The sequence below is a fragment of the Lagenorhynchus albirostris genome, chromosome 5 (assembly GCF_949774975.1).
Source record: "Lagenorhynchus albirostris chromosome 5, mLagAlb1.1, whole genome shotgun sequence".
Lineage (NCBI taxonomy): Eukaryota > Metazoa > Chordata > Mammalia > Artiodactyla > Delphinidae > Lagenorhynchus > Lagenorhynchus albirostris.
The window spans coordinates 75,580,979-75,652,775 of record NC_083099.1 but is presented as its reverse complement, the minus strand read 5'-3'; the positions used below and the strand labels follow the sequence as shown (position 1 = coordinate 75,652,775).

Here is a 71,797-nt window from a genome sequence, read left to right as displayed (position 1 = left end):
AAGTTCCAGCAAATGGGAACAGAATGAATCTTTGATAAGAGCTGGCCGGGCCCTACCGTACACCTCCTAAAGCCTAGTTCTCTGACCAAGCTTTCTCTCCAGGGTGCAGCATTTAGTCCGAGGAAGAACTTCTGACAGCAAGGTACATCTCCCAGCTCTCTCTCGGGCCTAGGGAAAGGTGTGCCACTCGGTGGAGAAGGTCGTAGGAAACATTTGAGACACAGGTTAGGTGTGTCAGCCTTGGTGTAAAATGCCAAGTTCTGCAGAAATAGCATTTGACCCTAATTTCTGTCTCTGTAGGTGTTCCAGCGGCCCCTAACCGCCCCATTGCCCAGGAGAGAAGCTGCACCTCTGTGATTCTCCGCTGGCTGCCCCCATCCAGCACGGGAAACTGCACTATTTCTGGTTACACTGTGGAGTACAGAGAGGAAGGTGCGCCGTCTCCCCCTGCTCTTCTTTTTCTATCTTCTCTTTCTCTTAAGGAGGGCCTTCAGAGTCATAAAACTATTTGCCTCTACGCCTTTCATCAGCTATTCCTTCCAACTGTTGTCTTCCAACTCAGCACAAAGGCCTCAGTGCCGGGCTACAGCCACCTTTGATCTCAAACACCGAGCAGGGTTTTTTGCCAGAATAATGACTTGTGGCAGGTTGCAAAGCACCTTCACGTGCACTTCTCTGCTTAACCAGCCCGATCACTCAGACAGGGACCATCGGGCCTATTTTACAGATGATGAGGCTAAAGCTTAAAGAAAGCTAAGAAACACAAGGCTGGGGTTCATAAGAGGCAGAGCTGGCGCGAGAACCCAGGTCACTAGTTTGCTAATCTGTGACCTTTCTCCCAGAGAAGTAACTAGGGTGGCAAAAGCAGAGGTCTACCCCACCTCCGCCCGCCAACTTTACCCCCAGACAAACTTTAGAGACCCCTATAAATATATATATATATATGATGACTTTTCAAATTGTTCAGTTTTTAAATTTGTTACATTTACGTGCTAAGCGTGCATACATTTCCTTAGCAGTTAGAAACAACTATTATCCAGAAGAATTAGTTGAAATGAGAAGCTGCCAGGTAGCTCTAATTGTTAAAACAAAACACCTCTCTGAACCGTGTGATGAGTCACACACCTGCATTGAAAGCAACTGCTGACACCTGGAACCAGAATCCTCCGTTTTACTCTCTGTTACTCCTCTTATTTTAACCCTTCTTTCTTCTCTTAAACAGGCCCTCTGCAGTTATAAAGCTGTTTATGTTTGCCTCTTTCTTTAGCTGTTCGCTGTGTCTCTCAACGCAGCACAAAGGTATCGATCGATGCTGAGCTGAGAGACGTATCTCTCCAAGCCTGTATTTCCCTTAGCATTATTCAGGTCACAGTTTATAAGATGAACTAAGTTCTCTTGGGAAAGTTATTTAATCATTCTGAGCCTTGGTTTCTTTATCTGTAAAGTGAGATTAATCCTCCCAACCTCATAGGATTTCTGAGGATTTAAGTGAGAAGGTTAAATGAGAGAATTATGGGAAGACTCCTTCCGCAGTATTTTACATGTACCTACTGCTCCATACATGTTCCTTTCTGTTTCAATTTCCAAACGCATATTTTCTCTCACTTTGTTATTAATTCACAATATACTTTTCTGGCCTTGTTAAAAATGTGCCGTGTGTGCTTCTGTAAATTCTGCATGCTCTATGTCTTTTCACTCTCCCATGTGCCCATTTGAAAATGAACAGACTCTACAGGCCAGCTGCTTGTACCGCTCTCATGACGTGTTCAGTCTTTTAGGAAATTGAACCCAAACCTGCCACAGTTAGCCCACAGGCTCTCAAGGCCCGAGGCAGTGACCACAACTGTCCCTTGAATGGAATGTGTCACTTTTCCTTTCTTTGTTTGCTAAAGGTCTTTGAAACAATGTGCCTCTGGCCTTTCCTCTTTCCTTCTCCTCGGAAACTGTGCCCTAGGTTCCCAGGCCTGGCAGCAGTCGGTAGCGTCGACCTTGGACACTTACCTTGTCATTGAGGACCTCAGTCCTGGGAGTCCTTATCAGTTCAGAGTCAGTGCCAGTAACCCCTGGGGGATCAGCCTTCCCAGCGAGCCCTCAGAGTTCGTGCGACTTCCAGAATACGGTGAGTCCCAGCCATGCCCAGTACCCCAGGCGATAGAGACAAGACACCTGGCCGACTGTCACATACTCACTGGCACTGGCTGCCCACTGGCATGTCACTGCCCACTGGCAGTGTCAATAGGCCACTGAGCTAGAGGTGACCTGGATTTGCTTGTCGGCTTCTGCCAAGTAGCATTTCAGAGGCCTCACGAAGGGTGTTTCCGTAAAGTACAGGGCTCAAGTTAGAGCTGCCACCCATGTCTACCCTGGGCCTGCCAGGTTCCTGGGCACCTGTGTGCGTCTCCAGGGACCAAGAGGGGCAGGCAGGGGCCGTGAGTCGCATGGGTGCTACCAACCCTCTTCTGAGACGGGAACGCTGAGCCACCTCTTCCCTGGGAACCCCTGCCGGCCTAAGTATACCTCAGCCCCACTCACCAATTTAAAACGGGGAGAGGAAGGCAATCTGCCTGAAGGATTTGAGTCAAAATGAGTATTCAATAGTTTCTCCACCCCCAACCCTCCCAGAATGTCTTGTTTCAACATGGATATGTTTTTACGTAGATGTGTTGAATAACTAAGATACGCATTTAACTAGCTGCACATGAGTATTTCACAAACGTGGTTCTTATTTTGCCCCCCTATTCATTAGCTCATCAAGCCACCTTGGTCCCTGGGACATTTTGTAAGAGGAAACTTGTTAACCTAAAGAAAGCTCCAAATAGCAAGGTTTGGGGCAGGGCAGGGCAGTGGGCTGTGTACATTGGGGCAGGGAGAGGAGGTCACTGTAGTTAAAAGACAGTGAACCTGTGTCTTGGGGTTAAGGGCATCCTGGAGTCTCAAGAGGAGCTGTGGACCCTCTAGGGCCCCGGGCTGCAGCCCCGCCCCTGTGGTTAGCTCCGGAAATGCTCCCCAGGCCTCTCCCCACTGCCAGCCGGGTTCAGCTCTGCTCCCAGGGGCCTGTGACTCACTGGGAAACCTTGGCCCCAGTTCTCTATTTCCTGAGAACTCAATATGGGTAAGCCATGTCCAGGCTCAGCCCGGCTGTGCTCTGGGCAGCCTGAGGTGACCGGGATCAAAAGAGACGTGCTGCAGGCTTGACTACTCTTCTCCCAGGCCACTGCCTAAATCCCGCTCAGGGATGACCGCTGCTTTTTGTGAGCCTTGCTCCCCAGCAGTCAACACAGATAGATATTGGTGTGCGTGCTTGTGTGTGTGTGTGTGTGTGTGTGTGTAAATCATTGCCAGGGAATTAATGCATCATACAAGGTAATACCACCGAAGATTTGGGGTTAGGCTAAATCACTCAATACACCAGATAAGCTCATTCATGCTGAGAACAAAGGAGTGAGAAAGCAGTTTTTAGAATGTTTGGAGCACTTTTGTTTCCTTTTCCCCTTGGCCGTATAACTCTTCCCCTTTCCTCTCTGCTGCAACCTCCCTGCAGCCCTGATTCTCACTGGCTTTTCTAGGCCTTTCAAAGTGTTTTTCTTTCTCCCCTTTAATTTTTTCTAGCAGATTTCTATTTGACAACATCCAGAAGTTACATCTCTGATTGTTCGGAGTTTTCCCTTCGTTTATGGAGATGGTACAGGGAGTCTGACTCTGTCATGTCGGTTTCCCCTTGGATAATATTTTTTTAAGATAACATTTCAGAGAATTGTGGCATTTTCCCACTGAGTTAGATTCCATATTTAGTCATGAGAATTGCTTTGGGGGTGATGCTGGAGCTTTTCTGTTAACCTTTTCGTTATTCTTATATGGCTTTCTCAATATTATAAATGGATTCTTTCTCTTCCAAAGATGCTGCGGCTGATGGTACCACCATTTCTTGGAAGGAAAATTTTGATTCAGCTTATACGGAGCTGAATGAAATTGGAAGGTAATAACCCAGCTTTCTGTTCCTTTATTCATGAACACTTAAAAACATCACATGATAATAACGACTTCTTGTTTTGTGTTTCTTTCACTAAGGGCATTTTCTCTATACTAAGAAAAAACTAGAGTATTTATGTGTATTTTCTATGGTTCTTTTTCTAACTGCTTACATTAAAGTTCTCAGCCTTTCTACTTTTCTAATATAAGAATTTAAGGCTCAGTCATTTCTTCAAAGTACAATTTTAGCTAAATCCTGAGTTCTGGTATGTGGCATTTTCATTATTCAGTTCTAGGTATTTTTCCTTCAACTATGTTTCTTTTCTTTGACCCAACTGTAGAACTGTTTTAAAATTTCCAAATGTATGAGATTTTAAAAAATTGTCTTCTTACTACTGATTTCTAATTTAATTGCTTTGTGGTTGGAGAATTTGGTCTACATGATACTGATTCCTTGATTTTTGTTGGGACTTGCTTTGTGAGTACTATATGGTCAATTTTCATAAGAAGTTCCATGTGTTCTTCAGAAGAATACATAAGCACTAATTGTTGGATACAGGTCTCTCTCTCTCTCTTTTGGTTAGAAAAATGTGTCCTCGAAAATGAAAAAGGATAGAAATGTGACTTTCAACAGAATAGTGAAAAATAATGTATCACCTGTCTCACAAAATCGTTGATGGGGAGGTTTTACATGCCTGTGATGTATTGGTCTCCAGGAGGTCTAGGTGAGAGAATGTGGGTAGATCTTACAAGTCACCCACCCTCCTGTGATGTGTAAATAAAAGAGCACTCGGCCATTAGCGTCCTCTCCATCTCTGATTGACGGCTCTCAATGAACGGTAAAATTTCCTACGTGGTTGTGACAGAGGTTGTGGAGAGAGCAAAAATGTTCGTTATTCCCATTTCTTAGGCAGGAGTAACAATGTAATTCACTGCCTTTTGTTACAGCTCCTTTCATCAAAAACCAGCTTTAGCTCTACTTTCCTATCTTCTTTGTGTAGCCAAACAGAAAAGATAAAGCCAGTGGAAATTGACATGGTGATGATGATGAAGCTTTCTGAGTAATATAGTATTCTGGATACCATGCAGATAGTATACAAAAGCTATTTAAGCTAATCCTTACAACACCATGAGGTAGTGTTTGAGTAGATTTCCGGTAAAGGAAACTCAGGTTCAGGAGGTCAAGTAACTTTCTCAAAATCCCACAACTAGTACGTGTAGAACCAGGATTCAAGCCCTGGGCCACCTGCCTTTAGCCTGTGCTTGTTTTACTAATATATGTTGTTTCTCATCATAGCAATTTTTGTCAAAAGTAAGTTCTAGTAGTTGAAATCTAGTTTTCTCCGTGATATTAAAGTTTGTGAAGCTACATATGACCCCAATAATAAGCAAATCAAATCCCCCTCTGGTTCTAAATGAAATTGGTTCCACCACCTGGATGTACCGGTTAACTCCTCCCCAAGGCCTGTATTTGCTGTTGATAGCCATAGGCTAAGGCACGTTTTACATAGAAGAGATGGACGTTTTGATATTTCTTAAGGGGAAATCAATTTTCTGATCTGTTCCAAGCAATTGATTTTTTTTTTAATTTCATCTCCAATAACCTGAAGCTTTCCCTCTCTCCCAAGTAGTATCGTCTTCATCTTTTTAGAAGATCCTTTAAAATGCTATATATTAACAGAATGGAAATAAAACATGTAGATACTTACATGAGATACATAAAACATATCTGTGCCAGGGCCATGTAAGTGAGTCAGCTTTCTCCATCACACCTAAACCTAAAATTCTAGATCTATATGACTATCTTGTTAAAAATAGCTCTCCAGTAATTAAGTATTACAAAAACCAAAAAAGAAATAGCTTCACTCCTATAGCCCATCCATAGAAGCAAAGAGCACCTGAGCATGGCATACTTAACCAGAAATAAACTATATAGGCACCATTGCAGCTTAAAGAAGCCAAAGACTTATCCCTTGGGAATGCTACCTGGTTACCTGTACAGGATCCGAAAAGGTAGCGGTACCAGGCCTCCAGGTAAGGATGGCAGGTTGAACACAGGCATCCGTTTTCATTCCCTCCTGAGACTTCACTGAATCTACAGTAAAGGATGTTTTTTAAGCAGGCACGTAAAGATGAGGACCTTGGAAGAAGAGACAGCAAGTATTAGAAGCAGAAAAGGAGGTGAACGTGGCAAATGACTGAGAGACCTGAGAAACTCAGTCCAAGTCAGCTATGGGGTCAAGCGAGAGCCAGTGTAAGTTTTGCAGCAGAATTCCCGGAAGGCTCAGGTGCTGGAAGCATCCAGTACCTCTGGAAATATGTGTAAAGAAGATGCTAAAGTTGGAAGGGTTGTCTGAACCTTGTGTGAGAAGAAACTGTGGCTCCAGGCCTCCTCCCCAGCTTCAGGTAGCTGCGTGATTGTCCTTCCCGATCAAGGAAAAGACTGAAGATTTGTCCCCTGGAAAGGGTGGAACAGAGTGCCTCTGTTCTCAGGGACACCAGCCCCACTGAGGGCAATGGAACCACACTCCAAACAGGGCCCCTGTGAGAATAGATAAATGCTAGATTCTGAGGACCCCTGCTGTCCTACCCACCAGACCTCCAGAGGTGGACAGCCAGGGCCTCACCTTCCAGACAGAAAGTAGGAGGGTCTTTCTCTGGAGAATCTGACCAGCTCAAGAGGAAAGACTTAAAGATACTGACTCTGGAGTTTCCCCTGACAAAACGGTCCATTCAGATCACCCTACAGTGAAGGTCGAGTTGACAGGCTCCACCCACACACGCAGAGCTTCCAAACAGCTTTTTAGTCCCCGGCTTTTAACATGAGCCAACTTGTGATGCTGGCCAAGATGGAGTAAGCCCATTGTAGCCTTTCTCTCCCACTGGCTACAACTGGAATCCACGGATGAAATACAGATAGCAGCTACCTGAGCATTCTGAGAAGTAAGTAACAGAGAGACTGGGGAGGGAAGTTAACACCTGAAAAAAGACAGCGACAGTGGCACTGAGTTTTCTGGGTTATTATGTTCTGAGGGGTTTTTTGGTTTTTGCTTTTCTCCTGATCTCTTAGCTTTAAGCCAAGGGTGGGCTAAATCAGCAGCAGGCACAGAGAGCAAAATCTCCAAGAGAAATCCATCTTTATGGCCAAAAGACAGGAAGAGAGCAGGGAGATTCCTATTTTTTCCCCTTTCTTCTTTCTCTTTTTTTTGCGGTACGCGGGCCTCTCACTGCTGTGGCCTCTCCCGTTGCGGAGCACAGGCTCCGGACGCGCAGGCTCAGTGGCCATGGCTCACGGGCCCAGCCGCTCCGCGGCATGTGGGATCTTCCCGGACCGGGGCATGAACCCGTGTCCCCTGCATCGGCAGGCGGACTCTCAACCACTGCGCCACCGGGGAAGCCCCTCTCTTACTCTTTTACCCACAAGGGCATTCATGTGGAAGTGTATGAGGATGCCAGAGGCTAAAACTCTTGACAGAATCCCATATTTCTGGCCAGCGGAACTACAGAAAGTGTCCATTTGAGCTAAAGAATGTGGGAGAAGTCTCAGTGAGGAGAGAGCTAAATATTTTTATAAGAATCATATGCAAAGGATTAGGAATAATAATGCTTTGAACATTAACAGTTAACATCATCAATCACACTAGAAGTTAGAAGGCAATAGAGTAATTCCTTCAAATTTTTTTTCAACCTAGAATTTTACCCAGAGAAACTAACAATCAAATATAAGCATGTTTTAGATATGCAAACCTCAAACAACTTATTTCCCATGCACTCTTTTTCAGAAAAGATTGAAGAATGCATTTTACCACAAAAAGGAAAAATAGTCATAGTTTACTAGAGGTTTAACTGTGACCAACACTGACATAGTTGCAATAATGGAAACACTGAATATTGATTACAATATAATTCTCTTGGGGGGACAGGGGATGGGAAAAGTGGTTATGTGATGGGGACAAAGGAAGGAAAGAGACCAAAATCTCATCTTCTATAGTGGGATGTCAACAGATAATAACTAAAACTGAAAAGTCAAGAAATAGCCATACAAAATATACTATATTTAGAGTCATAGAAGTAAATACCTAAATAATCAGCAAAATACACTGAAGTGATATATTAAACTACCTCTAGAGGAAGAAAAATGGGGACAGGTGGAGGATGAGGCACTATTGTTTTTAATAAGAAACTTTGTTAAAGCTAATTGACTTTTCAAACCATGGGGATGCATAACTTTGATACACACAAAATATATTTTAAAAATTAAGATAGCAGTACCTTGACATAACCACTAATTCAGGAGCTCTCTCCTCAGCAATCAGTTGTTTTCCTGTATCCAAAGTCCTCTGGAAGGAGGTGACCTATAATAAACAAACAAGAGAGGGCGCTGTTAAAACGCAGAATGGTAGTTTATTAATGGATGACGTAAAACAGAGCTGCCAGTTTGACCAAATACTTGTTCACTAGGCCAAGAATGATGTCTGACATGTAATAGGCATTTGATTAATATTTGTCTAATACTTGCTTTATTAATTAGGGCTTTCTCTTCTTTGGGGAAAATCTATAGTAAAAAAAAATTATTATTATCAGGAAGTTGCTTGGTGAACACAGAGCCAGGTCAAGGAGTCTGTTGGACAATCTTAGTAGTGGCCATGGTGTCTGATGCATTCGTTTCTGCTAGAGGAGTGGACTGCCCTTTGGACTGCTCATTCCTCTGCTCTTGGGTTAGGGCACCCATGAACAGGCTTTGGATGATGCTGCCTTATCACCTCTTTGACCCTCCCTCTCTCTGCTTCCATTGCTGACCAGTTTCTCCATCTATCTCAGTCTCTTACTACCTTCCATAGGCCTGCAGGTGAGTCTGGGAACCATTCTGTCTATTTCAGCTACAGTTAATTTTGTTAGATATAAAAATGGCATGGTGGTTATATATTTTCAAATGTCCTTGTCAACTAGAGATGCAAACCAAGTATTTATGCAAGAAATAACATGCACTTAAAACACTCCAGATGGGGCTTCCCTGGTGGTGCAGTGGTTGAGAGTCCGCCTGCCGTTGCAGGGGACACGGGTTCGTGCCCCGGTCCGGGAGGATCCCATGTGCCGCGGAGCGGCTGGGCCTGTGAGCCATGGCCACTGGGCCTGCAAGTCTGGAGCCTGTGCTCCACAACGGGAGAGGCCACAGCAGTGAGAGGCCTGCATACCAAAAAAAAAAAAAAAAAAAAATCCAGAAAAAAAAGGGCAGGAGGTGGGAAAAGAATAGATGAAAGGTTGGCAAAGCGTTGATAATTGTTGAAGCTGGCTGCTGGGTACACAGAAGATCTGTTCTACTATTCTCTCTACTTTTGTGTATATTGGAAATTTTCTGTAACAGAAGGATCATAAATATAAAATAAAATGAAAAAATTGCCTCTTTAGAAAATGTTTTGAAATTACCGTAAAGCAGAATTCCTCCTTCTTTAACATTGTCACTGTTATATATTATAGAAATATATTCTGTTCAGAAAAGAAAACTGAACCTGTGGTTGATGTTCAAAATGACAGAAAAATATAATGACTAAAAATATTGTTTAGTTTTTTGCATCTCAAAGAACCCTAAAATGCTAAGAAAGGAAAGATGGCTTTTCTGAATGATAACATTATCATTAAAAGTACAGAAAAGTCGATTCCTAATAAAATGTTACTGTCTAATCACTTTGGATAAAACTTCTCATATCCTTCAATAAAATGATACCTAGTTGATTGAGGAATCTTGGCAAAACACTTTCTTCCTTTTGTTTTCCAGAGGCCGGTTCTCCATAGTAAAGAAGTGCATTCACAAAGCTACTCGCAAAGATGTCGCTGTGAAATTTGTTAGCAAAAAAATGAAGAAAAAAGAGCAGGCTGCCCACGAGGCTGCCCTACTTCAGCACCTGCAGCATCCCCAATACATCACTCTCCATGACACCTATGAGTCCCCCACTTCCTACATCCTGATTTTGGAACTGTAAGTATAGGCGTCATCTCTCGAAGGTGGTCCCGAGCTATTTGGGTTATTTCTTGCCCACAATTAATGGAAATGGCAGTTACATTTCATACAATGTCTTCTAGTTTACAGAGTGTTTTATGTAACATGCACTCTCCCCTCCACTGTATAAAAATGTTATTCCCATTTTATAGATCAAAAAGTCAAGGATAAGGAAGATCATTAAAAGTAGCTCCTTAGGGCTTCCCTGGTGGCGCAGTGGTTGAGAGTCCACCTGCCGATGCAGGGGACACGGGTTCGTGCCCCGGTCCGGGAAGATCCCACATGCCGTGGAGCGGCTGGGCCTGTGAGCCATGGCCGCTGAGCCTGCGCGTCCGGAGCCTGTGCTCCACAATGGGAGAGGCCACAATAGTGAGAGGCCCACGTACGGCAAAAAAAAAAAAAGTAGCTCCTTAAAGCTATGAAATGGAGAAGCTGGGACTTGAACCCACATCTCTCTCACTCCAGTTTTCATCTTCTTTCTCTTATGGACTCTTGGGCTGGGCAGGAGTTTAGGAAAAGCTTATGGAAAATGGGCTTATTGACAGGGGTGGAGTTGAATTAAAGAGAGGGGTTTGTGCATCTATCCACTGCCATAGCATCCCCAATCTACCACCCAAGAAATTCCTTTAAGGGCAGAATCTTACCCTCAAAACCTTCCACTCATTCCAGATTTTCTAGGGACTCAGGCAGCCATATACTTGGGGCTACGTACTGGGCCCCGGAATAGACCAATAAGGTCACATCCTTCCCACTTCTTCCCCAGGCTAAGAACAGAGCTCGTGCTCTGTGGTTTAGGGAGATCTTACAGAGGCTAAAGAGAACAATCTTTTCAGAAGTATGGAGCCCTCGTAGAAATGTTGTCTGATTGGTGCTGATGAGGCCCTGCGCCTGGAGAGGAGATAGACATTTACACCGAAGACCAGTGCTGTGTCTGGCTCCACATGAACCTACGTTCCGTAGAGAAGCACCTCCGTTTACACCTTTCAACTGTCATTTTAGTCTTGCTCTTGTGTGCTTGTTAGTCTAGGTGTGTGTGGGGGGAGCAAGGGGTTCGAAGCAGTAACTTTCTGTAAATTTATTTATGATGAAAAAAAGAAAGCCAAAATGCAAACATCTTAGGCTACATTTTTTAACTGGTTGAAAAGAAACAAGAGGAGACAAAACCATCACTGTTAGTAATTGTAATCCTTTTGTGATACTTAACTTTCTATAGCTGTGTAGTAGCTGGTAAGTTGTCACTTTGTTTTTCTTTTTTTTCAATTGATAAAAATAAGTTTAATTTATATGCACATTAACCACTTATTCTGACCTCATGCTTTACTATTTAGTCCAGTTCTTTTTTTTTTTAATTTTTATTGGAGTATAGTGAAGATTGTCACTTTGGATTTCATAAATACATTTACAAACAGCCTTTCAGAGCCTAACCTGTTTGTTAAGAGCTTCCTAACTCAAAAGGTACATTCTGTTGACAGTGAACTATGTTTGTTTACAAGTGACAACATGTTGTACTTGAGTTCCAATAAAAAGTATTGTCACTTGTGTATCAACCAAGGTGGTACAGCAGACCCAGAACCTTTGTCTCTTCAGACTTGTCAATTACCATTCTGAGGGAAGGTGTTGACTACCAGGCTGCCACAGAGTTATGGAAAGAAGCTGTTCTTGGCATGGAGAACCTGGGCTCTAATTCCAGCTCTGTGATTTGGGGCAGTGTACTTAGTTTCCTGGGCCTCAGGGTCCTTATCTGTGGATTCTGAAGATGTTTCCACTTCTCAGAGATGTTGCAGGGATTAACTGAAATGAATATTGCATTTACTATGTGCCACCCACTGTGTAGACCTGGGCCTGGGTGGCAGGAACAAAGATGAAATGTTATATTTCTTTTTTTTTTTCTTTTTTTTGGCGGTACGTGGGCCTCTCACTGTTGTGGCCTCTCCCATTGCGGAGCACAGGCTCCGGATGCGCAGGCTCAGCGGCCATGGCTCACAGGCCCAGCCGCTCCACGGCATGTGGGATCTTCCCGGACCGGGGCACGAACCTGTGTCTCCTGCATCGACAGGCGGACTCTCAACCACTGCGGCACCAGGGAAGCCCTAAATGTTATATTTCTTGCCCTTGAGGAGTTAGAAGTCTAATGAGAAAGTCCATAGGTAAATGAATGGTTTCAGCATAGCCTGGTGTATGCATATTTTGGAGAGAGTTGTGTGAGAACATAGAGGGGGGCTTGGCTGGACTTGAGGTTCAGGGAAGATTTGTGGAGAGGCAGTACCTGAGCTAAACCCTGGTTATGCCATGACTCTGGGTACCCCTTTGGTGGCCATCTAAATTGCTGGTAGAGCTTTTCTCTACCAGGCAACCGAGGTTCTGATTCCCTAGTCTAGGGAGGGACCTGGGCATCTGCATTATCTAAGCGCTCTAAGGATGAACTTGGTGGCTGAGACTTTCTGGTCTCAGAGTAGAGCTACTGTTAACTTCTCCCTAAAACGCTCTAAGAAGTTCAGGGGGCTGCATCTAACAAGCCCAGTCCTACTCCACTCCATGCTCACCACCCCTATCCCACCCTGGCAGGGTAAGAGGAAGGCAAAGGAGGCCTTCATGGGACCTAGCCTTTAATCCTGTCAAGGAAAGTGGGAGAAGAGAACAAGTTTGTGGGAAGGAATAAGCTAGAGAAGAGAATGGAAACTTGGCAGGGGGATGTCAGCTGTGTTCAAAAGCAGTTTCTGACTCTGGCTCAGGCTCCTCTGCCTGGGCCTTTCCTGGGGATGGGCCTCCATGGCCCAATGCATATTAGAGACCAGCTGCCTGACATCTGGTCACTCCCTGCTAAAGAGGGCCCAGAGCACCTGAAAATAGTTGCCATTTATTGCACACTTACTATTGCTACCAATTATGCTTAAATGCCTCATTGTCTCACTTGATCCTTGGACAATCCTCATAATGAAACAGCTATTATTATTGTTGTTGTTGTTACTCTAAAGATGAAGAAACCAAAACACAGAGAGTTTAAATGACTTGCTCCAAGCCGCCAACCTGTTAGTGGCAGAACCAGGATTTGAATCCAGGTCTGGCTGGCCCCTTGTACCAGGCTTTCAGATATAGTTTTTAAGGTTGGAAAGTTGCCCAAGAGGGATGGGATTCAAAAGGGGGGTCAAGAATGCCAAGATCAGGGCTTCCCTGGTGGCGCAGTGGTTGAGAGTCCGCCTACCGATGCAGGGGACACGGGTTCGTGCCCTGGTCCGGGAAGATCCCACGTGCCACGGAGCGGCTGGGCCCGTGAGCCATGGCCGCTGAGCCTGTGCGTCTGGAGCCTGTGCTCCACAACGGGAGAGGCCACAACAGTGAGAGGCCCGCGTACCGCAAAAAAAAAAAAAAAAAAAAGAATGTCAAGATCAAACTTTGCCTAGTTTCTATTTTTCCCCAACTAAAAATTGACAAGTAAAAGCTATTTGCAAGACATAGATGAGGTTCCTTGAAGCCACCAGATTCCAGTTATTCAGACAATTGCAAGATCTCTCTCTCCCTCCTTTCTCTATTTTGCAATCTAATCTCTCTTAAAGGGGTGTCAGACCTTTTTCCTTGTGAGCAGTTTCAAAAGTTAACGAAACATAATGTGTCTAAGGTTATACAGATTTCTTCCCTGAAACATGCATGTATCTATCTATCTATCTATCTTTTTAATATAAGTTCTGAACATTGTACTAACTTTGGGCTCTAACTAAAATATGCATGTGTTGCAACATTGATCTTCATTTATAATAGGGAGTAGGAGAAATGTTAGCAAACTTACAGATTTGTGTGTGTGTTATTTTTCTGTTTTCTTTATAAACATATTTCCTTTGCCTTTTCCTCCCTATTTTCAGGATGGATGACGGCCGACTCTTAGACTACCTTATGAACCATGATGAGCTGATGGAAGAAAAAGTAGCTTTCTACATACGAGACATCATGGAAGCCCTGCAGTACCTTCACAACTGCAGGGTTGCACATTTGGACATAAAGGTAATAAGAAGTAGCAACCCTAGCAGGGAAATGGTTAAGTCTAACCTGCCAGTCATTACCCTTGAGGGAGGTAAATTCTCATTTTATTTACTTACATTAGAATCCCTGTGAATATTAAACACAAAATGGGTTGTCACAATTTAAGTGTTATTCGTGAATTAGTGAGACACCTGGGGTTAGAGAAGGTAGGGAGGCTTTAACCACCTTGTCTAACTTTATAGAAGGAATCCACTAAACGTCACCATCTTTTTGAAAAAGAAGCCCCTGTTCTCCAAAATAAATAATTTATCCTTTTCTTGATTTAGTGCGGAAGTAAGGGCTAGTTAAGAAGACATGATTTCCAATGTCAAACAACTTCCCTAAAGTACCATTTAACCTCAGAGTTTAGTTCAGTTTGAACATAGGGAATGTCCCATATACTGCAGGCTTTATCAAAGAATGGCAGAACCGTGTCTGAATGGATGGCGTCCTACTGGTAGTCAAAACAGAGAGCTGAACTTGCCTTCTCTTATCCCCACCTCCTTGGATCTCCGCAGCCCGAAAACCTGCTCATTGACCTTCGGATTCCAGTGCCTCGCGTGAAGCTCATTGACTTAGAGGATGCTGTCCAGATCTCAGGTCACTTCCACATCCACCACCTGCTTGGGAACCCTGAGTTTGCTGCCCCAGAGGTGATCCAAGGCATCCCTGTGTCCCTGGGCACTGATATCTGGAGCATCGGGGTTTTGACATATGTCATGCTGAGCGGGGTCTCCCCTTTCTTGGATGAGAGCAAGGAGGAGACATGTATCAACGTATGCAGGGTGGATTTCAGCTTCCCCCATGAGTACTTCTGTGGCGTGAGCAATGCTGCCAGAGATTTCATCAATGTGATCCTACAGGAAGACTTTCGGAGGCGGCCCACGGCAGCCACCTGCCTGCAGCACCCATGGCTGCAGCCCCACAATGGCAGCTACTCCAAAATCCCCCTGGACACCTCCCGCCTGGCGTGCTTCATAGAGCGCCGCAAGCACCAGAACGACGTTCGGCCTATTCCCAACGTCAAGAGCTACATTGTCAACCGGGTAAACCAAGGGACGTAGCCGTCTCCCAGCCCTCGAGGTTTCACATGGAAGTGCAGTGTGAACCAAAGCAAGACTGAATGTGTCTGTAAATAATTCTGTTCATGATTTCACTCCACGCGGTTTTCTGGATGGAGAGATGTACCTCTTAAACCTCCTCAGTGGTTTTTCAGGGTCTGAGCAGCAGTCAAATCACCCTAAATCCAGGGACTTTTCAGAAGGTCATCCAGAAGGGATACAGATGCAAAGAGTCACGGAAAGTATTCAAAAGAGAGGCAAAGATAAGAAGAATAGCAGCTGTTATGAAATTTTAATTGCGTGTTCCAAAATGAGTGGTTAACTGGGCAAAACTTCAGCTCACTGAAGTGAGTATAAAACGTTTCCGCCTTGGCTGAAATTTTAAGCAAAAAGTTCTATTTAACAGAGATGTCATGTATGTCAACTATACTGGATTAGATTACTTAGATATAGTTTCTTAATAGGATACATGTACACATACAGTAAAATATATCGCATTCAGCTTTCAGAGTTTTATAATATAGAGATATATATGAAATCAATCATAAGTAACTTTGAGTACTCCAGGTAAGACAGTGACTTATTTACTGAAGCATTACATTGTTTTGACTAAGCACAATTAGATGACAGGTTTTTTAGAGCATTTTATAAATCTTGTATAGAACTCTTTTACCAGAACCTGTGCATTAAGAGAAAGCAATGTTACCCTTTCGCAGTCTGTGAATGAGAAGATTTTTCTCTCCGTCACAGGTATTTGACTAACCTAGGTTCTGTTTATGAAATGCTATCCCCAGATTCACTGGCAGCTCAGAGTTCATCTGGCAGGAAAGCCTGCCAGGAAATAAGTCCAAATACAGTAAGAGGTGTGGGGCTATTTTTTATGTCTACACTTGGTTTCAAATAGGTAACAAATAAAACAGGTTCATACAGAAGTGCAAATAGAAACCTTTCCTACAGTTCCTGTGAACAGCATAACAATGCTTTCTGATGTTTTCTGCCGCTGCAGAATGCAGTTCTCCGAAAGCTGGCCTGCTTTATTTCTAACCCCTTATGGAAGTGAAGGGGTGCTTACCAAAAGGAGGCAGCCATATAGGCCTTTTAAAGGCCTGGTCCCAAGTCCTTTCTGAAGCCATGGAATAAAATCTGATACGTCACCCTAACAGAGCATTGAGTTTTAACTGTGATTGCAATATCTATCACCTCTCAGCCACCAATATTTCCCTGGGCTAAAAGGACTAATTGCACTTTGAGGCCAACACTGCTTTCTGGTGTATATTCTCTGTACAAGATGATTATGAACTGCCCTTTTTTCCACTGGTGGGAAAAAAAATTAAACCTGGGCATTTCATGACTTTTTCTTCCTTTCTTTTGTTTTTTTTGTTTTTTTTTTTAGTTTTGGGGAAAGAGTTTTTGTTTTTGTATTTGTACGTGATCCACCCTTTGTTTCCGAGAATGTGTTTCTAAAATTGCTGTTATGCGAATGATATTTTTAAAATATAACTTAACTGTTTGTCCAAATCAGGTTTAATGGCATCGCTTCTCTCCTGTAGTAGGATTGAGAAAATTAAAATCATGCAGCACAGAAGTGCAAGCAGAAAAGTTTATGAAGGATAAATAGAACTACAAACCAATCTTAATGAAGAGGAATGGTGGAAACTAAGCCTGAACGTTAATATATAAAAACACTTATTCCCACAGTGGAAATGTAGAATTAAAAATACTCATCATTCTTTTCCATTGGTAACAAAGTCAATTTCCTCATCCACCCTCCACCTCATCCCATCCAAGATTATAGATTAATAAATTAGTAGAAAGTACAAGCAATAAGACTAGATAGCACTTATGTATTTTCAGGATTAACCAAATATGTGGAAACTGACTCCGACTGTATTTGTTTCCTAGTTTTCATATGGCCCTGGGTCATCAAGGCTCCCTTCCTCAGAGCTCTCTCTTGACTAACCCTTTATATTCTTCATTCAAACCCATAGGTATATACCAATACTATATGATACAATATTTTGAAATTTAAAACATATTTACTAAAAACTCTTTTAGTAAATATGTCTTCATTATAAGATACAACATAAAAGAGGAAAGCCTGGTCCCTAGGGCACATCATGGGATGGATTACAGGCACTGAGGATTCCAGATATCTGTACAGTATGGCTTGGCAAGTTCTGTTCCATCCACTGTGGATGAGGAATAAAGAGCTCCCTGCTGAGTCATTGTGAATTTTTATGACCATGTAGGAGACAAGCTGAGTTTCTGCTTGAGAAGGACCATGGTGTCCAGACTGCACAGGAGAGCGTTAATGAAGTCGTGTTGTCAGGAGGGCAGTTGACAGAGTATTAGGCAGAGCCAAAGCTTTTATAACAGGTTTTACATCAGAGTTGGGATGGTCCAGATGGGAGGTTGTTTGGAATCTCCCCCAAGTACACATGTTGGGGAAGTGAAGAGACAGGAGAGGAGGGACAGAGAAATGAAAAGTAGTATGACTTTGTTAACTGGACCCAAAGTACAATCATTAGAGTAGAATGGATTTAATAGAGGCCCCAAAAGAAAGGGTGTATATTTTATATAGTCTGATAACTGAAGAAAACTAACAAGGAGTCATCCTATCTGCAAAGCTCCTGGTCCTTCGCAACAGGGATAAGATGATAGCATTCCTGGTTCAAGAATTCTCCATAGCAAGCTGGAAATAACAAGGAATCCCAGAAGATGGGGTTGGGAAATACACTTTAGGTTGCTCTGTGGGCAACTGTGGTGAGGGATGAAGGATTAGGAACCACTTTCTTGTACCTATTTTGACAGAGATATTTATTAATAGGATATATGTACACATACAGTATTTGTGGTAGAGAAGAGGGGAGAGACAAGGAAATAGTCCCCTTCTACTATAATTATGGTAGTTCTTGCAATCAAAACTTAACTAGGAATTAGTAAGAGTGAACTTCCAGTTGAAATGGGAAAAATAAATGTTGGTTAAGGTCACAAGTTTCTTGCTTGGCTTATATTCATTGCATAGGGTTTTGGGGGGGTTTTGTTTTGTAAGGGTGGGATGCAGAAAGAAGGAAACGATCAGGGACAACCCACAATAATTTTTCTAAGGTATAATAATTTACTTCATCTTTTATATTTGTTTCAAATTAAATAGATTTATATCCGCTTACAGCTGAATGTAGGAAAATTTTTAAGAAAAAAATCATAACGTTGGAGGTGTCCTTCAGGTCTCCGACAGCCATAAACACTCTTGGGGGAGTAGAGGAAGCAGAGGAAAAGCTGGCTGCACCGCTTTGTGGTTCACAAGTCTTTATAAATAGTAGTGCCTTTCAGAGGGGAGGTTGGGAGATAAAGAAGTTCATTGTATTTAGAGTGACTGATACTGCAGCATTTTTTCTTTATTTTAAAATATCTTCTAAATGAAACCGTCTGAACATAGGGTGAGCCCAGGAATTCTTGAGTTTCAACCTCAGCTATTCCTGATTCGTCCTTTCTTACAGAAAGTCTTTGTTTTTTCTGCCCCAAATGTCCCCATTGTTAAAATGGGAGTTGGGGGGATGGAGGGAGGAATTAATCTCATAGGAATGTTGGGAAAATACCTTAGTTGGGATATCTAGAAAATACTTTGATTTTTTTAAAGTGCTACACACTGCCAGTGCTAAGAATTTTATCGACAGTAACTTTGAACATTCCAGGATTTCAATATTCATGTCTTTAGATACCATTTGAAAACCCATGAGATTAAATTCTATAAATTAATTTTAATTGGAAGTACTAGGTGCTCTTTGTCTGAATGTTATTTGGTCTTAGCCTGTAATTTCAATCATTTAAAAGCTTGTGTACAGAAAAAGGTTAGGAGAGCTGATGAAGTGTTTGTCAATAAACTGTTTTCTCCAGTATGTCTTATGGCAGAAGCAAAGAGTTAGATGCCCTCCAAAGCGACCGTGACACTCTTCTCAAGCTTTATGCTCTCGAAAAATTGACAGAGAAGAGCCCAAACAGCCACTTTCCTCACTGGGAGGGCAGAAGTGAGAATAAAACATTTTCTGATATCACAACTCATTTCTTCAGATTCTCACAGGTATCTATAATGAGGCAAATTAAACGTACAGGTGTAGAAATGAATTGGACTCTTAGTTTTCAGAGGGAAAACCTTGGATTTTTTTTAAAAAGATAATTAGGTGTGTCAGGAGTAGCATATTTGCTTTTCCATAGTCTCCATGATTTAGTGCCCGTGAGTTAGTCATTACTTTTTTTTTTTTTTGCGGTACGCGGGCCTCTCACTTGTGGCCTCTCCCGTTGCGGAGCACAGGCTCCGGACGCGCAGGCTCAGCGGCCATGGCTCACGGGCCTAGCCGCTCCGCTGCATGTGGGATCTTCCCAGACCGGGGCACGAACCCGTGTCCCCCGCATCGGCAGGCGGACTCTCAACCACTGCGCCACCAGGGAAGCCCTAAATTGTAAATTTTAAAAATTTCCTGTGACCATAAGTCTCTAAGTGTTAAAAATTCTGTTATCATTACAATTGTTATGAGCATAAAATTAATTAAAACAATCTGCAAATTTTGATAGAAGCATAAAAACAGATTATTTTGGAAATGGGTTCTTTTTTTTTTTTTGCGGTACGCGGGCCTCTCACTTGTTGTGGCCTCTCCCGTTGCGGAGCACAGGCTCCGGACGCGCAGGCTCAGCGGCCATGGCTCACGGGCCCAGCCGCTCCGCGGCATGTGGGATCTTCCCGGACCGGGGCACGAACCCGTGTCCCCTGCATCGGCAGGCAGACTCTCAACCACTGTGCCACCAGGGAAGCCCAGTCATTACTTTTTTCTTGCCCTGTGGAAGAGCATGGAAATTTAGATTTGTGAGAATATGAGGGAGCAAATATGTCATAAACTAGATGGTGGTTATTTCTGTGTATTAACTAAAACCTTGTCCCATGAATTTGATAGAAGAGGAAATATTTCAAACATAAGGTGTCTCTGTAGTAGGGCAAAAGTGCAAACTCACCACTTCCTTGTTCAGTTTTGAGGAATGTGGGCCTTATTTATTTCTCTCCTGTGTAGCATCTCTGTGGAGTCTGGGTTAGGCAAACATAGTATATGGGCTTTCAGTGTATTTATTTACATTACAGTTTTTCTTAACTATTTAAAATCTAGGGATCATTTGGAGATGAATGATTAAACCCAGGTTGCAGTTAGGAAGGATAAGGTTTACCAGTTCTCCACTAAGAAAAGGGGAGCTACCACATTAATATCCATTTTCTAAAAACTATAAGGCTCTTAGTTGTTTCATTAATTCTAGAGGATTAAAAACGACTGAAATTTGTCCATAGCATTAGACGTCTTTCATAGAGAATATTGTGCATGTGAGAAATCTATACAAAAATAGTAGAACACAGAAATATCACAGGCCATATTTTCTATGAAAGACATTTCTTCCTCATTTTCAGTACATGTAGAAGTTAGAGGAGAGGAAAAAACAATTACTCTAAGACAAATTTTCATCTTTAAGGGACATTTATGGAAAGACTGAAATTAATACTCATGGGCTATTGTGTTTCCTGTCAGCCTATTTACTGGGAGATTCTAAAATGTCGTCAGATTTACTTTTTATTCAAATGATCAAGATTAACTGTTTATTCAGATAAATGTTATTTCAGGTAGTGAGGATGGCTGAGAAAATGGAGGGTGGTAAAAAGGAGTGCAAATGACAATTCTCAGAGTCCCAATCCTGAGGTTTAATTTAAGCAAGCGAATTTGCTAGCCCAGGAATAGCTAGTATAATAGTTCCATCAATGCCTGATTTCCATCAAGAAATGAAGCCACATCCTGGAGTGTTATGGAGACTGTTACTGTGATGTCAAAGACTGTGGTTATGAATTTGAAGTTAACAAAACATACATCTTCTCTTACTAACTTAAGCCATATCTGTCATCTCTGTGTTTGATTTTTTTGACCCTGGTGCTTTTTCTTCTGTTTCTGCCAAACTTTGGCCTACTCTGTGGGGAAGGTGGGTAAAACTAGTAGTTAGGACAAATGTGAAGACTGTGAAAAAAACTAAACCTGTTCTTCAGAATGAGATCCTAGTCAGAGAACAGTAGTGATCAAAGTGCAAACTGTTGGAAAATATGGATATATGTACATCTGTACATGTATATAGTGTATAATATGTATGTATATGTTATTGCTCATATGCAGAAATCTATCCGGTTGAAGACAGCCCAGGTGTGTCAATTTTTCTAGTAGAAAACCATCTAGGGCCATTCAAAACCATTAGGGCTGATAGGTAGAGTTAGATTCTACTCACTGGGGAATTGTTTGCTGTCTTTTGAAGCCTACAAAGCCAAATGAACAAAGCTTGAAACATAGTGGGACCATCATATAGGTTATTCCTTTTACCTGGAGTCAGAAGGATCTTTATATTTGAATATTTAACAGTTGGTTTGCAAACTTCACTGGCACCTCTTGGTTTTGAGTGACCCCTCCCCACCAAGGCTTTTGAGAGTTTGGGGTGGGCATCTCTGGCCATTCAGATAAAGGGCCTTATCTGTAAGTGGACAGGTTTCCCCATAGGGACCATTATGCATATACATATACATATAAGTACGTACTTCCATCAGGCTTGTAACAATTGATTTAAAATCACTCCACAGTATTGATAAATAGCTCTATATTTTCAAGGTGCAGAAGAATTCCACAGCCTTAATTATTTCGGTGTCTTGCTGGTCTGCCTTAAGTGTATCTTCTGGGTTTTTGGTTGTCTCATTATTTTTAAATTTTTCTGCAGTTATTCATTTTGTATGCACACAACGTCGTTTTGTAAAGGTAGGTTGTAAATATTTTATTTGTAAGTCAAAATCACTCATGTGTGATGTAAAGTGATGACCTGCTGTCTTGTTATTATTACTACAGTAAATGTTATAAGTTATGGATGAAACTTCAAAATGTACATCTCAAGTTATGCATTCCTATAAATATACTATACTAAAGATATTATTTCTGGTGGTCTTTTGTTTTCTAATTAAAACTTCTGGTAGAAAGGAGTAATTTTTTTGCTCTTCCTCCAAATATATGAAAGCCTTTGACAAGGTGAAAATATTGCGTTATTATTACATAACACATTTTACCCAGCATTTGGAAAGAAAGCAACAATTTTGTTGCCTGGAGAAGTATTCAAAGGCATGTCTCTATCCAAAAGTGCCAAATAAGCCTCCCTGTGTGTTGTTAACTTCATTCTGATGTTTTATTTGGCAACTTTGTTAGAAAATTGGCAGGCCATTTGGGATGGATCTCACAAGTTTACACAACATATTGTGGGCTCCAGGAATCTGGACTAGACTCTGCAGACATATCAGGCTTTGAAAGAGTCTGTGTGTGCCACCCAAGTGCAAATGAAAGTGATTCATAGTACACTGTCAATTAGCTAGAGTGTGTGAAAACGAATAAAGGAAAATCTCATTTAAAGTGGAGTGAGGAAGCCCTGAAGGAGGAGCTTTCATGCACACACCAGCACATACAACCCTATGCAGCTTATTTTACATCCCTGGGCAGGAAGATGCTTACTTAACTTCCCTAGCATGAGGGCGGAAGATGTTCTCCTTGCACACCAACAACGCAGCCAATAAGAAACTGTCACGACCCTGAACTCTTGATTTCCTCCAATGGAGTTTCCTTCAAAGCAGCCCCTCCCAACTTCCCCTGTTCCTCTGTAAAGTAACATTCCTCGCCTTTGTTCTCCAGACTTGCCTATGTTTTGCCATAGTTTCCGTGCCTCAAACGCAATTCCTCTGCCATTCCCAAGTAAAACTCATTTTGTTGGTAAACTAACAGGCCATTTTATTCTTAAAGCTGACACGTATTTGGGATTGAAGTATTTTGATTAGATTATTTTGCACGTAAGAAGAAAAATGTTTTAACAGTGGGTTTCTATTTCATCAAGATTTTACTGCATTTATTTGAAATGAGAACTGTCAAAAGCATGGACTTCTTCACACTGGCTGGTCATCTTGCCTTCAGAGAAAACAGACAAACATAAAAGAACATAGAAACATAGGAATGACTTGAGAATCAATTTTATGAGTAACAATCGTGAGTCTATGGTTTTAAAGGTAATTATCCTTAAAGTATTGCCTTCTACCCACAATGGGAATTTCCTCTACTTTAAGGAATTTATTTGTGCATACAAAATACGCTTAGATTTTCAGATTAGCTGGCATGATTATCCTCCTGGATAACCTTAATACCAAGGTATCAATTCATCTTCTTCTGCTCTCTTCCCTCTCTTCTTCATCTGATATACACGTATTATGTGCCAAACACTTGTGCTACTCTAAATGGTACTAAACCCACGTCCTCCTCCAGACGCAGAGGGCCGACAGAAGAGGTAATGAACAAATTACCTGCTAAGAGCTTTATAGTCCCATGTGGAAATTGCTATGACACTGACATTTGCCAAATGCCATGAAGTTAATAAAAGAATTGAGCAAAGGTCCCCGTCTTCCAGAACTTACACTCTATTTGGAGAAAGGGGAGGGGACAGTGGTGTTTAATAACGGGCAAATAAAGATATGCTCGCCCAAGAAGGAGAATTAAGAGGACACTGCGCTATAAAAAGTAGGCAGGATTCATACAAATTCTCTTGAGAGTCTTGATTTTATGATCCTGGAGCCAATCTAACTATTGGGGCTTCAGAGTCCAGCGATTTCACTCACAGGCAGCGTCGGGGTAAAGTTCGCTACTACTGCCCGGAACCGGACCTGAAACCCTGGGCTCTCGCTACCTGGCACCCGGAGCTGAGCGGAGTGAGCTCGTCCAGCCGCCGGAAAAAGGGCCGGAAGAGGCGGGATTTCTCAGGTGACGTCACCGGGCGCCGCGGGTAAGCGGCGGTTTGGAGTTCGGAGTGAAGTGGGAGAGGGGGACGATGGCGGCCGATGATGCAGCTTTGGAGTCATTAGTAACGGGTCTGTACGACGTGCAGGCTTTCAAGTTTGGGAACTTCGTGCTGAAGAGCGGGCTCTCTTCCCCCGTGTACATCGACCTACGGGGCATCGTGTCTCGACCCCGTATTCTGAGTCAGGTACCTGCCCAGGAAAGGAAAGAAGAGGGTTGGGTGGCGGGGATGGGGACCAGGAGGGGGGGGGGATGACAGGAGTTGGGCTGTGGGTGACAGCAAAAGAGCCAAGCAGGCGGGTCGACCCTGCTATCGGCCTGGTGGAGTCTGTTTGCGAAGCCCAGAGACCAGGAACTGTTAGGCTTTTGAGGACCTAGAGGGCAGCCTGCACTGTGACTCGCTTGCTTTGACACGTGCTCTGCAAGAGAGTCGGGGAAACCCAGTTTGGGGCCTTGTCTTGCACAGAAGTACTTTAAAGAGTTCCGCGTGTTTAACCTCGTGACAATGGGACGGCGGGGGGAGGGGAGGAAAAGGTGTGTTGGGGGAGAATTTGGTAGCTGCTTAAATACTTGGAAGGGCTCTTGCTAGGAAAGGGGGATTCGATTTTGCACTGTGTGGCCAGGAGCAAGAATTAAGGCCAGAGGGTGGACATTTCATGAAGGCAGTTTTTTGGTGAATAAAAGGGAAAAACTTTGTACAGATTAGAGTTTTCTAGCACAAGGCTTCTTAAACTCTGAGTAGATATGAATCACCTGGAATTTTGTTACAATGCATACTCTGATTGAGTAGATCTGAGGCGGGGTGGGAGGTTATGCATTTCTCACAAGCTGCCAGCAAAAGCTGCAGACCACAGTGTAAGTAGAAGGGTCTAAATGTGCTAATAGAGTTTCTACTAGCCGCATATGAATATTGAGCATTATGAATTTTTAAATTTATAGTCACATGCGACTAGCGGCTACCTTATTGGACAGTGCAGATATAGAACCTTTCAGTTATCACAGAAGTTCTATCTAGAAGACTTACGTAAGTTTTCTCCACCACTAAGGGTTTATGTTTGCCCTTTGTGAACCCCAGTCTGATGTTATTATGAAAAGGACTGAAGCACTAGTTGATGTGGGTTAGACTATTCTCACCATCCAGAATCTTGCTATGGTGCATCTCATCAGTGCTGAGAAAGTGAATGACTAGGGATCTTCTTTTGAAAAGTTGGTTTATTTTTGAAGAAGTCATCGGTTAACAGATGACTAAAAATTATTTTTTTGATACTAGATATTGGGGGGTGTGAGTATGTGTCTGTGCTTTTTGGTAGTTAACTCAGAAGGAGTTCAAAATATTGAGAGAGCTAGATATAACAGAACTCCTTTCATGTCTACTTATTTATGCAAATAGGGTTTCTTATTATTTGCACCCCCAAAAAGCAAAAGAACTTACACTGAGTTCTGACTTCCTAGTAGTAAGTAATAGTCAGCTACAGTAGATACATAAATTAATTGCCAGGATCAGGTACCATTCATCTCACTAAGAAATGCATTTCCAGGGCTTCCCTGGTGGCGCAGTGGTTGAGAGTCCACCTGCCGATGCAGGGGACACGGGTTCGTGCCCCGGTCCGGGAAGATCCCACATGCCGCGGAGCGGCTGGGCCCGTGAGCCATGGCCGCTGAGCCTGCGCGTCCGGAGCCTGTGCTCCGCAACGGGAGAGGCCACAACAAGTGAGAGGCCCGCGTACCGCAAAAAAAAAAAAAGAACCCATTTCCAAAATAATCTGTTTTTATGCTTCTATCAAAATTTGCAGATTGTATTAATTAATTTTATGCTCATAACAATTGTAATGATAACAGAATTTTTAACACTTAGAGACTTATGGTCACAGGAAATTTTTAAAATTTACAATTTAGGGCTTCCCTGGTGGCGCAGTGGTTGAGAGTCCGCCTGCCGATGCGGGGGACACGGGTTCGTGCCCCGGTCTGGGAAGATCCCACATGCGGCGGAGCGGCTAGGCCCGTGAGCCATGGCCGCTGAGCCTGCGCGTCCGGAGCCTGTGCTCCGCAATGGGAGAGGCCACAACAGTGAGAGGCCCGCCTACCACAAAAAAAAATAAAAATAAAAAATAAATTTACAATTTAAAATTTCAGTTTACATACATTTTTGTTGTGGAGAAGTATCATAGAATGATTAGTAAAAGTTTTTCAAGCACAGATATATATTGCATTAGAATAAAATTTTGTGGAGACAATGGAATGAAAATATGAGTTCAAAAAAATGTAAAATTTTCCAAGTTCATAATTCAGCATTTTCATTTTTTTTTTAAGCAGATGTTGAGTATCAAATCAGTATAGCATTTGGATCCCATTGTATTCACTTAAAGGAGTGGTGTAACAGTTCTAGGATAATATGTTAATTTTTTCAGTACTCTAGAAGTTACATTTTTTACAGCTTAAAAGTATTCATAAATTTTTCAAATCTTTAGAAATACAGGAACAAAAAATTCTGAACACCTCTGATCTAGTTCACTAAGTAACTGCTTTTCTTCTTAAAATAAGATGGTGTTGGGTGGGAGTATGCATTCTGGCATTAAAATGTGATGATTTATGTAGAAAAGGATATTATCAGCTAGTGCTTCACACAGTAGGCTCTGTATTTATGAGACCTTTATTTTTTTTTAAGTCACCTTTCTTTTTTTTTTTAATTAATTTATTTTTGGCTGCGTTGGGTCTTCGTGTTGGGTCTTCATTGCCACGCACAGGCTTTCTCTAGTTGCGGCGAGGGGGGCTACTCTTTGTTGCGGAGCACAGCCTCTAGGTGCACGGGCTTCAGTAGTTGTGGCATGCGGGCTCAGTAGTTGTGGCTCATGGGCTCTAGAGTGCAGCATCAGTAGTTGTGGCACGTGGGCTTAGTTGCTCCACAGACTTGGGATCTTCCTGGACCAGGGCTCGAACCCATGTCCCCTGCATTGGCAGGCGGATTCTTAACCACTGCACCACCAGGGAAGTCCTATGAAAACTTTAAGAAAACACTTTGGTGTATATTCTTCCATTGATTTTTTAATTAAGATATAATTGACATATAAAATTATGAGAGTTTCAGGTGTACAGCGTAGTGACTCTATTTGTATATATTGTGTAATGATTGCCACAGCAAGTCTGGTTAACATGTCTGTGTTCATAGTTAAACATTTTTTTTTCTTCTGCTGAGAACTTTTAAGATCTCTCAGTAACCTTCAAATATGCAATACAGTATTATTAACTATAGTCACCATGCTGTGTGTTTCATCCCCATGCCTTACTTATTTTATAACTGTAAGTTTGTACCTTTTGAATCACTTCACCCATTTTGCCTACCCATTACTCTTTGCCTCTAGCAACCACTAATCTGTTCTCTGTATCTATGACTTGTCTTTTTGTTTGTTTTTGTAAGATTCCACATATAAATGAGATCATGAAGTATTTGTCTTTGTCTTTCTCCATCTCACTTATTTCACTTAACATAATGCCCTTCAAGTCCATCTACGTTGAGCAAATTTCAATGTTTTACAGTTATCGTGGCTGAATAATATTCCTTTGTGTGTGTGTGTGTGTGTGTGTGTGTGTGTGTGTGTGTGTGTACCACATTTTCTTTATCCACTTGTTCATTCATGGTTGTTTTGCAAATTAGGTTGTTTCCATATCTTGGCTATTGTAAATAATGCTGTAGTGAACATGGGGGTGCAGAAATCTTTTCAAGTTAATGTTTTCATTTTCTTCAGATAAATATCCAGATGTGGAATTGCTGGATCACGTGGGAGTTCTGTTTTTAATTTTTCGAGGAACCTCCATACTATTTTCCACAGTGGCTGCACTAATTAACATTTTCTCCATCAGTGCACAAGGGTTCCATTTTCTTCATATCCTCACCAACACTTATTATTTCCTTTTTTAAAAATTAATTAGTTTATTCTTGGCTGCATCGGGTCTTAGTTGTGGCATGTGGGATCTTCATTGCGGCATGTGGGATCTTTCATTGCAGCGTGTGGGCTTTTCTCTAGTTGTGGCCTGCGGGTTTTCTCCATAGTTGTTGCTCACGGGCTCCAGAGCACGTGGACTCTGTAGTTTGCAGCACACGGGCTCAGTAGTTGTGGCACATGGGCTTAGTTGCCCCACGGTATGTGGGATCTTAGTTCCCCGATCAGGCATCGAATCTGCATCCCCTGCATTGGAAGGCGGATTCTTTACCACTGGACCACCGGGGAAGTCCTTATACTTATTATTTCTTGCTCTTTTGATAATAGCCACTCTGAAAGGTGTGAAGTGATATCACATTGTGGTTTTGATGTGCATTTCCCTGATGATTAGTGATACTGAGCATCTTTTCATATGCCTGTTGGCCATTTGTATCAATATGTCTTCTTTGGAAAAATGTCTGTTCAGATCTTCTGCCCATTTTTTAATCAGATCTTTTTTTAAATTATTGAGCTGTGTGGGTTCTTTATATATGTTGGATACTAACCCCTTTTTGGACATATAATTTGCAAATATCTTCTGCAATTCAGAAGGTTACCTTTTCTTGTTACTAATGGCTTCCTTTGCTGCGTGGAAGCTCTTTAGTTTGATGTGGTCTCATTTGTTTATTTTTGCTTTTGTTGCCATTGCCTTTGAAGTTAGATCCAAAGAAATATCACTAAGAGTGATGTCAAGGAGCTTACTACCTATGTTTTATTCTAGGAGTTTTATGGTTTCAGGTCTTACATTCAAGTCTAATCCATTTTGAGTTAATTTTTGTGTATGGTGTAATATAGTGGTCCAGTTTCATTCTTTTGCATGTGGCTGTCCAGTTTTACAAACACTATTTTATTGAAGAGACCATCCTTTCCCATTGTATATTCTTGGCTCCTTTGTCATAAATTAACTGAACATACGTGCTTGGTTTTATTATTAGGGTTTATTCTCTTTTCTGTTCCATTGATCTATTTGTTTGTTTTTATGCCAATACCATTCTGTTTATAGTTTGAAGTCAGGGCGTGTGATGCCTCCAGCTTTATATTTCTTTCTCAAGATTGCTTTGGCTATTTGAGATCTTTTGTGGTACCAAAGAAATTTTAGGGTTGTTTGTTCTATTTCTGTGAAAAGTGTCTTTGGAATTTTGATAGCGATTGCATTGAATCTGCAGACTGCTTTGGATAGTTTGGACATTTTTACAGTATTAATTCTTCCAGTATATGATCATGGAATATCTTCATTTATTTGTGTCATCTGAATTTTGTTCATCAGTGTCTTATAGTTTTTAGTGTACAGGTCTTTGACCTCCTTGGTTAAATTTATTCTTAGGTATTTTGTTCTTTTTGAGGCAATTGTGTATGGCATTGTTTTCTTAATTTCTCTTTCTGATGGTTTGTTGTTAGTGTATAAAAGCACAACAGATTTTTGTATATTGATTTTGTACCTTGCAACTTTACTGAATTTGTTTATTACTTCAAACAATTTTTTGGTGAACTCTTTATGGTTTTCTAAATGTAAAATCATGTTGTTGCCCACTTAGTTACTTCTTCCTTTCCAGTATGGATGGCTTTTATTTCTTTTTTCTGCCTAATTGCTCTGGCTAGGACTTCCAATAGTATGTTGAGTAAAAATGGCAAGAATGGGCATCTTTATCATGTTTCTGATCTTAACGAAATAGCTTTCAGATTTTCGCCATTGAGTATAATGATTAGCTGTGGGCCTGTCATATATGGCTTTTATTATCTTGAGGTACGTTCCATCTCTACCCTTTGTTCAGTCTCTATCATAAGTGGTTGTTGAATTTTGTCAAATGCTTTTTCTGTACCTATTGAGATGATCGTATGATTTTTCTCCTTTGTTTTGTTAATGTGGTGTATCACATTGATTTGTGGATGTTGAACCTTCTTTGTATTGCCTGGGATAAATCCCACTTGATCATAGCTTATTGTCCTTGTAATGTATTGTTGAATTTGGTTTGTTAATATTTTGTTGAAGATTTGTGCCTCTGAATTCATCAGCAATACTGGCCTGTACTTTTTTTGTTGTGTCCTTATCTGGTTTTGGTATCAGTGTAATGGTGGCCTTGTAAAATGAGTTTGGGAACATTCCCTCCTCTAATTTTTTGGAAGAGTTTGAGGAGGATAGGTATTAAATCTTTTTTGAATGTTTGGTAAAATTCAACAATGAAGCCATCTGGTCCTGGACTTTTGTTGTGAGTTGTTTTTTCTTGTTGCTGTTTTTGTTTGTTTATTACTGATTCATTCTCCTTACTAGTATCGGTTTATGCATATTTTCTATTCATGATTCAGTCTTAGAAGATTGTGTGTTTCTAGGAACTTACCTATTTCTTCCAGGTTATTTAATTTGTTGATATATAGTTGTTCATAGTAACCTCTTATGAGCCTTTGTATTTCTTTGGTATCTGGTGTATGTTCTCTTTCATTTCTGATTTTATTTGAGCTCTCTCTTTTTTCTTGGTGACTCTAGCTAAATGTTTATCAATTTTATCTTTTCAAAGACCCAGGTCTTAGTTTCATTATTTTTTTAATTGTCTTTTTAATAGTCTCTTTCATTTTTTTTCCACTCTTATCTTTATTATTTCCTTCTTTCTATTAACTTTGGGCTTCATTTGTTCTTTTTCTGCTTTGTTTGGGTATAAAGTTAGGTCATTTATTTGAGATTTTTCTTATTTCTTGAGGTAGGCCTGTGTCATTATAAACTTCCCTTTTATGGCATCCAATAGATTTTTGTGGCATCCAATAGATTTTGGTATGTTTTTTGTGGCATCCAATAGATTTTGGTATGTTTTGTTTTGATTTTCATTTGTCTTAAGGGTTGTTTTTGAAATTTCTCCTTTGATTTCTTCATTGACCCACAGGTTGTTCAATAGCATGTTGTTTAATCTTCACATATTTGAGATTTTTCTTGTTTTCTTTCTGTATTTCCAGTTTCATGCCATTGTGGTCAGAAAGATACTTGATATGATTTCAATCTTAAATTTCTTGAGACTTGTTTTGTGGTCTAGCATATGATCTATCTTGGAGAATGTTCCATATACACTTGAGAAGACTGTGTATTCTGCTTTTGGATGGAATGTTCTCTGTATTTATTAGGTCCATATGGTCTAGAGTATTCTTGGTTGGAAGTGTTTTCCTTTGAGCACTTTGAATATGTCATGCCACTTCCTTCTGGCATGCAAAGTTTTTGGTGAGAAATCTGCTGATAGTCTTATGAGGGGGGATTCTCTTGTATATAACAAGTTGTTTTTCTCTTGCCACTTTTAAGATTCTCTCCTTGTCTTCAACTTTTGACATTTTAATTATGTGTCTTGGTTCAGGTTTCTTTGGGTTCATCTTCTTTGGAACACTCTGGACTTCCTGAATCTTCAGGAAATTTTTAGCCATTCTTTCCTTTTTTTAAAAAAAATTGTGTTCCTTTTTTTTTTAATATTAGAGTATAGTTGATTAACAATATTGTGTTAGTTTCAGGTGTGCAGCATAGTGATTCAGTTATACATATACATGTATCTATTCTTTTTAAAATTCTTTTCCCGGGGCTTCCCTGGTGGCGCAGTGGTTGAGAGTCCGCCTGCCGATGCAGGGCACACGGGTTTGTGCCCCGGTCCAGGAAGATCCCACATACCGCGGAGCGGCTGGGTCCGTGAGCCATGGCTGCTGAGCCCGTGCGTCCGGAGCCTGTGCTCTGCAGCGGGAGAGGCCACAACAGTGGGAGGCCCGCGTACCGCAAAAAAAAAAAAAAAAAAAAAATTCTTTTCCCATTTAGGTTATTACAGAATATTGAGCATAGTTCCCTGTGCTATGCAATAGGACCTTGTTGGTTATCTATTTTAAATATAGTAGTGTGTATATGTCAATTCCAAACTCTCAATTATCCCTCCCTGCCCCCACCACCTTTCCCTTTTGTAACCATAAGTTTGTTTTTTAAGTCTAGGAGTCTATTTCTGTTTTGTAAATAAGTTCATTTGTGTCATTTCATTTTAGATTCCACATATAAGGGATATCATATGATATTTGTCTTTCTCTGTCTAACTTACTTCACTTAGTGTGATAATCTCCAGGTCCATCCATGTTGCTGCAAATGGCATTATTTCATTCTTTTTAATGGCTGATTAATATTCCATTGTATTTATATACCACATCTTCTTTATCCAGTCATGTGTTGATGGGCATTTAGGTTGCTTCCATGTCTTGGATATTGTGAACAGCACGGCAATGAACATTGGGGTGCATGTATCCTTTTGAACCATGTTTTTTTCCAGATATCTGCCCAGGAGTGGGATTGTTGGATCATATAGTAGCTCTATTTTTAATTTTTTAAGGAACGTCCATACTGTTCTGCATATTGGCAGTACCAGTTTGTGTTCCCACCAACAGTGTAGGAGGGCTCCCTTTTCTGCAAGCCCTGTCCAGCATTTATTGTTTGTAAACCTTTTGATGATGGCCATTCTGACTGGTGTGGGTGGTACCTCTTTGTGGTTTTGATTTGCATTTCTCTAATAATTAGCAATGTTGAGCATCTTTTCATATGCCTCTTGGCCATCTGTATGTCTGTCTTCTTTGGAGAAATGTCTATTTCTGTCCATTTTTTGATTGAGTTGCTTGTTTATTTGATATTGAGCTGCATGAGCTGTTTGTAAATTTTGGAGATTAATTCACTGCCAGTTGCATCATTTGCAAATATTTTCTCCCATTCTGTGGGTTGTCTTTTTGATTTGTTTATGGTTTCCTTTGCTGTGCAAAAGTTTTTAAGTTTAATCAGGTCCCATTTGTTTATTTTTTTATTTTATTTGCATTACTCTAGGAAACGGATTGAAAAAGATATTGCTGCAATTTATTTCAAAGAGTTTCCTGCCTATGTACTCCTCTAAGAGTTTTATATTATCTGGTCTTACATTTAGGTGTTTAATCCATTTTGAGTTTATTTTTGTATATGGTGATAAAGAATGTTCTGATATTCTTTTACATAGCTGTCCAGTTTTCCCAGCACCACTTATTGAAGAGGCTGTGTTTTCTCCATTGTATAGTCTTTCTTCCTTTGTCATAGATTAATTGACCATAGGTGTATGGGTTTATTTCTGGGCTTTCTATCCTGTTCCACTGATTTTATATTTCTGTTTTTGTGCCAGTACCATAGTGTTTTGATGACTGTAGCTTTGTAGTATAATCTGAAGTCAGGGAGCCTGATTCCTCCATCTCTGTTTTTCTTTCTTGAGATTCCTTTGGCTATTTGCGGTCTTTTGTGTCTCCATACAAATTAAAAGTTTTTCTGTTCTAGTTCTGTGAAAAATGCCATTGGTAGTTTGATAGGGGTTGCATTGAATCTGTAGATTGCCTTGGGTAGTATATCATTTTGACAATATTGAGTCTTCCAATCCAAGAACACGGTATATCTTTCCATCTGTTTGTGTCATCTCTGATTTCTTTCATCAGTGTCTTATAGTTTTCAGAGTTGAGGTCTTTTGTCTCCTCAGGTAGGTTTATTCCCAGGTATTTTATTCTTTTTGATGTGCTGGCAAATGGGATTGTTTCCTTAATTTCTCTTTCTGATCTTCTGTTTTTAGTGTATAGAGATGCAAGAGACTTCTGTGTATTAATTTTGTATCCTGCAACTTTACCAAATTTATTGATGAGCTCTAATAGTTTTCTGGTAGCATCTTTAGGATTTTCTATGTATAGCATCATGTCATCTGCAAACAGTGAGTATTTTGTTTCTTCTTTTCCAATTTGGATTCCTTTTATTTCTTTTTCTTCTCTGATTGCCATGGTTAGGACTTCCAGAACTGTTGAATGAAAGTGGCAAGAGTGGACATCCTTGTCTCGTTCCTGATCTTAGATGCTTTCACCTTTTCACCATTGAGTATGATGTTAGCTGTAGGTTTGTCATACATGGCCTCTATTATGTTGAGGTGTGTTCCCTCTATGCCCACTTTTTGGAGAGTTTTTATCATAAATGGGTGTTCAGTTTTGTTTAAAACTTTTTCTGCATCTATTGAGATGATCATGTGATTTTTATTCTTCGATTTGTTGATGTGGTATATCATGCTGATTGACTTATGGATACCGAAAAATCTTTTTATCCCTGGGATAAATCCCACTTGATCATGGCGTACGATCCTTTTAATGTATTGTTGGATTTAGTTTGCTAGTATTTTGTTGAGGAGTTTTGCGTATATGTCCTTCAGTGATATTGGCCTGTAATTTTCTTTTTTTGCGGTATCTTTGTCTGATTTTGGTATCAGGGTGATCGTGGCCTCATAGAATGCACTTGGGAGTGTTCGTTCCTCTGCAGTTTTTTGGAAGAGTTTCAGAAGGATAGGTGTTCAGTCTTCTTTAAATTTGATAGAATTCTACTGTGAAGCCATGTCGTCGTGGACTTTTGTTCGTTGGGAGGTTTTTATGTTTATTTACTTATTTTTAAAAATAAATATTTATTTATTTATGTATGGCTGTGTTGGGTCTTTGTTGCTCTGTGTGGGCTTTCTGTAGTTGCGGTGAGTGGGGGCTACTCTTTGTTGCGGTGCGCGGGCTTCTCATTGCAGTGGCTTCTTTTGTTGCAGAGCACGGGCTCTAGGCATGCGGGCTTCAGTAGTTGTGGCACGTGGGCTCAGTAGTTGTAGCTCCTGGGTCTAGAGTGCAGGCTCAGTAGTTGTGGTGCACAAGCTTAGTTGCTCTGTGGCATGTGGGATCTTCCTGGACCAGGGATCAAACCTGTGTCCCCTGCATTGGCAGGTGGATTCTTAACCACTCTGCCAACAGGCAGTCCCTGCTGGGAGTTTTTTAATCACAGTTTCAATTTCAGTACTTGCGATTTGTCTGTTCGTATTTTCTATTTCTTCCTGGTTCAGTCTTCAGAGAGTGTACCTTTTTAAGAATTTGTCCATTTCATCTAGGTTGTCCATTTTATTGGCATATGGTTGCTTGTAGTAGTCTCCTGTGGTCGTTTGTATTTCTGTTGTATCCGTTGTAATTTCTTCTTTTTCATTTCTAAGTTTATTGATTTGAGCCCTCTCCCTTTTTCTTGATGAGTCTTTCTAAAGGTTTATCCGTTTTTATCTTTTCAAAGAACGGGATTTTAATTTCATTCATCTTTTCTATTATTTTCTTCATCTCTGTTTCATTTATTTCTGCTCTGATCTTTGTGATTTCTTTACTTCTACTAATTTTGGGTTTTGTTTGTTCATCTTTCTGTAGTTGCTTTACGTGCAAAGTTAGGTCGTTTATTTGAGATGTTCTTTGTTTCCTGAGGTAAGATTGTATTACTATAAATTTCCCTCTTAGAACTCTTTTGCTGTGTCCCATAGATTTTGGATTGTAATGCTTTCGTTTTCACTTGTCTCTAGTTATTTTTTGATTTCCTCTTTGATTTTTTCAGTGATCCATTGGTTATATAGTATCATATTGTTTAGCCTCCACTTGTTTGTGTTTTTTATAGTTTTTTTCCTTGTTGATTTCTAAACTCATAGCGTTGTGATCAGAAAAGATGCTTGATATGATTTCAGTTTTCTTAAACTTACTGAGGCTTGCTTTGTGGCCCAGCATGTAATGAATCCTGGAGAATGTTCTCTGTGCACTTGGGAAGAATGTGTAGTCTGCTGCTTTTAGATGGAATGTTCTGTAAGTATCAATTAAGACCATCTGGTCTAATGTGTCATTTAAGACCTGTGTTTCCTTATTAATTGTCTGTCTGGATGATCTGTTCATTGATGTTAAGTGGGGTGTTAAAAGTCCTTCGCTATTGTGTGACTGTCGATTTCTCCTCTTATGGATGATAGCATTTGCCTTATATATCGAGGTGCTCTTACGTTGGGTGCATATTTATTTACAATTTTTCTATTTTCTTCAACTGATCCCTTGATCGTTACGCAGTGTGCTTTGTGTATGTGACAGACTTTATTTTATTTATTTATTTATTTATTTATTTTTAACATCTTTACAGTCTTTATTTTAAAGTCTGTTTTGTCTGACATGAGTATTGCTACTTCAGCTTTCTTTTGATTTCTGTTTGCATGGAATACCTTTTTCCATCCCCTCATTTTCAGTCTGTATGTGTCCCTAGTTTTGAAGTGGGTCTCTTGTAGACAGCGTATATACGAGTATTGTTTTTGTATCTATTCAACCAGACTGTGTCTTTTGATTGTAGCATTTAATCCATTTACATTTAAGGTAATTGTTGATATGTATGTTCTTATTGCCATTTTGTTAATTGTTTTGGATTTTTTTTTTTTTTTTTTTTTTTTTTTGCGGTACGCGGGCCTCTCACTGTTGTGGCCTCTCCTGCTGTGGAGCACAGGCTCCGGACACGCAGGCTCAGCAGCCATGGCTCATGGGCCCAGCCGCTCCGCGGCATGTTGGATCTTCCCAGACCGGGGTACGAACCCGTGTCCCCTGCATCGGCAGGCGGACTCTCAACCACTGCGTCACCAGGGAAGCCCTGGATTTGTTTTTGTAGATCTTTTTTCTTCGCTTTCTCTTTTGTTCTCTTCTCTTGTGATTTGAAGTTTATCTTTACTGTTGTGTTTAGGTTTCTATTTCTTTTTGTATGTGTATCTATTGTAGATTTTTGGTTTGCCATTACCATGAGGTTTTGATATAGCAGTCTATATATATACAAGATTGTTTTAAATTGCTGGTCTCTTAATTTCAAATGCATTTCCAATATCCTGCATTTGTACTCTCCTCCTCTCACAGTTGCTGGTTTTGATGTCATATTTATGTGTATGTGATTTCCTACCTTTACTGTGTGTTTGCCTTTACTGGTGAACTTTTCCATTCGTAATTTTCTTATTTCTAGTTGTGGCCTTTTCTGCCTAGAGAAGTTCCTTTAGCGTACGTTGCAAAGGTCTGATTGTACTGACCTTTGTACTGCAAAGGTCTGATTGTACTGAATTCTCTTAGGTTTTGCTTGTCTGTAAAAATTTTTATTTCTCCATTGAATCTGAATGAGAGCCTTGTTGGGTAGAGTATTCTTGGTTGTATGTTATTCCCTTTTATCACTTTAAATATATCATGCCACTCCCTTCTGGTCTGCAGTTTCTGCTGAGAAATCAGCTGATAACCTTGTGGGGATTCCCTTGTATGTTATTTGTTGCTTTTCCCTCATTGCTTTCAGTATTTTTTCTTTGTTTTTAATTTTTATCCGTTTTATTACCATGTGTATTGTCATGTTCTTCTTTGGGTTTATCCTGCCTGGGACTCTCTGTGCATCCTGGACTTGGGTGACTGTTTCCTTTCCCATATTATGGAAGTTTTCAGCTATTATCTCTTCAAATACTTCCTCAGGACCTTTCTCTCTTCTCCTTCTGGTACCCCTGTAATGCAAATGTTGGTGTGTTTAATGTTGTCCCAGAGGTCTTTTAGACTGTCCTTATTTCTTTTAATCTGTTTTCTTTATTCTGTTCCGCAGCCGTGATTTCCATCATTCTGTTTTCCAGCTCATTTATCTGTTCTTCTGCCTCTATTATTCTACTATTGATTCCTTGTAGTTTTTTTTTTTTTTTTTTTTTTTGCGGTACGCAAGCATGTGGGATCTTCCTGGACCGGGGCACGAACCTGTGTCCCCTGCATCGGCAGGCAGACTCTCAATCACTGCGCCACCAGGGAAGCCCCTTGTAGTTTTTATTGCAGTTATTGTATTGTTCATCTCTTTGTTTGTTCTTTAGTTCTTCTAGGTCTTTGTTAAACGTTTTTGTATAGTCCCCATCTGTGCCTCCATTCTTTTTCTGAAATCTTGGATCATCTTTACTATCATTACTCTGAATTCTTTTTCAAGTAGATTATCTGTCTCCATTTTACTTGGTTGTTCTTCTGGGGTTTTATCTTGTTCCTTCATGTGGGACATATTCCTCTACCATATCATTTTGCCTAACTTTCTTTGATTGCGGTTTCTGCATGCTGCAGGGTTGTAGTTCTTACTTCTGCTGTCTGCCTCCTGGTGGATGAGGCTGTCTAAAAGGCTTGTGCAGGCTTCTTGGTGGGAGGGACTGGTTCCTGCCCACTGGTGGGTGGAGCTGGGACTTGTCCCTCTAGGGGGCAGGGCCACGTCAGGGGGTGTGTTTTGCAGGCAGCTGTTTGCTCAGGAAGACTTTAAGCTGCCTGTCTGTTGAGGGGTGTGGCTGTGTTCCCACCTTGTTGGTTGTTTGGCCTGAAGCATGCCAGCTCTGGAGCCTACCGGCTGTTGAGTGGGGCCAGGTCTTGGTGAGAGAATGGCACCCTCCAGGCGGGCTCATGCCAATGTGTACTCCCCAGAACTACCACCGCCAGTGTCTTTGTCCCCACAGTGAGCCACAGCTGCCTCCCCCACCCCACCTGCATAGGAGACCCTCCAGTACCATCAAGTAGGTCTAGCCCAGCCTCTTATGAGGTTACTGCTTGGGTCCTGGGTCCTGGTCACATGAGACCTTTTGTGTGCCCTCCAAGAGTGGAGTTTCTATTTCTCCCAGTCCTGTGGAATTCTTCTGATCAAACCTTGCTTGCCTTCAAAGCCAGATTCTCTGGTGGCTCCTCCTCCCATTGCCAGACCTCCAGGCTGGGGAGCCTGATGTGGGGCTCAGAACTTTCACTCATGTGGAAGAACTTCTGTGGTATAATTATTTTCCAGTTTGTGGGTCACCTACCCAGCGGGTATGGGTTTTGATTTTATTGCGATTGCACCCCTCCTACCTTCTCATTGTGGCTTCTTCTTTGTCTTTGGGTGTAGAATATCTTTTTTGGTAGGTTCCAGCGTTTTTTTTTGTCAATGGTTGTTCAGCAGTTAGTTGTGATTTTGGTGTTTTTGTAAGAAGAGGTGAGCTCAAGTCCTCCTCTGCCATCTTGTCTCTGCACCCCAGTCATTATTTCTTCAAATAAGTTTTCTGCCCCTTTTTTTCCTCTCTTCTTCTGGGACCCTTCTAATCTATAATGTGAATGTTATTCTCAATATTTTTCCCTAGGTCCCCTACGCTATTTTTGCTTTTTAAAATGCTGGTGTTTTGTTCTGTTTATTGATGCTCTGTTAGGGTGAGTTCCACTGCCCTGTCTTCCAGATTACTGATCTTTTCTTCTGCTTCATCTTGTCTGCTGTTGAACCCCTCTAGTTTATTTTTCAGATCAGTTATTGTATTCTTCAGCTCTTTGACTTGTCTTTGGTACGTTTTTATATTTTCTGTCTCTTTGTTGAAGTTCTGTGTTCATCCATTCTTTTTCCTATTTTGGTGAGCATCTTTAAGACCATTACTTTGAGTTCTTTATCAGGTAAATTACTTATTTCTGTTTCATTAAGGTTTTTTATTGGGGTTTTATCTTTTGCTTTCGTTTGGAACATATACCTGTTTTCTCATTTTGCTTGACTCTGTGTTTCTATGTGTTAGGTGATACCGTTATCTTTTCTAGTCTTGAAGGGGTGGCCCTGTTTGGGAAATGAACCTTACTGTTCAACCTTGCTCTAGTTCTTAGTTGTTTCTCAAACTGTGTCTTTGATTGTTTCACACCTTTGGGGCCCAGAAATGCAATCCCCCCTAGCAACGAAAGCACACACTCAAGTGGTGTCCCCTGTTTGGGCTACATGTGCCCACTGGCTTTGGTGTGCATCCACACCACTGGTGTGGCTGCAGGATCAGTGGAGGATGGGGGGACAGTCTGCAGCAGAAACATGGGGAAGTGGTATATTCACCCACTGCCTCTGGTGGGGCTGGGGCTGTGGTGCAGGGAGGGGCAGGCAGTAGCCAATTAGAAAGAGAGAGTAAAAATGGTGCCTGCCAGTGGCTCCATACCTGGAGAAAACCCCAACAGAGCCCCTCTGGCAGACACTTTAAGATTAGCAAGTGAACTTACTTCACATATGATCTAGGCTCTTTTCAGGCTACAGTTTTTGTGTTGGGTCCCAGGGTGAGTGAGTCTGCACACAGGCCATTTAAGAGCAGATCTCTATTCCCTACATCCATATGGTTTTCCTGGATCCAAGCCCTGTTGGTCTTCAAAGCCAGGTGTTTTGAGTGCTCATCTCTCCGGTGTAGGTCCCAGGGGTTGGGGTGACTGATGTGGAGCATCAGGGAGAAGTTCCATATTTGTGAGATCCCTCCTGGTTATGGGTTGCTGAAGTAGTGATGAAGTTTTTGGCGAGACTGTGTCTCTAACTCTCCTACCCATCTCCATGTGCCCTTTTATCCTTTGTTGTGCGGTAGCTGTTCACCTAGCTCTCAGGTTCTTTTCGGAGGGAATTGTTCTTAATGTAGTTGTAGATTTGTTGTGTCCATGAGAGGAGGTGAGTTCAGGATCTTCTTACTCCACCATCTAGAACCACCTTCCCACTTGTTTATTTTTGGTTTTATTTCTTTGCTTTTGGTGTCAAATCTAAAACATCATTGTTAAGACCATTGTCAAGGAACTTACCACCTGTTTTCTTCAAGGAGGTTTATGTTTTTAGGTCTTACATTCAAGTCATTAATCCATTTTGAGTTAATTTTTGTGTATGGTGTAAGATGTAGTCTAGTGTTCCCAAAACCATTTTGTTGAAGAGACTGTCCTTTTCCCTTTGTGTATTCTTAGCTCCTTTGATGTAAATTAATTGAACATATATGTGTAGGTTTACTTCTGGGCTCTCTGTTCTGTTGACCTGTGTGTCTGTATTTATGCCAATACCATAGTGTTTTGACTACTATTACTTTGTAATATAGTTTGAAATCAGGGAATATGATACTTCCAGCTTTGTTTTTCTTTCTCAAGATTGTTTTGGCTATCCAGGGTCTTTTGTGGTTCCATACAAATTTTAGGATTGTTTGTTCCATTTCTGTGAAAAGTGCCATTGTAATTTTTTAGAAACTTCATTGAATCTGTATATTGCTTTTAGTATGGACTTTTTTTTTTTTTTTTTGCGGTATGCAGGCCTCTCACTGTCGTGGCCTCTCCCGTTGCGGAGCACAGGTTCCGGACGCGCAGGCTCAGCGGCCATGGCTCATGGGCCCAGCCGCTCCGCGGCATGTGGGATCTTCCCAGACCGGGGCACGAACCCGTGTCCCCTGCATCGGCAGGTGGACTCTCAACCACTGCGCCACCAGGGAAGCCCTAGTATGGACATTTTAACAGTTTAATTTTTCTGATCCATGAGCATGGAATATTTTTCCATTTACTTATGTTATCTTCAGTTTGTTTGTTTTTAAAATCAATGTCTTATGTTTTTAGTTTATAGGCCTTTCACTTCCTTGGTTAAAGGTTTTTCACTTCCTTGGTTAAATTTATTTGTAAGTGTTTTATTCTTTTGTTTTTTTTTTTTTTTTTGGCCGTGCTGTGCGGCATGTGGGATCCTAGTTCTCTGGCCAGGGATTGAACCCGTGCCCCTGCAGTGGAAGCGCGGTGTCTTAACCACTGGACTGCCAGGGAAGTCCCTATTTTATTCTTTTTAATGCAATTGTTTTCTTAATTTCTCTTGTGAAACTTCTTAATTGAAGACTTCTGTTGGGAAAATAAAACTAGCAGGTGATAGGTTTAGACATGACAAGCATAATGAATTACTAAGGAAAACTGTGAAGCCTAGGGGTCATCCTTAGTCTTCAGGGTGAACATCATAGCCTTTCCTAACACATTCCATGTTGCCCTTGGAGCAGCCCTGAGTCTAGCTAAGTAGGTTAATTCTTCTGTTTTTATATTTATATTTGTACACTGGGATTTGTGGAGAGGATAGCTTAACAAAAAGGCATTTATATTTTTCTGATCAGGTTTAAGACTCTCCCTTGCTGGGTTGTTACTGTCTTTATGTTGTTACATGATTTATACACCACTTAAAATAGTAATAATAATAATTGGGTTATGTGTTGTTTTTTTACAGGTTGCAGAAATTTTATTCCAAACTGCCCAAAATGCAGGGATCAATTTTGATACTGTGTGTGGAGTACCTTATACAGCTTTACCATTGGCCACGGTTATCTGTTCAACCAACCAAATTCCAATGCTTATTAGAAGGAAGGAAACAAAGGATTATGGTAAAGTAAAAATAGTATAAGCTTTAAGTTGATATGTAGCCTGATACTTTTAGAATTTGTTCTTCTAGGCACTGATGTTCATAGTCACCTTGAATATTCTTCATAGGGCCTTTAAGTTGTTATGGCCTGTGGAATTTGTTAACTGTTGTTATAAATCACCTCCCTTTCCTTTAGAGTCTAGGGGTGAAATGCTTTGTATTAATTAGGCAATGAAAAAAAGTGCTTTTTTTGTGCACCAAATTTATGAAACCCAACATTTTTACCAGCGCTTCCCTAATCAGAAGAATGTTCTAAGAGCACTTACTTTCCCAATGTATTTATATTTAAATTGCATGAATAAAATTAATCTGTTAAAGCAATGTGAGGGAATTCCCTGGCAGTCCAGTGGTTAGGACTCTGCACTTCCACTGCAGGGGGCCCAGGTTCTATCCCTGGTTGGGGAAATAAGATCCCACAGCTGTCCAGGTGGCCAAAAAAAAAGTAAATGCCACATGAAATTCTAAATGAAGATGTTTTTATGGGTTCATGGCAGTAGGTTTATCAGGTGGGTGTTTTAAATGTGGGCTGCGTTAAAACTAAATCAATCTAAAAGTATTGGAACTGACTTCATATTTGATGATCTTAAGTACTAATGATTTTTTCGTGTTATGTTGGTGTGATACTGTTTTTGTTACTTCTTTTTGAAAAGAGTCCTTTTTACAGACGTGTTCTAAAAATTTTATGATGAAATCATATGATGTCTGGGATTTGCGTCTAAAAATTATGGGGGGAGGGTGATGTTGAAGTTACAGTTGAAACAAGATTGCCCATGAGTTGCTAAGTGGTGAGGTGCTGTATTTGTGGAGGTTTGTTATACTATTTTGTCTAGTTTTGTTTGAAATTCTCCATTATAAAAAAATTAGACAAATGTTTTTGCCACTTAGTGGCAGTGTTTATCTGTATGAATCACTGCCATAAGACTACTGTTTCTATTTCCTTATTATGTATCTTCAAAAATATTTCTTAGAATAAGATCATTAATTTAAAAATATACCTATAAGTACTCGCAGTCTTATGTTCTCGCCTGAGATGATTCAGTTAAACTTGCCAATTCTGCAAGGGAAGGAAAGGAGTTGGGGAAAGGGCAAAGAGAGTACCTGTGGAAAGTTCAGAACGTAGGCAAAATGCCCACTATATCTATTCTGATTCAAAATAAGATAAATTTGGTAGTGGAAAATGTAAAAATGAATCTCTAAACCGTGAGTCTGTGTAGTCTACAGCCTGAGTATTTACAGTTTGTAGATTATCTGAAAATAGTCTGCAGTAGGGGTTGGAGTGGGGAAGAGTGTTTAGTCACATTACATTACATAGCTCATAATGCTGTGGTGATTGACCTCAGTGGTTGTCGAATATTTTCCTTCCTGCATTTATGTGCTCAGAAGGCCAGTTGTTTGGCTGATCTTGAATAAAGAAATTGTTAATGGAAAAAGGAATGATTTCATTGATGATATTGGGCTATTCTTTGTTTCATAACTTTCATTGGCCTAGGTGATCTTGCCTTAATAAAACCTGTATTTGAAATTTTGATCATAAACACATTAAATGATGTTTTACACCATTAAATAATTTGCTCGTTTTACTAAAAATGTTCTGTATATGTAACTTTGACAATTTTGAAATACATAGGCACTGAACAAAACAGTAATTGTGGCACATTTAAGATTCATTAGGAATTTTAAAAATAAAGTAGTTCCAAAGTAGATTATCAGAAAATATAATTTAGATTATCCCCCTCTTCATAAATACATGCCAAATTTATACTACAAGATACATCTTGAGTTGGCTGAAATATATAACTTTAAAACAGAGTCAACGTAATTTTTTCTTTTCTAGGTACTAAGCGTCTTGTAGAAGGGGCTATTAATCCAGGAGAAACCTGTTTGATCATTGAAGATGTTGTCACCAGTGGATCTAGTGTTTTGGAAACTGTTGAGGCTCTTCAGAAGGAGGGCTTGAAGGTCACTGATGCCATAGTGCTGCTGGACAGAGAGCAAGGAGGAAAGGACAAGTTGCAGGCGCATGGGATTCGTCTCCACTCAGTGTGTACATTGTCCAAAATGCTGGAGATTCTTGAGCAACAGAAAAAAATTGATGCTGAGATGGTCGAGAGAGTGAAGAGATTTATTCAGGAGAATGTTTTTGTGGCAGCTAATCATAATGGTTCTCTCCCTTCTGTAAAGAAAGGACCCAAAGAACTAAGCTTTGGTGCACGTGCAGAGCTGCCCGGGATCCACCCAGTTGCATCAAAGCTTCTCAGACTTATGCAAAAGAAGGAGACCAATCTGTGCCTGTCTGCTGATATTTCAGAGTCCAGAGAGCTGTTGCAGCTAGCAGATGCTTTAGGACCCAGAATCTGCATGCTCAAGACTCATGTAGATATTTTGAATGATTTTACTCTGGATGTGATGAAGGAGTTAACCATTCTGGCCAAACGCCATGAGTTTCTAATATTTGAAGACCGGAAATTTGCAGATATAGGAAACACAGTAAAAAAGCAGTATGAAGGTAAGTATTATTCAGGAACCAACAAGAATCACAAATCCAGCTTAAATTGGCTGAAGAACAGAAGGAAATGTATTGGCTCACATGACAAAGTCCAGCTGTAGAAAAGCCTGTCAAGCGTGGTTGGATCTAGGAGCTCAAGTGATGTCTTTTGGCCTTGCTTTCTCTCCAAGTCTCAGCTCTGCTTTCTTCTATCTTGACCTCTTTCTCAGGTAGGCACATTCCTCAAACCAGTCGCTCAGACCTGGGGTATAGAATACCTTTATTAGCTCACCTGGGTAATATACCCTGCTCCTGGTGATGTGAGGCTATTTTTTAAAATTTTTTATTGCAGTATAGTTGCTTTACAATGTTGTGTTAGTTTCTGTTGTACAGCAAAGTGAATCAGCTATACGTATACATATATCCGCTCTTTTTTGGATTTCCTTCTCATTTAGGTCACCACAGAGCATTGAGTAGAGTTCACTGAGCTAAACAGTAGGTTCTCATTAGTTATCTATCATAGTATCAATAGTATATATATGTCAATCCCCATCTCCCAGTTCACCCTCCCCCACCCCACAACTTGGTGTCCATATGTTTGTTCTCTACGTCTGTCTCTATTTCTGCTTTGGAAATAAGATCATCTATACCATTTTTCTAGATTCCACATATATACGTTAATATACAACATTTGTTTTTCTTTTTCTGACTTACATGACAGTCTCTAGGTCCATCCACGTCTCTACAGATGACCCAATTTCATTCCTTTTTATGGCTGAGTAATATTCCATTTATATATGTACGACATTTTCTTTATCCATTCCTCTGTTGATGGACATTTAGGTTGCTTCCATGTCCTGGCTGTTGTAAATAGTGCTGCAATGAACGTTGGGGTGCATGTGTCTTTTTGAATTATGGTTTTCTCTGGCTATATGCCCAGTAGTTGGACTGTGGGTCACATGGTAGTTCTAGTTTTAGTTTTTTAAGGAACCTCCATACTGTTCTCCATAGTGGCTGTATTAATTTACATTCCTACCAACAGTGCAAGAGGGTTCCCTTTCCTCCACACCCTCTCCAGCATTTATTGTTTGTAGATATTTTAATGATGGCCATTCTGACCTGTGTGAGGTGATACCTCATTGTAGTTTTGATTTGCATTTCTCTAATAATTAGTGATGTTGAGCATCTTCTCCTGTGTTTGTTGGCCATCTGTATGTCTTCTTTGGAGAAATGTCTATTAAGGTCTTCTGCCCGTTTTTTGATTGGGTTCTTTGTTTTTTGATATTGAGCTGCATGAGCTGTTTGTATATTTTGGAGATTAATCCTTTGTCAGTTACTTTGTTTGCAAATATTTTCTTCCATTCTGTGGGTTGTCTTTTTGTTTTGTTTATGGTTTCACTTGCTGTGCAAAAACTTTTGAGTTTAATTAGGTCCCATTTGTTTATTTTTGTTCTTATTTTCATTACTTTAGGAGGGAAGTCAAAAAAGATCTTGTTGCGATTTATGTCAGAGAGTGTTCTGCCTGTGTTTTCCTCTTAGAGTTTTATAGTGTCTGGCCTTACATTCAGGTCTTTAATCCATTTTGAGTTTATTTTTCTGTATGGTGTTAGGGAGTGTTCTAATTTCATTCTTTAAAATGTAGCTGTCAGGTTTTTCCAGCACCACGTATTGAAGAGGCTGTCATTTCTCCATTGCATATTCTTGCTTCCTTTGTCATAGATTAGGTGACCATAGGTGTGTGTTTATCTCTGGGCTTTCTATCCTGTTCCATTGGTTTATATTTCTGTTTTTATGCCAGTACCATACTGTCTTGATTACTGTAGCTTTGTATTATAGACTGAAGTCAGGGAGCCTGATTCCTCCAGCTCTGTTTTTCTTTCTCAAGATTGCTTTAGCTATTCAGGGTCTTTTGTGTTTCCATACAAAATGCAAAATTTTCTGTTCTAGTTCTGTGAAAAATGCCATTGGTAATTTGATAGGGATTGCATCGAATATGTAGATTGCTTTGGGTAGTATAGTCATTTTCACAATATTGATTCTTCCAATCCAGGAACATGGTATATCTCTCCATCTGTTTTTGTTGTCTTTGATTTCTTTCATTAGTATCTTATAGTTTTTTGTACACAGGTCTTTTGACTCCTTAGGTTTATTCCTAGGTATTTTATTCTTTTTGTTGCAATGGTAAATGGGATTGTTTCCTTCATTTCTCTTTCTGAAATTTCGTTGTTAGTGTATAGGAATGCCAGAGATTTCTGTGTATTAATTTTGTATCCTGCAACTTTACTAAATTCATTGATTAGCTCTAGTAGTTTTCTGGTGGCATCTTTAGGATTTTCTATGTATAGTATCATGTCATCTGCAAACATCTGCAAACAGTGAGTGTTTTATTTCTTCTTTTCCAATTTGGATTCCTTTTATTTCTTTTTCTTCTCTGATTGCCATAGCTAGGACTTCCAAAACTGTTGAATACTGGCAAGAGTGGACATCCTTGTCTTGTTCCTGATCTTAGAGGAAATGCTTTCAGTTTTTCACCATTGAGAATGATGTTTGCTGTGGGTTTGTCGTATATGGCCTTTATTACGTTGAGGTAGGTTCCCTCTATGCCCACTTTCTGGCGAGTTTTTATCATAAATCGGTGTTGAATTTTGTTGAAAGCTTTTTCTGCATCAACTGAGGTGATCATGTGGCTTTTATTCTTCAGTTTGTTAATATGGTGTATCCCATTGATTGATTTGCATATATTGAAGAATCCTTGCATCCCTGGGATAAATCCCAGTTGATCATGGTGTATGATCCTTTTAATGTGTTGGATTCGGTTTGCTAGTATTTTGTTAAGGATTTTTGCGTCTGTGTTCATCAGTGATATTGGCCTGTGATTTTCTTCTGTTGTGATATCTTTGTCTGTTTCTGGTATCAGGGTGATGGTGGCCTCGTGCAGTGAGTTTGGGAGTGTTCCTCCCTCTGCAGTTTTTTGGAAAAATTTGAGAAGGATCGGTGTTAGCTCTTCTCTAAATGTTTACTAGAATTCGCATGTGAAGCCATCTGGTCCTGAGCTTTTGTTTGTTGGAAGATTTTTATTCACAGTTTCAATTTCATTATTTGTGATTGGTGTGTTCGTATTTTCTATTTCTTCCTGGTTCAGTCTTGGAAGGTTGTACTTTTCTAAGAATTTGTCCATTCCAGGTTGTCCATTTTATTGCCATATAGTGGCTTGTGGTAGTCTCTTATGATCCTTTGTATTTCTGCAGTGTCAGTTATAACTTCTTTTTCATTTCTAATTTTATTGATTTGAGTCTTCTCTATTTCTTGATGAGTCTGGCTAAAGGTTTATCAATTTTGTTTATCTTCTCAAAGTACCAGCTTTTAGTTTTATTGATCTCTGCTATTGTTTTCTTTGTTTCTATTTATTTCTGCTCTGATCTTTATGATTTCTTTCCTTCTACTAACTTTGCGGGTTTTTTGTTCTTCTTTCTCTAGTTGCTTTATATATAAGGTTAGGTTGTTTATTTGAGATTTTTCTTGTTTCTTGAGGTAGGATTGTATTGCTGTAAACTTCCCTTTTAGAACTGCTTTTGTTGCATCCCGTAGGTTTTGGGTCGTCGTGTTTTCTTTGTCATTTGTTTCTAGGTATTTTTTGATTTCTTCAGTGATCTCTTGGTTATTTATAGCATATTGCTTAGCCTCCATGTGTTTGTGTTCTACAGTTTGGTTCCTGTAATTGCTTTCTAATCTCATAGTGTTGTGGTTGGAAAGTTGCTTGATACGATTTCAATTTCTTAAATTTACTGAGGCTTGATTTGTGACCCAAGATGTGATCTATCCTGGAGAATGCTCCTTGTGCACTTGAGAAGAAAGTATATTCCGCTGCTTTCGGATGGAATGTTCTGTAAATATCGATTAAGTGTATCTGGTCTAACGTGTCATTTAAGGCTTTTGTTTCCTTATTAGTTTTCTGTCTGGATGATCTGTCCATTGGTGTAAGTGGGGTGTTAAATTCCCCCACTATTATTGTGTTACTGTCAATTTCCCCTTTCACGGCTGTGAGCATTTGCCTTATGTATTGAGGTGCTCCTGTATTGGGTACATAAATTTTACGGTTGCTATGTCTTCGTCTTCTAGGGTTGATCCCTTGATCATTGTGAGGCTATTTATGTAAACTTCTTGAACCCCAAGGTATAGTTAGGGGTTATTTCCCTAAAGAAAATGGCTGTGCTTATGCCAGAAGAAAGGGACATAGGTTCTAGGCAGGCAAAAATGACAGATGTTGGCCCTGCAGAACACAATGAGTTCTGAATATTCAGAGAATGAAAATTGCAGATATAGGAGACAAGGAAAAGGTAGTATAAAGTAAGATTTATTTTTAGCAGAAAAAGATCTGTTGATATGCATCCTTTTTAAAAAATGTTGTCAAATAGGAGCTCAAGGTAGAGCATACATTAGTTTTAAAAAGTGCTTAATTCTTTACCAATTCTTTACCCATTCTTCTATGCAACTTTCTGTTATATTGGGTATATCTCTTTTTTCACTTACCCTTACAACGGACATTTTATGTTATTTAACAGTTATAAGCATCTTTTGAGACAACAATTTTTCTTAAAGTAGTACATACATATTCTAAAGCTATTTATTTAGGAGAGATTTGTCTGTAATGACTTTCTTCTTGTGCTAAAGATATTGACTGTTGGGACTTCCCTAGTGGTCCAGTGGTTAAGACTCTGCGCTCCCAATGCATGGGGCCCAGGTTCAATCCCTGGTCAGGGAACTAGATCCCGCATGCTGCAACTAAGAGCCCGCATGCTGCAACTAAGAGCCGGCACAGCCAAATCAATAAATAAATACTTTAAAAAAAAAGATTGTTGAAAGAGTTATACAAACTTTCTATAAGTTTGCATATAGTTTTTTTTCAAAAATCTACTTGGGTTACTGTTGTCTGCTTTTAAAATGAATACAATTGTCTATTGAAATTTGAAGAGCTAAAGAGACCTAAGGAACAAGTAGATTTGAGAGATGGTAAAGTTTCTGAGAGATCCCTACAGAATGAAAATTTGTCATCTTCAGAGGAATTTCAGTTGATATCTTCCACTCAACAAACAACCTGTCTTCACTGGACCCTTTCCAGTTGCATAAATCTTATTGGTAGTCACAAGCATCAGCCTGCAAGGAAAAACAGTCTTATCAGTTTTGCTAGTAAACTAAGTGTGGAACTTACAAGATGTTTTTCTCCTTGTGATTTCTCAACCAGCTAACCAGGTGGACAGATAAATTTTTCACAAGTAGGTCCACTGATAATCACTAAAATTCTTGAAGTGTTTCGCTATTACATTGACATGTTACTAGGAGATTATTTCCATATTGTAGTTGGTTGGTTGGGTAAAAGTTAAGGGATTTTGTTTGGAAATTGACAGATATCATTTTCCCCTTTTCATAGGTGGTGTCTTTAAAATAGCTTCTTGGGCAGATCTAGTAAACGCTCATGTGGTTCCAGGCTCAGGAGTTGTGAAAGGCCTGGGAGAAGTAGGCCTGCCCCTGCACCGGGCATGCTTACTCGTTGCAGAAATGAGCTCTGCTGGCTCCTTGGCCACTGGGAGCTATACTGAAGCAGCGGTAAGTGACAGAGGAGAGAGATTGGGGCAACAGAAGGCCGGGGCTGTGACACTAGATGTTACAGGGGAAGAAAATACCTTAATTTGGGGTCTATGGAATTGCTGTCAAAAACAAAAAAATCACCTGCTGTTTGTGTGACAGTATATTAATACTAGTTGGCTAGAATATCCTGATGGTTAATAGCATTTTATATCTTGTAGTGTACACCAAAGAAATTTGAACTGTACTCTAAGAGAGAAACATTGAAACACAGATATTGGGTCAAATAAACATATGTCTGTATTTACCTGGTCTTTAAGATAGAGGAGTTTTTTCCCTTTCACCATGAATTGAAATTGAATAGCTTTTTCCCAGATATGCAGTTTCTTGGACTCTCCCGAGTCACACACAGATGCACATTCTCATGACAGCAGCCCACATGAAGCAGCTCACCTTTTCAGTCTTTGATATTGATTGGCATTGTATGGGAGAGCTCTTAACTAGAGTCCAGACACATTGTTTCCTTTAGTACCTCCCCATTATTAAAAATCCTTATAACACCATACATGTTAGTGCCCAGCTCCAACCCCCTGCATGCCAGAAAAAAATGAGAGATGGATAATCATCTAGTTATAAAGCTCCTCTTTACATTCTCCTCTGGGCAAGGTTCATAGTTGGATAGTCACCTAGAAAGATGGATGGATTATCTTTGCAGATATTTTAAAGACTATTACTTTTTAAAGTAACAGGAATTTTTAATAAAATTTTAATTTTTACATGGGAATTTATGTTTCATATTTCAAAGCCTGTGGAACTGTGAAGAATTCATATGGCCCTAGGGCCAGGTTTTAACAGCACCCCTGAATTGACATAAATGTCTGATTTCCCAACTCTCATAGCAGAGGGTCCATGAGTCCAGTGCTAATATTTGGCATTCTGGATCTGGCTCAAGGACAATACATTGATTTTTGGTTGGTGGTAGTACTTAGTGGCAAGAATGGAACAGTCTGGGCCTCAGGGAAGAGCCAAATTAGAAAGTCAGGCAGACCTTCTAGGGAGGCTTCTATGAATGTGAGGTAATGGTAGATAAATTGTGGAGACAAGTTATTGGCAAATGTTAAAGAAGAGGGAAAGCTGTAGAGGTAAGATTTCTTTAGCTAGCTCTTAACAACATAGTGGTTTTTTATGTGGTGGCTGTCCTTGAATATCTATATAGATAGGCAGTAAGTCAGTGTGGTTTTATACCATTATAAATGTATTCTAGAGTACTACTTGTATCCTTTTTGGAAGTAGGTAGGTCCCCAAGCATTATTACAAATAAGTAACGATGCAGCATCTAGATTTTAGATGCACATAATATAAGATTTTTAGTGTTTTCAGTGTTTGGTTATAGGAGAAGGGGACGGAAGGTGTTATTTCAGGGTGGTCTTAATGGAGCAAGTGTGTAGATTCATATCTAAGATTACCCGTTTTAGATGTAATTAGTTTAATATGAAATGAGGAAATGCATCTATGCAATAAAGTTTCTTACATTCTGTGTGGTTAAGTGCTTTCTTGTAATCTTTTATTACATTCCATTTAGGTGAGAATGGCCGAAGAGCATTCTGAATTTGTGGTTGGTTTTATTTCTGGCTCCCGGGTAAGCATGAAACCAGAATTTCTTCACTTGACTCCAGGAGTTCAGTTAGAAGCAGGAGGTAAGTCTATTCATTGGTAATGGTTTTTCCAAAATGCTTCTTTACCCAAGTCAGCAAGAACAAAATAAAACCTAGATATGCAAAATAGCTTGCAGTCTAATTTTAGGATGAAAATCTAGAAAGCTACTTTTTGTTGAAAAATGCCCAGAAACATTAATTGTTCCCAACTGATGTTCCAAATATGCTGCCAAAAAAGGTGTTCTGTGCTCAAGGAGAAATGCTCTAGGCTAAACAAAATCAGACATTTGTTTAGGACTTTGCAGAGCCTTTGATGTGCTAATGTTTATTGTGGCTCTTCAGTGTGGAGATACCTGGTTCTGTCATGTCATCCAAACTTACCTGAACACGTTAACACTTTTAGCAGTCTGAGAAATGCAGTTGCAGTGGCTAAAAGAAAAAGAGCAAACTTTCTCAATGATAGTCTCTAGTCAGTGAAGGAGTAATCTAGGTTATTAAATGTCCTTTTGGGGTTCAAAGTTGTTTTGTTTTTTTACTTTTAAAAAAGTAATACAGTAATTGAAATATAGTTGATTTACAATGTGTTCATTTCTGCTGTGCAGAAAAGTGATTAAGTTATACATATATATACATTTTTTAAGTATTCTTTTCCATTATGGTTTATCACAGACTACTAAATATAGTTCCCTGTGATATACAGTAGGCCCTTGTTGTTTATCCACTCTATATATAATAGATTGCATCTGCTAACCCCGAACTCCCACTCCATCCCTTTCCCACCCCACCTCCCACTTGGCAACCACAAGTCTGTTCTCTGTGTCAGTGAGTCTGTTTCTGTTTCGTGGATATGTTCATTTGTGTCATATTTTAGATTCCACGTATAAGTGGTATCACAGGGTATTTGTTGTTCTCTTTCTGACTTACTACACATAGTATGATAATGCTTAGGCCTATCCATGGTGCTGCAGATGGCATTTTGTTCTTTCTTATGGCTGAGTAGTATTCGTGTGTGTGTGTGTGTGTGTGTGTGTGTGTGTGTGTGTGTGTGTGTGTGTGTGACTTCTTCTTTATCCATTCATCTGTTGATGGCCACTAAGGTTGTTTCCATATCTTGGCTATTGTGAACAGTGCCTCTATAAACACAGGGGTGCATGTATCTTTTTGAATTATAGCTTTGTCCAGATAGGAGTGGGATTGCTGGATCATTTGGCAACTCTATTTTTAGTTTTCTGAGGAACCTCCTTACTGTTCTCCATAATGGCTGCCCCAGTGTACATTCCCACCAACAGTGTAGTTAGGTTCCCTTTTGTCCACACCCTCTCCAGCATTGTTATTTATAGACTTCTTAATGATGGCTATTCTGACATGTGTGAGGTGGTACCTCATTGTAGGTTTGGTTTGCATTTCTCTAATAATTAGTGATATTGAACGTCTTTTTATGTGCCTGTTGGCCATATGTATGTCTTCTTTGGAGAAATGTCTATTTAGGTCTCCTGACCATTTTTTTAAAATTAATTAATTAATTAATTCATGGCTGTGTTGGGTCTTCGTTTCTGCGTGAGGGCCTTCTCCAGCCGTGGCAAGCAGGGGCCACTCTTCATCGTGGTGTGCAGGCCTCTCACTATCGCGGCCTCTCATTGCGGAGCACAGGTTCCAGAAGCGCAGGCTCAGTAATTGTGGCTCACGGGCCCAGTTGCTCCGCGGCATGTGGGATCTTCCCAGACCAGGGCTCAAACCTGTGTCCCCTGCATTGGCAGGCAGATTCTCAACCACTGCCCCACCAGGGAAGCCCCCTCCTGCCCATTTTTTGATTGGGTTGGTTTTTTTTTATTGTTGTTGAGTTGCATGAGCTGTTTGTATATTTTCTGAAATCAAGCCCTTATCAGTCACACTGTTTGCAAATATTTTCTCCCATTCTGTAGTTTGTCTTTTCGTTTTGTTTATGGTCTCCTTTGCTGTGCAAAAGCTTGTAAGTTTGATTAGGTCCCATTTGTTTATTTTTGCTTTTATTCTATTGCCTTGGGACTGACCTAAGAAAACATTAGTGTGGTTTATGTCAGAGAATGTTTTGCCTATGTTCTCTTCTAGGAGTTTTATGGTATCATGTCATATATTTAAGTCTTTAAGCCATATTGAATTTATTTTTGTGCATGGTGTGAGGGTATGTTCTAACTTCATTGATTTACATGTGGCTGTCCAGCATTCTCAACACCACTTGCTGCAGAGATTGTCTTTTCTCCATTGTATATTCTCGTCTCCTTTGTCAAGATTGACCATAGGTATGTAGGTTTATTTCTGGGCTATTTCTGTTCCATTGATACATGTCTGTTTTCATGCCAGTTCCACACTGTTTTGATTACTGTAGCTTTGTAGTATTGTCTGAAGTCTGGGAGGTTTATACCTCCTGCTTTGTTCTTTTTCCTCAGGATTGCTTTGGCAATTCTGGGTCTTTTTTGTTTCCATATAAGTTTTAGGATTACTTGTTCTAGTTCTGTGAAAAATGTCATGGGTAATTTGATAGGGATCACATTAAATCTGTAGATTGCTTTGGGTAGTATGTCCATTTTAATGATGTTCTTCTAATCCAAGAGCCTGGGATATCTTTCCATTTCTTTAAATCATCTTCAATTTCCTTTATTAATTTTTATAGTTCTCAGCATATAAATCATTCACCTCCTTGGTCAGCTTTATTCCTAAGGTTTTTTTTTTTTTGTATGATTTTAAAAGGTATTGTTTTTTTACATTCCCTTTCTGATATTGTGTTGTTAGTGTAAAGAAATGCAACCCATTTCTGTATGTTAATCTTGTATCCTGCTACCTTGCTGAATTTATCAGTTCTTTAGGGTTTTCTATATATAGTATCATGTCATCTGCATAGAATGACAGTTTTACGTCTTCCCTTACAATTTGGATACCTTTTATTTCTTTTTCTTGTCTGAATTCCAATACTATGTTGAATAGAAGTCATGAGAATAGGCAACCTTGTTCCAGATTTTAGCAGGAAGGATTTCAGCTTTTCACTGTTGAGTATTATATTGGCTGTGGGTTTGTCATAAATAGCTTTTATTATGTTATGTTACCCACCTTGGTAAGAGTTTTTATCATGAATGGATGTTGGATTTTATCAAATGCTTTTTCTGTATCTATTTAGATGATCATGTGATTTTTGTCTTTTCTTTGTTAATGTGATGTGTCACATTAATTGATTTGCATTTGTTGAACCATACTTGTGGTCCTGGGGTGAATCCAACTTGGTTGTGGTGCATGATCTTTTTTATGTGTTGTTGGATTTGGGTTGCTAATATTTTGCTAATATTTTATTTGGTTTTGCTAGTAGTTTTTTGCATCTGTATTCATCAAAGATATTGGCCTGTAATTTTTTTTTTGGTGGTATATTTGTCTGGTTTTGATATCAGGGTGATGGTGGCTTCATAGAATGTCTTTGAGAGTGTTCCCTCCTTTTCAATCTTTTGGAAGATTTTGAGAAGGATTGGTATAAGTTCTTCTTTATATGTTTGATAGAATTTGCCTGTGAAGCCACCTGGTCCTGAACTTTTGTTTGTAAGGAGTTTTTTGTTTTTGTTTTTTTTATAGATTCTATTTCACTTCTAGTGATTGGTCTGTTCAGAGTATTTATTCCTTCTTGATTCAGTTTTGGTGGGCTGTATGTTTCTAGAAAAACTTGTCCATTTCTTCTAGGTTGGCAAATTTGTTGGCATGTACTTGTTCATAATATTCTCTTACAGTGTTTTGTATTTCTGCAGTATTGTTTATTTCTCCTTTTTTCTTATTTTGTTTATTTAGGTTCTCTCTCTTTTCTTCTTGATGAGCCTGGCCAAAGGTTTATCAATTTTGTTTACACTGTCAAAGAACAAGCTCTTAGTTTTATTGATTTTATCTGTTTTTTTTAATCTTTATTTTACATTTTTTTGTCTCTGATGTTTATTATTTCCTTCCTTTTGCTGACTTTAGGTTTTGTTTGTTCTTTTTCTAATTCTTTTAGGTGGTAGATTAGGTTGCTTGAGATTTTTCAGTTTTTTGAGGAAGGCTTGTATCGCTATGAAGTTCCCTCCAACAACTGCTTTTGTGGCATCCCACAGATAACATACGGTTGTGTTTTCATTGTCATCTGTCTCAAGATATTTTTTAAATTTCCTCTTTGATTTCATCATTGACCCATTGGTTTTTTAGTAGCATGTTGTTTAGACTCCATGTAATTGTTTTCTTTTTCTATGGTTGATTTCTAGTTTCATGCTGTTGTGGTCAGGAAAGATGCCTGAAATAATTTCTATCCTCTTAAATTTGTTGAGGCTTGCTTTGTGCTCTAGTATGTGGTCAATCCTAGAGAATGTTCCATGTGCACTTGAAAAGAATGTGTATTCTGGGTTTTTTGGATGTAAGGTTCTAAGAATATCAATTAAGTCTAACTGTTCTGTTGTATCATTTAGGATCTCTGATGCCTTATTGATTTTCTGTCTGGGAAGATATGTCCATTGATGTGAGTGAGGTGTTAAGGTCTCCTACTATTATGGTATTCCAGTCAGTTTCTCCCTTTATGTATGTTAATATTTGTTTTATGTATTTAGGCACTCCTATATTAGGCACATATATGTAGACGAGAGTAATATCTTCTTGTATTGATCCTTTTATCATTATATAGTGTCCTTCTTTATCTTTTTTTATGGCCTTTGTTTTAAAGTCTATTTTGTCTGATACAAGTATTGCAACCCCTGCTTATCATTTCCGTTTGCATGAAATCTTTTTCCACCCCCTCACTTTCAATCTGTGTGTCCTTTGCCCTAAAGTGGGTCTCTTATAGGCAGCATATTGTAGGCTTTTTTTTTTTTATCCAGTCTGCCACTCTGTGTCTTTTGAATGGGGCATTTAGTCCATTGATGTTTAAGGTAATTCTTGATAGATGTGTATTTATTGCCATTTTAAATCTTTTTTTCCAGTTAATTCTGTATTTCCTCTTCTTCCCCTTTTCTTTTTGTTTTTCCTTTTGTGGTTTGATTTCCTTTTATTTTACGCTTGTGTTCTCTTCTTTTTGGTTTTTGTGAATCTATTGTGTTTTTGACTTGTGGTTACCCTGTTTTTCAAGTATGTTAACCCCTTCATATGTCTACGTGCTTTAGACTGGTAGTCATATAGGCTCAAATACATTCTAAAAAAAGAAGAATCTACATTTTCTTAACTCTCCTCCTCAACATTTTATGATTTTGGTGTCCTCTTTTACATCTTCATGTTTATCCTTTTGCTGTTCACTGTGGTCATCATCACTTTCACACAAAAAAAATTTATTTTTTTCCTTTTTAATCTATATAGTGGCTTATGTAAGTGATTTACTTTTTGGTTGTAATTTTCTCTTTGATATAGCTTCTTGTTTTTCTATTTAGAGAAGAAGACCTTTCACTATTTCTTTTATGATAGGGTTAGTATTGCTGTATTTTTAGTTTTTGCTTGTCTAAGAAATTCTCTCTCTCCTTCTATTCTGAACGATTGATTGAATATATTTTGCCACTCCCTTCTGGCCTGCAACGTTTCTGTAGAGAAATCAGCTGATAGCCTTATGGGGGTTTCCTTGTAATGAATTGTTTTTCTCTTGCTGCCTTTAGAATCCTCTCTTTAACTTTTGCCATTTTAATTATAATATGTCTTGGTGTAGGTCTGTTTGTTTGGGTTCATCTTGTTGGAACCCTCTGTGCTTCCTGTACCTGGATGTGTTTCCTTCTTTAGGTTTGGGAAGTTTTCAGACATAATTTCTTCAAATACATTTTTGATCCCTTTTCCTGCCGGTGAGGGGGCTCCCTGGGGTACGGGAGTCTTTCCTCCTTCACAGCTCCCTCCCAGGGGTACAGGTCCTGTCCAGATTCCTATTTTTTTTTTTCTTTTGTCCTACCTGGTTATGTGGAGATTCTTTTTGTCCTTTCAGAAGTCTGAGGTCTTCTGCCAGCATTCAGTAGGATTCTGTGAGAACTGTTCCACATATAGATGTATTTTTTGATGTATTTGTGAGAGGAGGTGAGCTTCTCGTTCTTCTTCTCTGCCATCTTGATTGCTTTGCTTTGGGTTTTTTTTTTTTTTTTGTAAATTTATTTATTTTTGGCTGTGTTGGGTCTTCGTTTCTGTGCGAGGGCTTTCTCCAGTTGCGGCAAGCGGGGGCTGCTCTTCATCGCGGTGCATGGGCCCACTATCGTGGCCTCTCGTTGCGGAGCACAGGCTCCAGACGCACAGGCTCAGTAGTTGTGGCTCACGGGCCCAGTCGCTCTGCGGCATGTGGGATCCTCCCAGACCAGGGCTCGAACCCGTGTCCCCTGCATCGGCAGGCAGACTCTCAACCACTGCGCCACCAGGTAAAGCCCTCTGCTTTGGTTTTGAATGGGGAAAAAAATGGTGACCTGGAAACATTTTTCCTGAATTGGTTATTGTACAAGAAATCTTGCTTATCACAGGAATGGGAGTTTATTCTATCCCCCTTTCCACCTCTTTCCTTAAGTTTGGAACTGTGAACATCTGGTTCTCAGCAAAACAACTCTGCTTCATAGAGTATGGAGAATGTTTTGTGTATGTGCTGCTGTGGTACGTTTCCATGTCTAGAGTTACCTCTTTACAACTCCATAGTGTATCCTAGTTACACTTGGGCTGGAATATGTTTAATCATTCCCCTGTTGATGCATTTGGACTTTTTACAAACTAAACATCCTTGTATATATTTTTGCATGTATAGAGTTTTGGAATACTCTGCCACTAGGCTACAAACTCCTTGAGGATGAGAGCTCTTTCTGAAGAATGCATATCCTCTAGCACAGTACCCCTGTGCACCATAAAGGTTCTGTAAATACTTATACAGATGTTGAAGGGATGGATAATATGCTGTATAGGAGCAGATGTAAGAGTTGGTGTTTCTGTGAGTGGAATAATAACACTGAGAACATAATGACTGAGACTATAGATTTGGTAAACCTTGTTTTTCTTAAAACCCTGAAATACTAGAACTGTTGGATACCTATCAACCTTGAAGGAGCTAGTTATTTTATATAAATAATATAACCACACTTATAAAGAAAGATACTACCTTTTTGGGGTTTTGATTTTTAAACAAAAAACATTATAGAAGGTTAACCAAAGAAAAGTAGATGTTCCCCTGGGGTTAGGGAGGCTTGGAGGGCTCTGTTCCATTTCTCAAGTTTCACATTACAGGTTTTATATACTACAGAGTAGGCCTCAGCAGAATGACTTGCCTATCTAAGGCTTTTATGATTGATAGTTGCCTTAGTACGCTACAATTTTTAAACTCTACATTTGTGCTAAACATTATCTGAATCAGGTAGATTTGTATTCCTAGCCCTTCCAGTATCTTTGGACAAGTCACTTCCCTTCTTTAGGTCTCGTTTTCTTGATCTGTACAATGTGGGTAGTAACACTGTTGAACCTCACAGGGTTGCTGAGAGGCTTAATGAGATAATGTATGTAAAGCAACTTAGCACAATGTCTTGGGACAGAGTAAGCACTCTTTGCTTGGCAACTGTTCATGTTCATTGGAAGCCTCCACAATCTTTGACTAGATAAGTACAGTTAGGATCTAGGCTTTTAGGGATTTTTAAAGCATCTTGGATTTGAAAGATAATAATAAGCCATTTATAGGAGGCTTCTGGAACAGCAGAATTTAAAAAGAAGGAAAAAGTGGGGTTCTGGTTCCAGATGGCAACGTAGGAAGATCCTGAACTGACCTCCTCCCACAGACAAACTGAGTCTATAGCTATGTGTGGAACAATTTCCTTGGAAAGGCTGGCTGAGCACGGACTACACATCAGGCAAACGAGAAGAAAACCACATTGAAGTGGGTAGGAGAGGCTGGGATGCAACCTCACTGCTAACCCCACCCCTGGTATGAAGACCCAGAATCAGGGTGGAACTCAAAACCCAGAGCTTCTCCCTGACGAGTGAAGGGTTTGAACTACACATCAGGCATCATAACTTTTAAGACCTGTACCTGAAAGATGAGCCCCCCCCAAAACATCTAGCTTTGAAAATCAATGGGGCTTATGTCCACAAGACCCACAAGACAGTAGTGATCTGAGTGAAATGGCTCTTAAAAGGCTTGTAAGTTCAGACTCACCTGCTCCAGGGCCCAGCTCCGAGGGCGCCTGTGCTCAGACTTTAATATTAGCAAGTGAGCCTTTTTTTACTTAAAGAGTTGGCCTGAGGGGTAGGCATAGACTGGAACACCCTCCAGGGACAGAGACTGGGGGGCACGATCTTCACACTCTCCCTCTGCTTTGGCTTAACTTTTTCCCACAGGTGCCATCTTTACACTCCCCTCAGCTTTGCTACAGCCATTGGGCACATCTTCGCACTCTCCCTTTCCTCATCTCCTGGAAGGGAGCTTTTACACGGGGCTGGTGCCCAGGGAACTCCCCTTGATTGCTTGGCCCTAAAGGCCAGGGGGAGCTTATGTTCCTGTGTCCAGTGGGACTAACAATTGAAGAGACAGTTCCTGCCAGGCTACCACCCCCAGGGCACTGCACAGACAGACAAAACACTGCAACACACCCCATCTTTCTGTGAAAGAGGCCTGTTTGCTTGTCCAGGAGCTTTGGCCTGAGGCTTCTCTTTTGGCAACCACCTGGGGCCTACAGAGATGTTTTCAGGGAACATAAGCTGATAGACACCATCTTTGCACTCTCCTTCTGCCTCACTACAGCTATTATCTCCCAGAAAAGAATTTAGATACTCGTCTGAGGGCAGCAGAACTTATGCTTGCAGTCCCACAGGACTGTATGTATTTGCATACTTCAAAAGCTGTTGCCAGGTTTGGAGGCAAGATGGTGGAGTAGAAAGACTTGAGCTTACCTCCTCTCACAAAAACACCAAAACCACAACTAACTGCTGAACAACCCCTGGCAAAAAAAGACTTGAACCTACCAAAAAAGATGTTCTACACCCAAAGATAAAGAAGCCAAAACAAGACAGCAGGAGGGGCACTTTTACCATATAATCAAATCCCTTACCTGCCGGGTGGGTGACCCACGAACTGGAAAATAATTATATCACAGAGGTTCTCCCACAGGAGTGAGAGTTCTGAGCCCCACATCAGGCTCCCCAGCCTGGGGGGTCTAGCATCAGGAGAAGGAGCCCCCAGAGCATTTGGCTTTGAAGGCCAGTGGGGCTTGAGTGCAGCAGCTCCACAGGACTGGGGGAAACAGAGACTCCACTCTTGGAGGGCACACACAGGGTTTCACATGCACTTGGACCCAGAGGAAAGCAGTGACTCCATAGAAGCCTGGGCCAGACCTACCTGCAGATCTTGGAGGGTCTCCTGGGGAGGTGAGGGTTGGCTGTGGCTCCCTGTAGGGCAGGTACACTGGTGGCAGAGGCCCCAGGAAATACTCATCAGCATGAGCTTTCCCTGAGGTCACCATTTTGGTGAGGCCTGGCCTGGGACACCTCAGGCCAGACAACAAACAGGGTGGAGACATAGTTCCACCCAAAGTCCTGACCCCACAGCTGCCTGTAAATATAGCCCTTGAGATGGCCCTGCCCACCAGAGACAAGACCCAGCTCCATCCACCAGTGAGCAGGCACCAGTCCCTCCCATGAGGAAACCTGCACTAGCCCCTGGACCAACCTCACCCACCATGGGGAAGACACCAGAAGCAAAAACTACAATCCTGCAGCATGAGGAATGGAGACCACAAACACAGAAAACTAGACAAAATGAGATGGCAGAGATGAAGGAACAAGATAAAACCCCAGAAGAACAACTAAGTGAAGCGGAGATTGGCAATCTACCCGAAAAAGAATTCAAAGTAATGATAGTAAAGATGATCCAAGATCTTGGAAAAAGAATGGAGGCACAGACTGATATAAGAAATGTTTAATAAAGAGCTAAGGGACTTCCCTGGTGGTCCAGTGGTTAAGATTCCATGCTTCCACTGCAGGGAGCATGGGTTTGATCCCTGGTTGGGAAACTAAGATCCTCACATGCTGCACAGTGCAGCCAAAAAAAACCCTAGAAGCTTCAGAGAACAAACAGGTGAACAATACAATAGCTGAAATGAAGAATACACTAGAAGGAATCAATAGCAGAATGAATAGGGCAGTAGGACAAATAAGCGAGCTGGAAAACAGACTGATGGAAATCATTATTGCAGAACTGAATAAAGAAAGAAAAATGATAGCACTGTTTACAATAGCCAAGACATGGAAGCAACCTAAATGTCCATCAACAGAGGAATGGATAAAGAAGATGTGGTACATATATACAATGGAATATTACTCAGCCATAAAAAGGAATGAAATTGGGTCATTTGTCTCTACAAATGTGAATGGACCTAGAGTGTCATACAGAGTGAAGTAAATCAGAAAGAGAAAAACAAATATCAACACGTATATGTGGAATCTAGAAAAATGGTATCCATGACCTCATTTACAGAGCAGAAATAGAGACACAGACGCAGAGAACAAATGTATGGATACCAAGGAGGAAAGCAGTGGGGTGTGAGGAATTGGGATCAACACATATACACTATTGATACTATGTATAAAATAGACAACTAATGGGAATGTACTGTATAGCACAGGGAACTCAACTTAATGCACTGTGGTGTCCTAAATGGGAAGGAAATCCAAAAGGGAGGTGATATATGCATATGTATGGCTGATTCATTTTGCTGTGCAGTAGAAGCTAACAGAACAGTGTAAAGCAACTATACTCCAATAAAAATTAATAAAAAAACAAAAAAAGAAAAATGAAATGAGGACAGAGACCTCTGGGACAACATTAAATGCACCAACATTCACATTATAGGGGTCCCAGAAGGAGAAGAGAGAGAGAAAGGGCCTTAGAAAATATTTTAAGAGATAATGGCCAAAAACTTTCCTAACATGGGAAAGGAGACACTCACGCAAGTCCAGGAAGCACAGAGTCCCATACAGGATAAAGCCAAGGAGGAACACACTGAGACACATATTAATCAAATCAACAAAGATTAAAGACAAAGAGATAATATTAAAAACAACAAATAACATACAAGGGAATCCCCACAAGGTTATCAGCTGATTTTTCAGCAGAAATTCTGCAGGCCAGAAGGGAGTGGCAGGACATATTTAAAGTGATAAAAGAGAAAAACCTGCAGCCAAGAATACTCTACCCAGCAAGGCTCTTGTTCAGATTTGACAGAGAAATCAAAAGCTTTACAGACAAACAAAAGCTAAGAGTGTTCAGCACCATCAAAACAGCTTTACAACAATGCTAAAGGAACTTCTCTAGATGGAAAAGAAAAGGCCACAACTAGAAATAAGAAAATTACGAATGGGAAAGCTCACCAGTAAAGGTAAACGTACAGTAAAGGTAGGAAATCATCCACACACAAATTTGATATCAAAATCAGCAATTGTGAGAGGAGGAGAGTACAAGTGCAGGACACTGGAAATGCATTTGAAATTAAGAGACCAACAACTTAAAACAATCTTGCATATATATAGACGGCTATATAAAAACCTCATGGTAATGGCAAATCAAAAATCTACAATAGATACACACACAAAACCGAAAAGGAATCCAAACACAACACTAAAGATAGTCATCAAATCACAAGAGAACAAAAGAGGAAGGGAAGAAAAAGACTTATAAAAACAAATCCAGAAAAATTAACAAAATGGCAGTATGAACATACATATCAGTAATTACCTTAAATGTAAATGGATTAAATGCTCCAACCAAAAGACAGACTGGTTGAATGCATACAAAAACAAGACTTGTATATACGCTGTCTACAAGAGACCCACTTTATTTTTTTATTTTTGTGTGCATGTGTGTGTATTGATAGTTTATTCTTTTTTATTGCCAAGTGGTATTCCATGGTATGGATGTACCATCATTTGTTTAGAACATCTTTCTTGTTTTCAGTTTTTTGCTATTACACGTAAAGTTGCTATGAATAACTGTGCACAGGTTTTTGTGTGGAATAAATTTTCATTTCTGTGTCATAGATGCCCAGGAGTATACTGAGTTGTATGGCAAATGTATATATGGTTTTTAAAGAAACAGCTAGGGCTTCCCTGGTGGTGCAGTGGTTGAGAGGCCACCTACTGATGATGCAGGGGACATGGGTTCGCGCCCCAGTCCGGGAAGATCCCACATGCCGCGGAGCAGCTAGGCCCGTGAGCCATGGCTGCTGAGCCTGCACATCCGGAGCCTGTGCTCTGCAACAGGAGAGGCCACAACAGTGAGAGGCCTGCGTACCACAAAAAAAAAAGAAAGAAAGAAAGAAAGAAAAAAGCTAAATTCTTTTACAAAGTGACTGTATCATTTTATATTCCCACCAGCAATGTACGAGTGATTCAGTTTTTCCACAATCTCACCAACACCTGGTATTTTTTTTTAACATCTTTATTCAACATCTGGTATTGTTGCTATATTTTTCATTTTAGTTGTTCTAGTAGGCAGGTAGTGATATTTCTTCATGGTCTGCATTTTCCTAATGGTTAGTGATGCCAAACATCTTTTCATGTGCTTATTTGCCATTCGTATATTTGGTGAGTTGTATGCTCAAATGTTTTTTAATTGAGTTTTTTTTTTTTTTTTTTTTTTACTGGGATATAGTTGTTTTACAGTGTTGTGTTAGTTTCTACTCTACAGCAAAGGGAAGTAGAGTTCCCTGTGCTATACAGCAGGTTCTCATTAGTTATTTATTTTATACATATTAGTGTATATATTGAAGAGACCCACTTTAAATATAGGGACACATACAGACTGAAAGTGAGGGGATGGAAGAAGGTGAGGGGATGGAAGAAGGTATTCCATGCAAATGGAAATCAAAAGAAAACTGGAGTAGCAATACTCATATCAGACGAAATAGACTTTAAAGACTGTTATAAGAGACAAAGAAGGACACTACCTAATGATCAAGGGATCAATCCAAGAAGATAGAACAATTGTAAATAAATATGCACCCAATATAAAGGCACCTCAATATATAAGGTTTCATCCATAAAAGAAATTGATAGTAACACAATAATAGTGGGAGACTTTAACACCCCACCTACATCAATGGACAGATCCTCCAGACAGAAAAATCAATAAGGAAACACAGGCTTTAAATGACATATTAGACCAGATGGATTTAATTGATATTTATAGAACATTCCATCTGAAAGCAGCAGAATACACATTCTTCTCAAGTTCACAAGGAACATTCTCCAGGATAGATCACATCCTGGACCACAAAGCAAGCCTCAGTAAGTTTAAGAAAACTGAAATCATATCAAGCATCTTCTCTGACCACAACATTATGAGATTAGAAATCAACTACAAGGAAAAAAAACTAAAAAACACAAGACATGTGGAGGTTAAACATTATGTTACTGAACAACCAATGGATCACTGAAGAAATCAAAAGAGGAAATCAGACAATACCTAGAGACAAATGAAAATGAAAACACAACGATCCAAAACCTATGGGATGCAGCAAAAGCAGTTCAAAGAGGGAAGTTTACAGCAATACAATCTTACCTCAGGAAACAGAAATCTCAAACAACCTAACTTGATACCTAAAGCAACTAGAGAAAGAAGAACAAACAAAACCCAAAGTTAGTAGAAGGAAAGAAATCATAAAGATCAGAGCAGAAATAAATGAAATAGAGATGAAGAAAGCAATAGAAAAGATCAATGAAACTAAACGATGGTTCTTTGAAAAGATAAACAAAATTGATAAACCTTTAGCCACACTCATCAGGGAATAAAAGGGAGGTCTCAGATCAATAAAATTAGAAATGAAAAAGGAGAAGTTACAAAGGACACCACAGAAATACGAAGGATCATAAGAGACTACTACAGGCAACTATATGGCAATAAAATGGACAATCTAGAAGAAATGGACAAATTCTTAGAAAAGTACAAGCACCCAAGAGTGAACTAGGAAGAAATAGAAAATATGAACATACCAATCACAGGTACTGAAATTGAAACTGAGTAAAAAACTTCCACCAAACAAAAATCCATGATCAGATGGCTTCACAGCAGAATTCTATCAAATTTAGAGAAGTGTTATCACCTGCCCTTCTTCAACTCTTCCAAAACATTACAGAGGAAGGAACACTCTCAAGCTCATTCTATGAGGCCACCATCACCCTGATACCAAAATCAGACAAAGATACCACAAAAAAAAGAAAATTATTATAAGCCAATATCACTGATGAACATAGATGCAAACATCCTCAACAAAATACTAGCAAACCGAATCCAACAGTACATTAAAAGGATCGTACACCATGATCAAGTGGGATTTATCCCATTGGATGCAAGGATTTTTCAGTATCCACAAGTCAATCAGTGTGATACACCACATCAACAAATTGAAGAATAAAAACCATATCATCTCAATAGATGCAGAAAAAAACTTTTGACAAAATTCAACACCCATTTATGATGAAGACTCTCTGGAACCTGGGCATAGAGGGAACCTACCTCAACATAATAGAGGCCATATATGACAAACCCACAGTGATGAAAAGCTGAAAGCATTTCCTCTAAGATCAGGAACAAGACAAGGGTTTCTACTCTCACCACTGTTATTCAACATAGTTTTGGAAGTCCTAGCCATGGCAATCAGAGAATGAATCTAGGAGCTGACTGAGACCCTCCCCTTTGGGACACTGATAGGTCTTGGCATACCCTCGAGTACTCAGAGCTATTACACATATAATAGGCTGCTTTGACGATCAAAAGATTTGAGAAACAACCAGGAGCTAGGGTAGGGCTGAATGACAGGTTTCATCTCATACATGAGGCTACTCCTTTAAGACCAGCTGAGACAGTTGTTTCATCTAATGCATAGAAACCAACCCAGAGTCAAGCAAAATGAAGAAACAGAGGCATATGTTCCAAACGAAAGAACAAGATAAAAGCTTGAGGAAAAGACCCTAATGAAATGGAGATAAATAATTTACCCAATAAAGAGCTCAAAGTAATGGTCATAAAGATGCTCCCGAACTCAAACTTCAACAGGGATGGAAAATATATGTATTAAATAGTCACAGAGCTGAGGAATACAATAACATAACTGAAAAATACACTAGAGGGCTTCAGACTAGATGAAGCAAAGAAAGGAACTTGAAGAAACGGCAGTGGAACTTACCCAGTCAGGACAGCAAAACCAAAAAAGAATGAAAAAAGTGAAGATAGCTTAATGGACTTATTGGACACATCTAGTAGACTGACATTCTCATTATAGGAGTCCCAAAAAAAGAGAGAGAAAGGAATATAAAACTTGATGAAATAATGGGTGAAAACTTCCCTACCCTAGGGAAGGAAACAGACATCCAGATGCAGAAAGCCCAGAGTGTTCCAAATGAGATGAACCCAAAGAGACCCTCATCAAGACACATTATAATTAAAACACCAAAAGCTAAATACAAGGAGAGAATCTTAAAAGCAGCAAAAGAAAAACAACTTGTTATGTACAAGGGAACCTCCATGAGACTATCAGCAGATTTTTCAGCAGAAACTTTCCAGGCCAGAAAGTAGTGGCATGATAATATACAGTGCTGAAGGGGAAAAAAAAACTTGCAACAAAGAACTCTACCCAGCAGAGTTATTCAGAATTGAAGGAGAGAATTTTCCAGATTAGCAAATCTAAAGGAGTTAATCATCATTAAACCAGCCTTACAAGAAATGTTAAAGGACTTCTTTAAGCTGAAAAGAAACGGTGCTAATTAGTAACAAGAAAACATAGGAAACAATAAACTTCACTGAAAAAAGTAGTGGATCAACCACTTAAAAGGTTAAGAGACAAAAGTAGTAAAAATAATTATAACTATAATAATTAGTTAAAGGACATACAAGATAAAAAGATGTAAAATGTGACATCAAAAATATAAAACCTTGTGGAGGGAGTTAATATGTAGAGCTTTAGAATGCAATCAAACTTAAGTTGTTATCAACTTAGACTGTTATGGATACAAGTTGTCATATGTAAGCCACATGGTAACCACAAAGCACAATCCTGTAGTAGACACACAGAAGATGAAGAGAAAGGAATCTAAGCATACCACTAAAGAAAGTTATCATAGCACAATGGAAGAAAACAGAAGGAGGAAGAGAGACTCAATAGATGCAGGAAAAGCATTTGACAAAATTCAACATCCATTTATGATAAAGACTCTTAACAAAGTGGCTTTAGAGAGAACTTACCTCAGCCTAAGCAGGACCACAGCTAACATCATACTGAAAAAGCTGAAAGCTTTTCCTCTGAGATCAGAAACAAAACAACAATGCCCACTTTTGCCTCTTTAATTCAAGTTAGTAGTTGGAGAGCCTAGCCAGAGCAGTTAGTCAGAAAAAGAAACAAAAAACATCCAAATTGGAAAGGAAGTAGCAAAACTGTCACTATTTGTAGACGACATCATATATAGGAAACCCTGCAGACTCAAAAAAACTGTTAGAACTAATACACAAATTCAGTTAAGTTACAGGACACAAAGTGAAAAATCTGTTGCATTTTTATACACCAGCAAACAATCAGAAAGAGAAATTAAGAAAACAATCCCATTGACAATTGCAACAAAAAGAACAAAATACCTACAAATAAATTTAAGCAAGGAGCTGAAAAACATGTACACTAAAAACTATAAGACAAAGACATTTATGAACAAAATTGAAGACAAAGATAAATGGAAAGATATTTCATGCTCATATACTGGAAGAATTAATACTGTAAAGATGTCCAAATTACCCAAAGCAATCTACAGATTCAGTGCAATCCCTATTAACATTCCAATGGCACTTTTCACAGAAATAGAACAAAAAATCCTAAAATTTCTTTGGAATCACAAAAGACGCCAAATAGCCAAAGCAGTCTGGAGAAAGAACAACAAAACTGGAGGCATCACACTCCCTGATTTCAAATTATATTACAAAACTATAGTAGTCAAAACAGTATGGTATTTGCATAAAAACAGACACATAGATCAATGGAACAGAATAGAGCGCTCCAAAATTAACCCACACATATATGGTCAGTTAATTTTTGACAAAAGAGCCAAGAATATACAATGGGGATAGGACAGTCTCTTCAATAAAATGGTGTTGGGAAAACTGGTTAGCCACATGCAAAAGAATGAAACTGGACCACTATCTTACACCATACACAAAAATTAATCCAAAATGGATTAAAGATGTGAATGTAAGATCTGAAACCATAAAATTACTAGAATAAAACATAGGTGGTAATCTGCTTGACATAGGTCTGGGCAATGATTTTTTAAAATCTGATTCCAAAACAACGAAAGCAAAAATAAACAAGTGGGACTTCATCAAACTAAAAAGCTTCCACACAGCAAAGGAAATCAACAAAATATAAAGACAACTTACTGAATGAAAGAAGATATTTGCAAATCATGTCTGATAAGGGGTTAGTATACAAATATAAAGAACTCTTACAGCTCAATAACGACAACAAAAAATCACATTAAAAAATTGGCAAAGGATCTGAATAGACATTTTTCCAAAGAATATGTGCAAATGGCCAACAAGCACATGAAAAGATGCTCAACATTGCTAATCATCAGGGAAATGCAAAACAAAACCACAATGAGCTACCACCTCACAGCTGTTAGAATGGCTATTATCAAAGCTTTTCCTGTATGATCAAACAAAACAAGGATCCCCACTATCAAAAGACAAGAAATAGCGAGTGTTGGCGAGGATGTGGAGAAAAGGGAACCCTTGTGCACTGTTGGTGAGAATGTAAATTGGTGCAGCTCCTATGGAAAATAGTATAAAGTTTCCTCAAAAAATTAAAAATAGAACTGCCATCTGATCCAGCAATTTCACTTCTGGGTATTTATCCAAAGAAAACAACACTAAGTTGAAGATATATCTGCACCCCCATGTTCGTTGCAGCATTATTTACGATAGCCAAGATATGGAAACGACCTAAGTGCCCACTGATGGATGAGTGGATAGAGAAGATGTTGTGTGTATATACAATGGAATATTACTCAGCTATTGAAAAAAAAAATGAAACCTTATCCTTTGTGACAGTATGGATGGATGCCCTTGAGGGTATTACACTAAGTGAAATAAGTCAGAGAAAGACAAATGCTATATGATCGCACATATGTGTAACCTAAAATCAACAGATTGGATGTTCCCAGAGTTGTGGGGTAGGGGTGGATGGAATGGGTGAAGGGAGTCAAAGGGTGCAAACTTCCAGTTACAGAGTAAGTCCACAAGGATGTAATGTACAGTATGCCAACTTTGTTAATAAAACTATATAGCATATTTGAAAATTGCTGAAAGAGTAGATCTTAAAAGTTCTCATCACAAGAAAAAAGTTTTGTGACTGTAAGGTGACAGATGTTAACTAGACTTATTGTAATGATCAGTTTATAATGTATCCAAATCATGATGTACACCTGAAACTAATGTTACATGTCAGTTACACCTCAATAAAAACTTTTTTTAGAAAAGAACAAAAAAGCCAGAATTAAGAATTAGGGTTTGGGGGCTTCCCTGGTGGCGCAGTGGTTGAGAGTCCGCCTGCTGATGCAGGGGACATGGGTTCGTGCCCCGGTCCGGGAAGATCCCACGTGCCACGGAGCGGCTGGGCCCGTGAGCCATGGCCGCTGAGCCTGCGCGTCCAGAGCCTGTGCTCCGCAACGGGAGAGGCCACAACAGTGAGAGGCCCGTGTACCGCAAAAAAAAAAAAAAAAACAGAATTAGGTTTTGTACGTAATCTAAGCACTTGGCGGGGCTGAGGGGAAAGGCTGGCTCACATATGTGGTCAGGTTAGATGCCTTGCGAGGACTTTTCCAACAGCATGTCACAGTGCTTCTATGATGTACATTACAATCGTCTTCAATTGTGAGGCAATTTTTATTGTATTTTATTTGCTACTGAACCTTTTTTGGCAACATAGGAAATTTATTCCTTTGTTTTTTGATGCTGTTAAAGTATAAATGCTCTAAAATTAGACATTGAAAAGGAATTGGTTAGTATCTGTCCCCACTGTGGAGGTCTCTGGCCAATCCAAGGAGTCCCTTCACCTGCTTTTATTCACTTGCTCTGTAGAAGGGGTGTGGTGAACAAGAGCATATTTTTATTTAAAGCGGGTTAGATACTTTTCAGGAAAGTCATGACAGGTTTTCTGATTTCCTTTATTAATTAAACAAACTTTTGTGGTTTTGTAGGTGATAATCTCGGCCAGCAGTACAACAGCCCACAAGAAGTGATTGGCAAACGAGGTTCTGATATCATCATTGTGGGCCGGGGCATAACAACATCAGCTAATCGTCTGGACGCAGCCGAGATGTACAGAAAAGCTGCTTGGGAAGCTTATTTGAGTAGACTTGCTGTTTGAGTGTCTTGGATACATTTTTGTGACGGCCTTGAAGATACCTGGTCTCCTGAGATGCCACTGGCTTGAAGTAATAAACAGCCTTTAATACTGCTTGGATTCTTCCACGGGTCCTGTGTGGAATGACTTCTGGAGTTACCACGGCACACAGGAAATATTCAGTGACTATAATCACTGCACTGTCACTATAATCAGTTCATTTTCAAGCTTTTATTGAGACTGATGTTGGTTAGGCAGTCACAGCCCTGTCCTGTTAGAATCCGCCACGTTTGAGGAAGTCCCCCATCTCTAGATCAGACTTTTTGATTCTTTGAATTGCCATGAGACAGAAATTTTAGGTCATGAAGAGGCTAAAACCAGTACAGCATTTCTTGTGTCCTTTATTCAGCGTCTAATGTGGTACCCTAATAATATTTAAATATTAGCTGTTCTCCTCCTCTTCTGCTTAAAAGTAATAGTCCAGGTGTCCACGTGGTGCTGGCTCCCAGCACTGCCGTTGCTCACTCACCGGAGGGGGCGCGGTGGGAAACAGGAGATGACTGTAGTTGAGCCCCTGAAGCCAGTATCAGGCTTTCATTTCAACATGGAGAGGGCTTCTGACTCAGTTCTTCCCCGAGGCAGCAGTTTAAACCTGTGCTGAACCCCAGCCACTGATTCCTTTTGCCTTATTTCTATTAGAAATGGACCAGCTTCTCCTTCATTTATTTAAAAAGACAGCAGCATCAAGAGGTCTAAGGTTTCATTTGGAGGTTTGCTTGAGGATCCTACATGATTGTCCCAAATGCCATTGACAGAGAGGGA

The 71,797-nt window shown here is 39.9% G+C and overlaps 2 protein-coding genes across 4 annotated transcripts in view; both read left to right on the top strand.

Annotated features, from left to right (window-relative positions):
• LOC132521141 (kalirin-like) overlaps positions 1 to 15,067 on the top strand; it is a 110,530-nt gene extending 95,463 nt beyond the window's left edge. Inside the window, exons 22-27 of the mRNA XM_060150455.1 lie at positions 301 to 432; positions 1,955 to 2,119; positions 3,898 to 3,976; positions 9,746 to 9,946; positions 13,825 to 13,963; positions 14,500 to 15,067. Coding sequence (XP_060006438.1) covers positions 301 to 432; positions 1,955 to 2,119; positions 3,898 to 3,976; positions 9,746 to 9,946; positions 13,825 to 13,963; positions 14,500 to 15,045 — 1,262 coding nt within the window. The 3' untranslated portion in view covers positions 15,046 to 15,067. The remainder of the gene's footprint in view (positions 1 to 300; positions 433 to 1,954; positions 2,120 to 3,897; positions 3,977 to 9,745; positions 9,947 to 13,824; positions 13,964 to 14,499) is intronic.
• An 8,837-nt stretch (positions 15,068 to 23,904) lies between these two features.
• On the top strand, positions 23,905 to 71,089 carry UMPS (uridine monophosphate synthetase). 3 transcript variants are annotated; one of them, XM_060150447.1, is made up of 6 exons: positions 23,905 to 24,117; positions 41,721 to 41,874; positions 43,747 to 44,418; positions 49,826 to 50,001; positions 51,563 to 51,677; positions 70,830 to 71,089. In XM_060150447.1, exons 1-6 carry the CDS (start codon positions 23,962 to 23,964, stop codon positions 70,997 to 70,999), a joined length of 1,443 nt encoding a protein of 480 aa, XP_060006430.1. In that variant the 5' UTR covers positions 23,905 to 23,961; the 3' UTR covers positions 71,000 to 71,089. The 3 variants fall into 3 exon arrangements, with proteins under 3 accessions (XP_060006430.1, XP_060006432.1, XP_060006431.1); XM_060150448.1 differs by lacking the exon at positions 23,905 to 24,117 and adding an exon at positions 36,179 to 36,290; XM_060150449.1 differs by lacking the exon at positions 43,747 to 44,418.
• The last annotated feature ends 708 nt before the right edge of the window (positions 71,090 to 71,797 follow it).

Excerpts from the sequence above, each read along its gene's own strand:
- UMPS (XM_060150447.1), top strand. The coding sequence starts at position 23,962 with ATGGCGGCCGATGATGCAGCTTTGGAGTCATTAGTAACGGGTCTGTAC. Across the intron at positions 41,875-43,746 it reads GAAGGAAACAAAGGATTATG|GTACTAAGCGTCTTGTAGAA; the intron begins GTAAAGTAAAAA and ends TTTCTTTTCTAG. Across the intron at positions 50,002-51,562 it reads GGAGCTATACTGAAGCAGCG|GTGAGAATGGCCGAAGAGCA; the intron begins GTAAGTGACAGA and ends CATTCCATTTAG.